Here is a 72,089-nt window from a genome sequence, read left to right on the forward strand (position 1 = left end):
GAACTATATAGCTAACAAGTTAACCCGTGCATGATACTCATGCATTCTAGTCAAATCAAGCTAGTTAAGGTGTTAAGGTGTTCTTGTCATGCATTTGGGCCTAGCCCAGGCCTCCTCAGGGGAAGAGCGTTACTTCCCGACGCAAGCGCCCTTTTTTAACATGGTTTTGTCCACATGTCACCATCTCATCATTTTTCTCCATCACCTCATCCTTCATCTTCATCGCCACATCCTTCATCAAGCTACTTAAGGTGTTAAAAACTCCCCACTGTCACCCCCGGCAACCACCAACCACTCCCAACTGTCACTTCTCCTTCAAGAAATATATAGGTCAGTGTATAACTCTGCCCAGCAGGTGGCGTTGCAGCTTGGGGTTTTTTTTCCACACACACCACTAGGCATTTATATAGCTAATAATCACATACAAATAATACATTTTATTAAACACAATAAAAATAAATATTACTTAGAGCATTAAAATAAGCTAATATATACATTGATAAAAACATAATCACCACTACAAAGATAAATTCAAATAGTCATGAACAGAAGGTTTCAAAAAAATATGGCATCACTAGGACTAGTATATATCCAAAATTAAAACACAAAATCTATTGTTGCTCTCCTAAAAGAATCTGCGATCGAAATTAGGGAGAAGTATGTCCCATAGAGGTAGGTCTCATTAAAACGAACCCAATGTTCGAATATGGAGAGTAACATTGAATCCAATCCTAATGGATTATATAGTCCACAAGCACCTGGATAACATAAATATCAAACCTCTCCTTCATCTGAATATACCATATAGTATGCGCAGTTCAAAGGAGAATAGGAATAAACTTCTCACTGGTATTAATAAATGTCTCCACCATCCGGAGGGAATAAAATCGAATATGAACTTTCTCCTGCAGTAGTTGAGACTGCTGCCGGCATATAGTTCGGATACCTTCACTTCATCTTCGGCTGCGTATTGCAGGTGTAACACTACTTGCAGTCTGAAGGGAAACGGTGGGAGGAAAATTTTAGACCAGGTACCACTGATGCCCAGTGTGAAAGCCTGACATCAAACAGCTGACACGTTTCATCCTCAGCAGTTTAGGACTTTCTCAAAGATGATTAGATTCAGTAAATAGCTAGCATTGAAAGCTTGGAGGTGGTGGTGTCCTCATTCCTCATTAATCAATTAAATGAATAATCAACATAATATCATAGATACAATAATTCAAAACCTATTACTAAAAAACCAAAAAGTATTACAAATAAATAAATACAAACGTATATATTGTTCTTTTTTCTTTTTTCAATGCAGTAGAAAAAGTTCGTAATGAGTACATACATATAAAGATTCCCTCACTAGTTATTCAATACATGTCTAGAAAAATGGGGGGGAAGGGGAGAGGGGCAGAGAAGGAAGGAAAGAAAGGGGACACAATGAGTGCAAAGATACTGACAAAAAATATTCATATAAATATTGTGTAAAAATATATATCTATTAAGAAATATGTAGTATACACAAACGTTTATTCCCTATAGAAAAATCACCACTTCCTAACTAAATAGGTAACAAGGTATAACTGTATTAAAATAATATATTTGGCAGCACAGTGGCCTAGTGGTTAGCATTTCTGCCTCACTGGGGTCATGAGTTTGATTCCCGACCGTGGCCTTGTCTGTGTGAAGACTAATATAATAAGGTAAGATAGCGCAAGACTCAGATCGATATAAAATTTATTACGAATACATGTGTATCAAAAAATGGTAAGCAATTACTACAATATATTCTTGGCACTTTTTTTAAAATTCAATGTCACGCTGTAATTTATAATTTAGGAATGTTTATTTTTATTGTTGAATTAACATTATGTAGGACTATATTAGCTCAATCAGAGTTACACGTACACTCTGCTTCATACTGGATAGTCCCTGTCACGTGACTGATCATGATGGGTATATGACAGCCCCCTTGCAGGTGGCTGTTTTATCATTGCCTCTGAGGAAACGGCAAGTCAGTGCCGAGAAACGCGTCAGGCGAAGTACACCTATCCATTGGAGACCTGGAGACTTGGAGACGTGGCAGAAAAATACTATTTTCTTTCCCATACCCCGGGGTTGGATTAAGTTCATTCTGCTTGCTAACCACACATTGATCTCTGCGCTTCATTTGAAACGGAATGCCGACACGGCTTAATCTGCAGGCAGAGGACACTGAACTTAATGTGATTACTCACCACTTTCTACGATCCATTTCAATGGACGCTAACACGATTAAAACCGCGGCTAGAGGACACTGAGCCCGACATGCAGGTTTGATGTTTATACCTTCGCTTATATAATCCAGCATTGTTGGCTACAACTCTATTTATAGGAGTATCCAGAGCGGGGACTGTGGGCTGCTTAACCTGCTCATCAATTGATATTTTGTGTTCCCTTTTTCAGCGTGCTATACCTTTACACTTGCTTGGACTTGACTGTCGTCATATGACATTCTGAGGAGATTTATTGTATAGAGGTGCACATTTAAACCAGTCTGGAAATCAATTTAATGAGACTGACTTTTCAACGGAAGCCCTCTGCGATTCCTCTGAATTTACATCCCAATCAATGCTCTAATTGGAGACCATTTAAGCACGTTTTTACCAATTGGAATTACCTGTTTATCGTTACTGCTCACTGCATGTTGTTACTCGTACAGTAGATGCTCTCTGATGAGATCTATAACTATCTGCATAGCGATAATCACTATAACTTTAAACTCCTAGTAGTTAATCTCCATGATATTCATGACACCTATCAGTGTCTGAAAGCTCTCCGAACCAGGTTTTATGTTTATGTGTGACACAATTTACATACCTTAAGTGTTACTGTTCTAGTGATATATACATACTTTCACTATGACACTTATAATGATACTATGCTACTGACTTAGTCTCACGACTGTCAGGTCTCCTCCAATACTTTATTCACTTAACCAGAATATATTGTAGTAATTGCTTACCATTTTTTGATACACATGTATTCGTAATAAATTTTATATCGATCTGAGTCTTGCGCTATCTTACCTTATTATATTAGTCTTTATACTGTTGACGGGTCCAGATCCCGTTTAGACAGCTGCATCTTGATCGATTAATATAGGGTAACTAGCGCCCCATTTATGTGTATTTGTTTTGATATTGTCTGTGTGGAGTTTGTATGTTCTCTCTGTGCTTGCATAGGTTTCCTCTGGGTGCTCTGGTTTCCTCCCATACTCCAAAAACATACTGGTAGGTTAAATGTCTAGACACACTGTGTACTTGTAATTTCTTTAATATATATCTTCTGTGTTTATGGAAGCACTTTTTGAGGGACCCAGTGGTCCTTCCCACATATTGTATCTTACAGCTACGTTCCAATACATGCACCACATACATAGTATCACAATTAATAAAATCTTTAATGTGGAATTCCATACTGCTGGATCTAGATGTGACCTTACTAATCTTATTTAAAAGATGTTTACATGTGTAGCTATGGAGAAATTGTACCTTTATGCTCATTTTAGTAACCACATTTTTAACGTTTTGTGAGCATGTTTTGCACCAGTTTTTCATAATTGTCTGTTTTGTGGTTACCCAAGAATTTCTTGATAAATGAGGCATAACTGTACTAGGCAGAAACTTCAACATCATTCATAATTTTTGTGAGATTAGAGTCCTTGATGAGTTTGCGAATTTAAGGGCCATCAAGATTTCAGCTTTAAGTTTTTCCATAGTTGGTCCAGGGAATGAAGCAGTGGTGGGAGAAATATTTTTTTCTGTGTCAGCCAATGGCTCATTAATGATGTTCCCTGAACCTACAGTCTTTTCTCTTGAAGGCCATGTCACATTTTTTTAATCATCTTGCATTACCTTACTATTCTACAAGCAGATGAAACAAGGGTACTTTATGTATCCACTTTGCTGCCTAAGCAAGAAGGCAACACAAACTGCTCAACTGACTGCTGGTTGGGTGACCAATCACTAATGTACGGAGGGGGGATATTGTAGAATGATCACGGTGTGAACACTTATAATATTCAAAAGACAAAAAAAAAGTTCTATTCAAATAGATGGATAATAATCGGCGCTTCTGTGTGTTTCTAAAATGAATATATATATGTGTATCTTACTATATGTAAATATGGGTAAATGATTAACATAGACAATAAAATTGAACAAATAATTCTATACAAAGCCACAGATTAACCAACTTTGGCAATAGTATTTGCTGCTCTTTTTTGGAATCACCGTGTGTCAATTCCCACAATAGCTAAAAAGAACAAAACAAAATAAAAGAGAGCATATCAGTTAAACCAAGTAAAAATACCACCATAAATGCATCTAAACTCCAAAAAAAACATTTTAATAAAATCATAGAATAGTAAAAAAAAATAAATAATAATAATAATAATAAATATAATAATAGTAATAATAATAAAATGAATATTGCACCAAAGAATCATAGAATCAACCAAAGTCCAGATAGATTGACAATTTAAAAGACATCCATCCATGTATATTTCCTCAATTTATGCTCTAATAAATATCAGAAAAGTATATCAGAAAAAAAAATCCAAACAGTTTGAAGTCAGCATTAGGATCCACTACAAAGCTCAACGCCATTGTGTTAGAACAACTAAAGTACTAATGGAACTTAAAGTCACATGATCCGCTTCATAAGGGAGCAGTTTGGAGATGGGACAGTCTTTGTCGGCGATCTCTTACCTTGCCGGCTGATCAACGATCCCTCTTAACACACTGCAATATCAGTGCCAGCTGTCCAGCAATTTAATTACTCATCACAGACTCGTTACTGGTGGTCAAATAAAATAATTAAAATTATTGTGGATTATTTGAACTAGCGTGGATTCAAATAAATTTAATCCACTCTTTTTTCAGTTATAGAGCTTCACCAAAGCTTTCTTAGAGCCAAATTCTTTAGTTGGTCCTTTTCACCTGTAATTCAAAATAATACTAACGCTTTTCTCCACATGTATTGTGGTTTAATCAGAGACAATTTTGCAGGAATCCAAGCTTCCTTTTAAATGGACTTTTACCAATCTACCAATCAGAAAATGCCAGTGGGATTAACCCTTCATATTTTCATTATAATTAAAGATCAGTGTTGATCTTTTTCACTGAACAGTTTCTTAATAATTCTAATTTATGGTGGTATTAAGTACTAAATACTATTAAACTTTAATAACAAAAACATTAATAATGTTCATATCATGAAAAGATTCCATATACTGTAGATGTAAAATGATTGATTGTCTATTTCAAATTGGAGTATTTAAAAAAGTATTATTACTTAATCTATATTGGAATTCACCCCAACTGGGATTCAAACTTGCAAATTAGACATACTATGCATTGCTCAAACCATCTGAGCCATAGGTTCACTTGTTAGTTGGTGAACACATTTCACAGATAAAAATCTTAGACAATTCAAACTCTGTTTTTCTATTAAATATTATTAATATAAACTCTTGCAATTTCTATTTGGTATTCATCTTCATTATACCAATATATTATTCTTGATGTTCCTAGTCAATTAATTCCTTCTTGACATTATATAAATAAAATTACTCTTTGATTATTTTACAAGTAGTTGTAGAAATGTGTTTAGCTAGAAACAAAATCCACCTTTATATATGTGGCCCTATTTAAATATATGTAGGTCTAAACCTCAGATTCTAAATCAAGGCTTATATGAACAGGTAATAAACCCATAATCAGTCTACATTGTACACATAAAATACACGTGACTGCATATAGATACAGCTATGAGTTAATATCATGTGTACATATTATCATGTGTCCTTTTCTCAAAACATGTTCAATTCAACACAGTCATTAAGTCCTTTCAGGTACATAGTATCTAATGTAAAAATCCAGAATGCTTTCCTCTTGCGAAGGGACGTAAATCGGTGACCCCCCTCATAGTTGATTTAATTTGTTCTATAGAAATGACCTTCATCCCATCCAGAGATCTTTGGTGTGTATGTAAAAATGTCTCACTAGGGGGCGTGGCTAGGACACCATCTCGATTGGCAGCATCTGCCTGAGCTCCCCTGATCCCGAGACCCTTATCCCTCTATATTTTGGGACATCCCTGCCACAGAACCTTCATAAACACGGTCCTCTATTTGTGGAGTCCTCCAGCAGCCATCCAATAATTGATTTACCGCTGGACCCTCTGAGATACCTGCTCTGAGTCCTCCTGTGGCTAGCTGGGCATCCTGTGTCAGTGGACACCTTGAGAGACAGATCCGTTGCTTCCCCTCTGGCTATCATTGTGATTTAGTACCAGAGGACACTGGTTACAAATGAAAATACATTTTACATCTGTTTATGAAGTTGCTGAAGCAATCTCTGTCACCATTGAAACAGTCTGTAAAGTGAATTTAGGCTCAAGTGGTGCAGACTGTACAGTGGCAGTGCTCTTAACACATTCCTCCTGAGCTGACCTTATAATCAAGCTCATCTCACAAGAGCTCAATAGGATTAATATCTGGCAATTGTGGTGGCCTGTCCATCAAAGACTGTATTTCAGCTCACTCTTTCTTCAATAAATCATTTTTGCATAGGTTAAAGTATGCTGAGGGTCGTTCTCCTGCTGTATCCTGAAATTTGCACCAATCAAGCGCTGACCACAGGGGATGGCGTGACGTTGTAAAATACAGTGGTAACCTTCCTGTTTCATTATTCTTTGCACTCTGTGTAAATCTCCCACCTTACCAGCACCGAAACAGTCTCATAGGATTACATGTCCTCTGCCATGCTTGCCAGTAGGCATCAAGAACTCCTCCAGCATCCTTTCATTTGCTCTACATCTCACATATGCTCTCCTCAAACTTAGACTCATCCATCTATAATACTCTTTTCCAGTCATCCACCATCCAATGTGTGTGTTGTTTTGCACAATTTAAACTTTTCTTTTTCTATTTGCCAGTTTCAATCATGGCTTTATCTTTGCAACTCTGCCTATAAGGCCATAATCCCAGAGTCGTCTTTTTACTGTTGCAGATGACACTGGCATTTGGCATCTCCTATTTAAGGAAGCCAACAGCTCAGAACCTGTAAGGCATCTGTTTCTCATACTGCAGACTCTGATGTACTTTTCCTCTTGAGCAGTTGTGTATCTGGACCTTCTGCTTCTTTTTCTGCCCCGGTCAGATCCAATTTAGCTTTGTCTCTCAAGATAATAGTGGACACCTTTGTATGAAACCTTTCTTGGCAATCTGACGCATGGAATAGCCATCATTTCTCAAAACAAAAATAGACTGATGTGTTTCTTGAGAAACCCAGTGTTCTCCCCAGGACCTATTTCCCAGGGGCTCCACCCAGCTGTTTTTACTTGCCATCCGGCTCTTGGTGTCTGAAGGAGTCCTATTATAACAGGACAAACCACTGCTTATCCTATTATAATAAGCACTGTGTGAGCACTGCAGCTAGCAGAGTGTGTTAGAGCACTGACCGGGTTGGGTAAATATTTTCAATGGTGAAAATATAGACAAAAATAATACTGACACAAAATCCTGACAGTGTAAGTACTGACTTGTATAAAATACCTACACGGATAGATTACTGACAGTGTGATTGCCAACAGTGATAATGCTGACATTAAAACGGCAATGTGAGTGGGTCCGGCGGCTGTAAACGCTGAAAAAAGGAAATGATTATCCCCCTCATAAGTCGTATTAACCCTAGGGATGGCTAGGGTTAAAACATTACTTTACATTGCTAAACTACAGGTTCCAGCAAGCACGGGTTGCCATGAATACACCCCTTGTTAAAAGCACAATATTTTATTTAAAAAAAAACTATCTTACCAACTATTTCTTCTTTACATTCTTGTCTTGTAAGCTATTAATCCAAAGTGAGTGAAGCAAAAAAAAAGGAACCCAAAAAATATTCCAAATGAAGTTTTAAAAAAAGATGCTCAAAAAATCTTCCAATAGATGGCAGCTTGACCCCCAAAATAATCCAGCTGTAACATGCTTGGAAAACAAATAATAGGTTACTGAGATGTCTCAACAGCTTCTGACTACAGAAGCAACCCGCCGCAGAATGAACTCTAACAGCCGGCGGGTTTATTTATAGATCTGCCGGCTGCATCTTTGAAAGCGTGGGAAAAAGCGTCCCTAATGACGGAGTTGTCAGCCAATGGCTACTTAAAATCCAGCTGTGCAGTCATATGTGAATAATAAATTCTAAGTCAGTAATTTCAAGCAGTAATAGTTATTTGCAACATTAGTGATGTCTTAACTATATTGTATACATGGGTGCCGAAAGGGGGGGAGGGGGACTTCAAATTACCGGGGCCTTGGCCTTCACTCGAAGCAGCTAGTTTATTTTTTTTCCTTTTTTTTTTTTAAATTATTTTTTTTCTAGCGGGTGGCACGTGCGTGCCTGAGCCCTTGCAGTGGGTGGGTGGGGGCTGGAGAGAGCTGATCACTGATCCCAGTCCCCAGACAGTGTGTGACATCACAGAGAAAGCTTTCTATATATTGCCATGGGGCTAGTGGTATGTCCCACATGTGTACTATGCACACTGAATCATGACTTGAATCAAGAATCATGAATTGAATCATGAATCATGAAATGTATCATGAATCATGAATTGTATCATGAATCATGAACATAAGTCAAATTCTGCCAGTGAAATTGCATAGCCAAATGGGGAATTCATCTTGGATGCTGTTTGTTGTCTTTTCAATAATAACTGTCTGTTCCAGTAGAGTAGCTGTGTCATGGCCCCCAATTTAACACAGAAATAAATTGCATATTCTCTACATATATTTTATAAGGAAAAAACTTATAATTTTAACAATTTAATGACCTTATAATACCAGAGATTAAAATAAGTTACAATTTTACGACAGATAATTGGGCAATAGTTCAATATGAAGCTGTATACAGGACTTCTGAATAACATAGAGAAAATGTCATTCTTAAACCCTAAGGTAGTTAAAAACATTATTTTGGCTGGCAGATCACTTTAAAAAGTACACAGATTTTGTTCAGTTTTCTTTCTAATAAACTATTTCAAGGATCCCTGATCTTCTAAGCTTAGGTAGACAGTAATTGCTTATTAAGATTATTGGGCTCTGATAATGATATAACTTATGTTTGAAGAAGGGGATGACAAACAGATTGGACAATTAATGGTCAAAATTTACAATTTGGTACAATTTTAATAATTCCACTTTTGAGTGAAATGTTTTACAAACTAACCCACAAGCTCATACTGCCTCTTAACTACAATTAAGGTGTGTCTCTGCTGAGATCCACACCATCTGTGCTGTAAAGGTGAAAAAAAATCAAATGAAAGCCTTATACATCATAGGCCACAAATAGAGCCCTATGTCAGTTATAACTATTAGTCCTGTCATTAATGGCCATGCTGGGTTCATTGTGTCATCAATGGCCTGAAGACATACCTGAACATATACAATGATTGGGAGATGGGGCCAACATAAAGCTCTGTTTGGGTAACTTAGTTAAGGTAAGGGGTAGCAAGGAGGTTGGGGATTAGTTTGTAAAATGTTCCTTTAATAGTAATAGTTTAATGCAAGTATTTCAAACTATGGTCCAGACTTGATGTAAGTCTAATATATGAATTAAATAATGAGAGATCTCTGACATACATTTGTAAAAAGTGCATTGTATCAACCTTCCAGGTATATTACATGATGGGTGTACCCAACTTTCTGGGATATGTAGAACCCTAGAGCAACAAATTAATCTTCACCTGATATGCAGCTTACGTCTGTGAGCACTGATTCTCCACCACCACCACCACTACTGGGTTATAAGATTAGGAAGTAGCCTGAGCCTCCTCATCAGGAGCGTAGGGCCTTAGTCACCATTCTCACAGGCAGTAAAAACTTGCAATATCTTGTTCAAGTAAATAGATTGCAAGCTCTTTGGTTTTAGATTCTTGTGAAAGCATTCGCCCTTTGCATTGCATTGTAAGCTATGTTTTCACTGTATACCTGTTTGTACAATCCTGTGTACCTACAGATCACAGCTAAAAGGTTCATTGTCATTTTCAGACTTTGGTTCCTGAAAATATTATTTACTTTTTAAGTTTATTCACTGTTTATGACATTAGGATTGTTATTACTATATATTCCTATTGTAAAAGATCCCGTGTTTGCGCCTTAATTGCATATCTATGTTTGTATTCTATCCTGGTTACAGAACCATTATCCCTCTTATGCCTTCTTGTGTCATTTAAACTAAATTTACTGTATCTCACAGAGTTCTCTATATAATATCTCCTCTACCAAGATAGTATAAAATTCATAATCACACCGCAGATATATATGAAACAGAATCTTTACTTGTACAATAATGTAATAATATAATTTCAATAACTGATCTTTCTCACAGTATGTATAATAAGTTCAACATAGATGACAATCTGTGTGTAGGTACACTAACTTATATTACTAATGTCTTGCTCATGTGTGTATGTATCTCACATGCTGCCCATTTTGACACATGGTAATAGAGCATGTGGCTCTGGTGGCCATTATTCTAATTGGCTGTTTCAAATCACTAAGGATATGTGGCTATAAAACAAGTACCGTATACTTCTTATTAACATATGTAACAAACATATTACACAATACAGTCCGTATAACAATACAACCTTTATAACTATAGTAACAAGCCCAGTTCTTAACTTATTATACTATACAACCACTATTAGCAATATCCTTATTAAATCTCCAAATATTACAATACAATGCATCATCTTTTACTATATAAGCACTTACAAACTTACTATACAATCACTTAATCAATTACAATTTCATTTAAAACGATTTTTCCTATCTAAGTAATAATATCCAATTAAACAGGGGACTAACATCTAAATAGCGAGAGAGTGTGTGCAAGATGATGGATAGACCACATGGTATAACAAGACGGTGGACAAAGACAACAAGGTGGATACTAGACAGCATGGCACATATCTCTAGTACAGCAGGAATCACTATATCTAGCCACACTGTTCAATCATAATGCTGTCTCAAACGTATACAATTCCTATCTATGCAACACAAACTACACACAGTCTCACATTAAGCATACAATCTCCATTATCAAAACTACAACATCACATTGTCTTACACATCCGTACAAGCAGCAACTATCTTCTATTCAACCCATTCAAGTATCAACCGAATTCTAACATTTGCAAACCAAAGACTTCTATTTCACTTCCTTACGCACTATGTATTTACAGCGCTAAACTTACTACAACTCCTGTTGCTAAACACATTAAACACTATGGCAATAAACACTGAACATATTAAAAATATTAAACCAGTATCTATTCCCTCATGTTCAAATATTACCACAGTCCGAAGGTCCTATGATATACTCTTTTCCAGTGAAGTAGAAAAGTGTGTGACTGTCTCTGCCGTGTCCAGAGAGAGAATGACTGAATAGGGCCACCAAACAAAGGGGAGGGACACACAGGATATTGGATCCCGGTATTTGATATGTAAATGTAGGCAGCTTCAAAGGACGGAAAAAATTTCTCTCGTAAGGTAGAGGAGAGAAACCAGCTCCTTTTCTTGTATGAAACTTAGGAAGGAAAATGGAATATATTATCATAGATTATATATAATCTTCAATTATATATTATTTTTATGTAATAAACTGTTCATTTTTATCCATGATCTCGGTAGGTGTCTTACTTGGCCAGCATAGTCCGCACAGGGCAGACCCCGGAAGCGTGCTTTAACCAGTGGTCCTGGGATTTGGTTTTGAGGCTTAAATTGCACAGGAATGACCGGCGTGAGCAGCTCTGTGACGCTGTTCCCGATCTAACCGAGGCAAATATACTGCACCCTGTACTGAAGGCGGTGAAATCCGGGGTCCCTATTGGCTGTTACATTGGCATGGCGGCTGCTTCGGTGGGACACAGGTGAACTAGTGCTGCTTATATATACTTTGTAGAATTGTAGAAAAGGCCTCATGTTTATCCCTGTTTCCAATTATTATCTTAGTTGGTTCTCATCCAAGTTTATCTACATAGACTATGCCCTGTAGCTCTTACTAGGACAGACTATGGGGGTAAATGTATCAAGCTGAGAGTTTTCCGGCGGTTTTGAAAAACCAATCAGATTTTAGCTATCATTTCTTTAGTACATTCTACAAAATGACAGCTAGAATCTGATTGGTTGCTATAGGCAACATCTCCACTTTTCAAACCCGCCGGAAAACTCTCGGCTTGATACATTTACCCCTAGATGAAGCCTAGAGAGCACCATTGAAATGAAGTCAAGGTGCGATTGTGTAAAAGCAAACTCCTAATACAAAACACTTGCACAGCGGTTTTGCCACCTTATTGGGGCAATTTATATTTCGGAGATATCTTCTACATAAATGCCTAGTGGCGTGTGTGAAAAAAAAAACAACCAAGCTGCAGCGCCACCTGCTGGGCAGAGTTATACACTGACCTATATATTTCTTGAAGGAGAAGTGACAGTTGGGAGTGGTTGGTGGTTGCCGGGGGTGACAGTGGGAAGTTTTTAACACCTTAAGTAGCTTGATGAAGGATGTGGCGATGAAGATGAAGGATGAGGTGATGGAGAAAAATGATGAGGTGGTGACATGTGGACAAAACCACGTTAAAAAAGGGCGCTTGCGTCGGGAAGTAACGCTCTTCTCCTGAGGAGGCCTGGGCTAGGCCCAAATGCATGACAAGAACCTTTTTAACACCTTAAGTAGCTTGATTTGACTAGAATGCATGAGTATCATGCACGGGTTAACTTGTATATATATTTATATACACACACACACACACACGCACATTTTGCTGGACTGTTAAATCTGCTCATGCTAGATTTTTGTGTTACGTGACTTTATGCTGTAACTTTATTTGATAATGAATTTCAAAATATGACAATTCACAGAGCCACATTTTGAATAATTATCTCCAACAGTTATGGAGAGATTAGAAATGTCATTAATTTTACTAGAACAAGTTTTGACCACATTCTAATTCTGCTCATACCTGCAACAACAATATCCGTTAACTGTTCCTTTGATGTTCTGTGTACTTTAATGTGTTTTCTAGTGTTAGAGCTTGTGCATGATCTAAGTGATAATCTATAGTGCACTGACATAGGTGCTGGCTTCCGTCTTATGTTTCCGCAGTGTGGACAAGTTCTGCATGGAAGGTGTGACCCTGCTGGGGGAGCTGGTACAGGCAAAACATCTCAGAGCGGTCGTACATATCCTGGATAAAGTCCTGCCCATGTTTTATCCATGTCAGAGTTATCTCCTGAAGAATGAACTGTGAGTCTTCCGTCTCCCTTCTCAGATCACATAGATCAACCGGTGTCTGGGAATAGGCTTCTTGTAATTTTTTTTTACCCTTCTACAGTAGTAGGGCGTAGATGATGGGCTGTGTTCGGCCCTCTAGGAAGCCATGCCCTAATAATAATTTGTTTATTCCTCTCTCTTATAACGCTCTGCTCCCCACCCAACACAGGAATTTGCGCCTATTGTTAAAGTTTAGTTTCTTGTCTTTATAAACCTCAGCTGACTCCTGGTGGCGGGAGAACAGTTGCAATAATTCAGCCCCCGCAGTTGGAGATTGCAGACCGCTGACTGTTTTTGGGAAGTGAAATTTAAATATATAATTAAACGACAGAGCCCGATTGTTTCTGATGTCCGATATCCGGACCCTTAGCATTCGGAAGATTGTAAAACTCTCGACACCTATGTAGTGAGTCACTGTCTCCTATATATGTGCTAATTTGATCTCCAGGTGAGAGCTGTTTTATTTTAAGATTTATCCATGGAAATTGTTATAATTGGTTTTTAGAATTTATTGGTAGCTAAATACAACATCATCTTTGTTTTATTTTTAAGGGGCTACAAAGGGTCCGCAATGCCCTGTTCTCTATGCAAAATGTATCTGCTTTTATGCTGTATATTGTGTGAGTTAACTTGTATTAGATAGTTATTTTAAATCCAATGCAATTGTTATGATGTCCAGTGGTGTTTTTCTTTAACATCATTAGTTTTTATTAGAATGTTTGGAATTCAAAAATGGAAAGGCAACAAAAGAAAAAATAAATAGGGGACAGGGAGGGGATATATAGTGGGGATCAGATGATACAAAATATTCAAAAGACTGAGTCCAACAATCCGGTTAGCACAATATACCCACTGACAATCCACTACGATTACAATGTAAATGGTTAAAGGTGGCAAAGGGATTCAATCAACCTAAGTGGTTGGGTGTCCACAGAATCTGATGGATCAAGACGTATGGAGTGCTCTCCGTCAGTAACAAGCTCATGTCAGTTATGCATCAGAGAGGAGGAGGCTGCCATAGAATAGGGGACTCGTATCGTCTAAGTTTCAAATTGAAACTGGGTTTAGACGACTGTATTTTTGGATAGTGGGAGGGGGAGTTTTCCATAGTTGAGCTATGGTCCAGTGGTGTGTTCATGTTGTAATCTGCTGTGTGTGTGTATATAGAGGAAAATACAATTCTAAAATGATTATGTGCAAGGGTCAGGTCATGTTGGATTGGTGTAGGGTCCTATGTCTGTATGGCAGGTGTGGACAATTTCCAGAAACCCTACTGACTAAAAATGCCATAGCCATTAGAGGAAGCCCCTGATTCTGTGCACTCTCCCCTCGCCGGATGGCAGCCCCACCTGAGCTTGGTGGAACCATTAGAATTCTGTCTATCTTGCTTTATAGCCTCTTTGCAGGTTGTCATGTTAGGAGGGAGCCAGCAGAGTGTGAGTGACAGACTTGTAGACTTGCTCTAGAGAAATGCACCAGATTAACGCATGAGGGATATGGCCTAACTGTCCTGACTGAAATACTGGGATAAATTTGGGCAAGATCATGTTCCTTTTTCCAGCAGGCAGAGACCCTTTTGACCACCAAATATTAGGACTTTCCTGCTAACAGCTGATGGCGGTTTTATATTGGCAATATTTTTGCATCTTCGTACCTGACTGAAGTTTAAACTTTTTGTAGACAGATTCAGTTTGGCGCGAGGGGACGCTGTGTGTCCTTGGAACACACCTCGCTCGTATTCCCTCGCATTCCCATAATGGTGCTGCCAGACATCCAGGTGATAAATGACTGCACCTCGCGGCTAATTGAATCTGCCCCTTCATGTGCTAAATATGTGATATTTGGCTCCTGTGAACATGGTGATGGTTCATTAGTATTTCATACATCACCCACTATTTCATACTTAAGCCCCGTTACAGATTTGATGGGCTATCAGTTATAAATATAGCTGCTCTCGTACTAGTACTTCTGGTAAGCAGTTTGCATTCTTTGTATGGGAGCTCCTGGGATACATATAACATTGATAGACGCAGTGTTCGTTTGTCTGTGGTCTGTATTCAGTAATCATCTGCTGCTTGTCTGGGATGTCCTCAGTTTTGAAGGAAGTGGGGATAATATTGCAGATTCTGCTTCTATTATTATTATTATTATGCTTCTATGTACAAGTTTATCAAATCTGCACGCAAGGAAAGATTCTGGGAAAAACTTACTGAGATTATTACAGTATACTACCTTATTACATTATACTCATAATATGGAGCATAGTAAGAAAGGAGGAAAACCTCAATATAACAGTAAAAATAGACTACACCAGTGGATTTCAAACTTTTTCAGTTCAAGGCACCCTTAGGGTATCCATATTTTTTTCAAGGCACCCCTAAGTCCAAATTTTTACCAAGTTGTTCCCCGCCTTGCTTACCACTGGCCCTGGCTGAGGCTGGAAAACAGGGAGATGGAGAAGTGAGTGAGGCTGAGAGCGAGATGTTCAAGAGCAGGAGGATGAAAACCTGTCATGTTTGTGAGTGGAATAGTGTGAGCGTAGTTGTTTGCGCCAAGAGATACCTGTGAGTTCCGAGGCTGCATTTGCCAGTCTCTAAAGTGTGGCTAAGAATGGAGTTAGGTCAACCACTACCCCAGTGTGAGTGAGTAAAGTGGGACCTATAAGTTGACATTATTACCTCTTTATCGCTAAAATTTAGGAATCTAGCAATTACTGCTCTAGGGTGATTTCCCTTATTATTGATATTTTGATCTGGGCCCAGTCTATGAGCCCTTTCAATAATTACTGATGTAATAGCAGGATTATCCCAAACTGACAAGCCCAGAACTTGAAACTTACTGGCTCGGAGATCAAAATATCAAAATTTTGGGTCCATGGCCAGGAAACTCCCTAGACCTTAATCTCATTGAGAACTTGTAGTCAATGCTCAAAAGGCGGGTGGACAAACAAAGACCCACAAATTCTGACAATCTCCAAGCATTGATTAGACAAGAATGGATGGCCATCAGTCAGTATGTGGCCCAGAAGTTGATAGACAGGGAGAATTGCAGAGGTCTTCAAAAAGAAGGGTCAACACTGCAAATATTGACTCTTTGCATAAACTTAATGTTATTGTCAATAAAAGCCTTTGACACTTATTAAATGCTTGTAATGTTACTTCAGTATACCATAGCAACATCTGCCAAAAAGGTCTAAAAACACTGAAGCAGCAAACTTTGTGAAAACACACACTATTTGCCACACAGACACGCTATTAGCCACACAGACACGCTATTTGCCACACAGACACGCTATTTGCCACACAGACACGCTATTTGCCACACAGACATGCTATTTGCCACACAGACACGCTATTTGCCACACAGACACACTATTTGCCACACAGACACACAGCCACACTATTAGCCCCACACAATTTGCCACATAGTCACACTAATAGCCCCACACACACACACTAATAGCCCCACACACACTATTTTCCACACAGTCACACTAATAGCCCCACACACACTATTTGCTACACATACATACCCACATATATAAATATAAATATATTGTTATAAATATATTGTTCATATATTTATACCATTTAATAAATCATGATTTGGTGACTTTGCGCAACTCTCAATCTCTGTTTGCTATATATTTTTAGAGGCTTAACACTGCCTCTTTTTGAGTTTGCTGCATTCGATCCTGAGGTTTTTTATTAGAAACAGGTACACACGGTTTATATTAGCGCCAGAGATTCCAGTGTATTTTTACTTGCCAGCCTTATGTTGGGACAGAGGCCTGTTTGTGTCATGGACATTGATTCTTTCAACTATTTACCTTGGAATGAGTTCCTTGAATTCCTCCTCATAGGAGGAATATTCTATAACAAGGCCAGGCCCACCATATGTTCAAGCTGCAGCTCTACTCTCTGAAGACCAGGAGTGGGCTGGGAGGTATCAGCCCGGGGGGGCGCACAGTAGGCCGCATCACATGACACACGATGCGGCCGCGTCATTAATGACGCGGCCGCATCGCATGACTTGCGATGCGGCCGCCTGTGATATAAAATATTTTTATATCACAGGCGGCCCGATCCAGCCCTCCCCTGCTTAAGACATTTTCTCTTTCACATTTTTCATGTCTGACACTCTTTTGTGGCAGTTTTCTATGGTCCTTCTAGCCAAAAGTAAGCTATTTTATCCTGATTAAAGCATATTTGTTTCCCAAAAGTCTCTCATATACTGGAATATGGGAAACTAGTACACAGTTAAAAATTAAACCACACATTTCTCCCTGACTGTCTTTCCAGTAGCAGAGGGGACTCTGATTTTTCATTAACCTCCTGGCTTTTTACTCCTACTTCATAACCTAATTCTCTCTCCCTCTCCTCATTGGCCCTTGCTTGCCTGTTTGCTTCTCTATCCTGTCGCGATCACCAACAAATAACACAAACACAGGAAAAAAAGCAATGACTTTCACACCACACACACAGACACAGACACAGACACTGACACTGACACTTACACTTACCTTTGGACATCCAGCAGCAGCACTCTGCGTGCTGCCTGGCAGAGGGAGAATCAGTGACTGCCGCCTATTCGAGCAATCACATGGGATGGCACCACGTGACAGGTGGCGTCCCATGTGATTGCTCGCATAGGTGGCAGTCACTGATTCTCCGTCTGCCGAGCAGTGCGCAGAGTGTTGCTGCTCGGCGGGCATATGGACCGGCCCATCTGGCCATCGGCCCTTCTGGCATTTGCCAGAAGTGCCAGATGGCCAGTCCGGCCCTGGTGGTTGGTCTACATCCTAAAGTGAGTTCAGTAGTGAACAGAGGTTGGCTTCTATACTAAAGTTTGTTCAGTAGTGTACAGTGGTTGGTTTCTATCCTAAAGTGGGTTCAGTAGTGTACAGTGGTTGGTTTCTATCCTAAAGTGGGTTCAGTAGTGTGCAGAGTTGCCATCTTTTCAGCCAATAGTTATGACAGATGAAGAGCACAGATCCGAAGGTAAAACATGTTTAGTGTGTACATGTTTTTTTTTCCCTTCTTTAAATCGTTGGTAAAATCGCATTGGGAGAAATTTTGTAAGTGTGTACTCAGCTTTACATTGTGTAGCTGATACTATAGGGGTCAAATGGCTACAGATCAAGTGATTTAGCGGATGTGTTATTCACACTCAATTGCATAACTAAACATTTCTGGGTTAGCCCGAGCCAAAAAGTGATCTCCTGATTCATTTTTGTAATCAATTGTTTTTAATAAACTGTGCTACACAAGTGATTGTCAGCAATGGGGTAATGCAATAATCTCTTTTAGATGTCCAATGTTACAATGTAATCTACTTGTGCGAGTTTCTGGCACAACTTCCACAGGTTACAGACATAAACATGACGTATTTCTGCACATTTCAATATAAAATGACTATTGTGATGTCTGTTTGCTTGTGGCTGGTAGTAGGGTGTTAGTACAACCTTGTAGGACTCTAGGGTACGTAGTAATACAGATGTTTGCATTGCATTGGCCATTTTCTTGTAGCACACCTGTAAGTTACGTCCAGTGTGCTGGAGATCGTTGGCCATTTTCTCGTAGCACACCTGTAAGTTACGACCAGTGTGCTGGAGAGCGTTGCCCATTTTCTTATAGCACACCTGTAAGTTATGACCAGTGTGCTGGAGAGCATTGGCCATTTTCTTGTAGCACACCTGTAAGTTATGACCAGTGTGCTGGAGAGCATTGGCCATTTTCTTGTAGCACACCTGTAAGTTATGACCAGTGTGCTGGAGAGCATTTGCCATTTTCTTGTAGCACACCTGTAAGTTATGACCAGTGTGCTGGAGAGCATTGGCCATTTTCTTGTAGCACACCTGTAAGTTATGACCCGTGTGCTGGACGGTGTTGGCCATTTTCTTATAGCACACCTGTAAGTCATGACTAGTGTGCTGGAGAGCATTGGCCATTTTCTTGTAGCACACCTGTGAGTTATGACCTGTGTGCTGGAGAGTGTTGGCCATTTTATTATAGCACACCTATAAGTCATGACTAGTGTGCTGGAGAGCATTGGCCATTTTCTTGTAGCACACCTGTAAGTTATGACCAGTGTGCTGGAGAGCATTGGCCATTTTCTTGTAGCACACCTGTAAGTTACGACCAGTGTGCTGGAGATCGTTGGCCATTTTCTTGTAGCACACCTGTAAGTTACGACCAGTGTGCTGGAGAGCGTTGCCCATTTTCTTATAGCACACCTGTAAGTTATGACCAGTGTGCTGGAGAGCGTTGCCCATTTTCTTATAGCACACCTGCAAGTTATGACCAGTGTGTTGGAGAGCGTTGGCCATTTTCTTGTAGCACACCTGTAAGTTACGACCAGTGTGCTGGAGAGCATTGGCCATTTTCTTGTAGCACACCTGTAAGTTATGACCAGTGTGTTGGAGAGCGTTGGCCATTTTCTTGTAGCACACCTGTAAGTTACGACCAGTGTGCTGGAGAGCATTGGCCATTTTCTTGTAGCACACCTGTAAGTTACGACCAGTGTGCTTGAGAGCTTTGGCCATTTTCTTGTAGCACACCTGTAAGTTACGACCAGTGTGCTGGAGAGCATTGGCCATTTTCTTGTAGCACACCTGTAAGTTATGACCAGTGTGCTGGAGAGCGTTGCCCATTTTCTTGTAGCACACCTGTAAGTTATGACCAGTGAGCTGGAGAGCATTGGCCATTTTCTTGTAGCACACCTGTAAGTTATGACCAGTGTGCTGGAGAGCGTTGGCCATTTTCTTGTAGCACACCTGTAAGTTATGACCAGTGTGCTGAAGAGTGTTGGCCATTTTCTTGTAGCACACCTGTAAGTTATGACCAGTGAGCTGGAGAGCGTTGGCCATTTTCTTGTAGCACACCTGTAAGTTATGACCAGTGTGCTGGAGAGCATTGGCCATTTTCTTGTAGCACACCTGTAAGTTATGACCAGTGTGCTGGAGAGCGTTGGCCATTTTCTTGTAGCACACCTGTAAGTTATGACCAGTGTGCTGAAGAGTGTTGGCCATTTTCTTGTAGCACACCTGTAAGTTATGACCAGTGAGCTGGAGAGCGTTGGCCATTTTCTTGTAGCACACCTGTAAGTTATGACCAGTGTGCTGGAGAGTGTTGGCCATTTTCTTGTAGCACACCTGTAAGTTATGACCAGTGAGCTGGAGAGCGTTGGCCATTTTCTTGTAGCACACCTGTAAGTTACGACCAGTGTGCTGGAGAGCATTGGCCATTTTCTTGTAGCACACCTGTAAGTTATGACCAGTGTGCTGGAGAGCGTTGCCCATTTTCTTGTAGCACACCTGTAAGTTATGACCAGTGAGCTGGAGAGCATTGGCCATTTTCTTGTAGCACACCTGTAAGTTATGACCAGTGTGCTGGAGAGCGTTGGCCATTTTCTTGTAGCACACCTGTAAGTTATGACCAGTGTGCTGAAGAGTGTTGGCCATTTTCTTGTAGCACACCTGTAAGTTATGACCAGTGAGCTGGAGAGCGTTGGCCATTTTCTTGTAGCACACCTGTAAGTTATGACCAGTGTGCTGGAGAGCATTGGCCATTTTCTTGTAGCACACCTGTAAGTTATGACCAGTGTGCTGGAGAGCGTTGGCCATTTTCTTGTAGCACACCTGTAAGTTATGACCAGTGTGCTGAAGAGTGTTGGCCATTTTCTTGTAGCACACCTGTAAGTTATGACCAGTGAGCTGGAGAGCGTTGGCCATTTTCTTGTAGCACACCTGTAAGTTATGACCAGTGTGCTGGAGAGTGTTGGCCATTTTCTTGTAGCACACCTGTAAGTTATGACCAGTGAGCTGGAGAGCGTTGGCCATTTTCTTGTAGCACACCTGTAAGTTATGACCAGTGAGCTGGAGAGCGTTGGCCATTTTCTTGTAGCACACCTGTAAGTTATGACCAGTGTGCTGGAGAGCGTTGCCCATTTTCTTGTAGCACACCTGTAAGTTATGACCAGTGTGCTGAAGAGTGTTGGCCATTTTCTTGTAGCACACCTGTAAGTTATGACCAGTGAGCTGGAGAGCGTTGGCCATTTTCTTGTAGCACACCTGTAAGTTATGACCAGTGAGCTGGAGAGCGTTGGCCATTTTCTTGTAGCACACCTGTAAGTTATGACCAGTGTGCTGGAGAGCGTTGCCCATTTTCTTGTAGCACACCTGTAAGTTATGACCAGTGTGCTGAAGAGTGTTGGCCATTTTCTTGTAGCACACCTGTAAGTTATGACCAGTGAGCTGGAGAGCGTTGGCCATTTTCTTGTAGCACACCTGTAAGTTATGACCAGTGTGCTGGAGAGCGTTGCCCATTTTCGTTTCCCTGCTAGATAAATACATCACTGAATATAATTGTTATATTCTACAATCAGTAGGTGTGGAATGTGTTGGGAACATCCTGGGCAGAGGATCGGTGGGCATTTTTATTGGTATGACAAGGACAACAACAATTAGGCAGTAGTGTATGTCAACATGCTCTGCAAGCAAAGCATATTCAATGGAAGTGGGGAGAAAAAGTGTCAGTATGTCATATCGGGGTATAAAGGCAGATAATGGCATTCACAAGAAAAGAAGTGCATTATTGGGTAGAGTCACAGGGGGTACACTTGTTACTATATGCACTATATCATTCCCAGCCAGCTGAACTGATTGAGAGAATAGATGTATTGTTGAAACAACATATCCAACTGGGATGGGACTTCTTCCTGTTCACATAAAGACTCCTTGGAACCACAAGTGTTACAGGTGAAAACAACTCTTAGATGTTCTGCCTGTAATGAGAGATGAGGCTGTTTTCCCCAACATAGGAAAATTCAAATCATATAGATTGTATCTATCTATCTATCTATCTATCTATCTATCTATCTATCTATCTATCTATCTATCTATCTTCAAATTATACTATACAGTGAACAAGGATGCACAATATATACTTCTGCTAAAACTGCCTTACTAACAGCTTAGTAAGGCTCATGGGAGAAATATTCCCTAGTAATTAAAGAGTCAAGGGGTGGTCTATGTGGTATATGGAGATAACATTATCAGCTAGTAATGTCTATTTAAATTACCGTATTTCCCCATGTATAAGACGCACCTTTTTCCCCAAAATTTTGGGTCTAAAAAAAGGGTGCGTCTTATACACTGCAAGCGCTACTTACCTGAATGAAGAAGATGATCCCTGGTGTGAGGGTATGAGAGAGGAGTCCCCGCTGAACAGATCTGCGCTTGCAAGTTTCAGGTTAAAGGACCTTCAGGCACCTCCCACAGTCTCTGATGTCTCAAAGCTGTCAGTCACATGACCGGCAGCTCCGCTGACCGCCGATAATTGAGCCCAGATGACCCCTGGTGTGAGGGTATGAGAGAGGAGTCCCCGCTGAACAGATCAGCGCTTGCCAGTTTCAGGTAAGAAGACCATCAGGTCCTTCAGGCGCCTCCCAGTCTCCGCTGACCGCCGATAATTGAGCCCAGCGTGTAGTATGGTATGTACAGCGCTGTGCAGTAGCGCTGCCTTCCTGTATCTGAATGTGGGACTTTATTGTAAACTCTGCTCCTCTAGACCTGGTGTGAGAACCCTGACTAAAATGACAACCAGACAAGCCTTCTGCTTCAGTAACTTATTGTAATACATCTTTTTTAAAATTTTGGGCCCCAAAATTAAGGTGCGTCTTATACATGGGTGCGTCTTATACATGGGGAAATACGGTACACATCTAAATGCTATATAATGAGAACTGTCCCATAGAGTGTAAGCTTGTGAGCAGATCCCTCTGACCTCTCTGTCTGTATCACCCAGTATTGTTTTATTGCTGTGTGTGTTCCCAATTGTAATATATACATATACGGAATATACTGTCGCTATATAAATAAATGTTGATGATGATGATGAACTGTTTGGCTTTTGGAGGTGAATGTTTATCTGAAGCATAATATATATGGGAACATTAGCGGTCTCTGGGGAGCACATATGTTCATCAGATAGCGCTTACATATATCCTGCAAATTAACAGTATGTTTTATAATAATGAACTGAACTATTGTTTTATGTAACACACAGATCAGAGCTCCGGCACTGTGACAGCTGCTTCATTCTGGAATTGATACTGGAAGTACCAAGACACCTTCTGACTATCAGTTATATTACTAATGTGACCTTAGTCTAAACATTTTACTGTGATTATGTATATATTATAAAGTAAGATAAACTGCACGTTATTTTATGTATTGGTGTATTTATTGTTTCATTGGGACTCTAATCACAATAATAATATTGTCCTGAACATGACAATTGTTCCATCTCCAACAGAACGAGCTACTCCCCTTATTTACACCTAAAAGAGGTAGGTACTCTCTCGCCAACCTAAATCACTCCACCAGGATGGAAGCCCAGCTGATACCAAAGGCGGGGCGCTGTTACTTAATTAATTTTGTTACGGGAGCATTTCTTCTTCTATTTTTGGCTTCTTCCTGTAAAATGAAGAGAAACCTGGTAAATGACAAAGGTCTAGTGAGCCATGTGCACAATACAAACATTTCAGCAGGACATACACATATACACTGTGAGGGGAAGACACTGGGGAAAGGGTTGGAAGTGATTACATTTATCCTCGATTTTTATTCTATGGATTTTAAAATTCCAGAGGATTTAGTTTGGTAATAGAAAGATGTCTTTTCACTTTATTCAGCTTATGTAGCAGTTGGTTTACGAGGCCCCTGGAGTGCATGGACTGGTGACTGGTGACATGGAATTAGGTTGTTGTTGTATTACCAGGGCTGGGTGCTGGGTCCCTTCCATGTCAAAGAGGGAAACTCTAATATAAACACAGCATCTGGAGAGTAAGGAATTTGTGCTGGTGGTTTACCCTGGAGTCCTACAAGGTTGTACTAACACCCTACTACCAGCCACAAGCAAACAGACATCACAATAGTCATTTTATATTGAAATGTGCAGAAATAGGTCATGTTTATGTCTGTAACCTGTGGAAGTTGTGTTAACTTCATGTCACTTAGAGACTCAGAGATTGCGTTTAACCAGCGGTGCTTAAGATTTCTAATACAGTTGTATGTTGTCTCTATCTCCCCTATCATTGTCTTATCCCTGTCCATTTATGATGTGTTATATATAAATGAATATTATTGTAATTATTATAACATAAGAGGTTCATTGAAAACAATGATGTCACTATAATTCATTCACATACTATATAATTAATGGGTAACAAGTTCAGGAGCCGGATCAAAACATCACTTATTAACTTACAGATGTGACATCCAGTACTGTCCATATCTGTCCTTCATTGAAGTCTGGTCTTATTCTGATGTATAAATCTGTATGCTGAGCTTCTTGGTTGGCTTTTAAAATTGTCTGTATGTCAACTAAATTCTAAATGATAGAGTCCATCTTGTGTATTATTATGGGATAGGCTAGGTCCAAATTGGTGTTTTTCTCCATATTAGGTGCTCTGTGTCCAGGAGCGGGAGGAATTAGGCCCTTACATTTTACAGACCTGTACTTGCTTTCTAGGATATTTCCCCTGCTCTGTGGTCTGACTGTGGAAAATTCCCTGGTAAAAATATTACTGCACAGACGCTAATAGCAGCGCTACAGTTGGTGTGATTTTGAGAGGAGGGGGAGGGGTGAGGGGCAGTTTGCCTTTTGTTTTCAAAATAATGTATTTCTTGGGTGTACGGCCACTTAGCGTATAATACAGTCCAGCGTATCCTGCACTCTTAAGGTATGATGGATATGATAAACTTTATGTGTATCTTACTAAAATGTATGCATTGTGTGTATTATGCAGAGTCGCACGTATCTAAAGATACAGGTGGCTATGAATACTTAGTATGTCTTTTAAATATAGTTTATTCATATAAATTATGTCTGACTCTACATAAGGCCCAGAGTGCAGATTTGTGAAGCAAAACTCCAGCAATTGTATATCTGAAAAATATCACCTCTGCAAAATGGCCGGATTAGCCTTAAAACACAATATGTGTGAAATCTGCAATCTCAGTCGTCTTCAGTCTGAGCATAACCGTATATTGTGACTGTGGTGTGTATAGTAATCTGTGTTTTATGGTAATTTGTTTTTCTGGAGCTGTGAAAGTCACCTACTTTGAACGTGGCTCCTTGAGATGTACATAGGGTATTTCTATATACTCCTAGGGTACAGAGAAGAGAATAAAAAACAATTTAATAGGAGAAAACAATCTAACCAACAATATAAGCTCTTTATAGGTTTATGACATTAAATTCAGAAGATAAAATATGTCTATAGAGGTGTGGCTTACCCTACTCTAATTATGAGGGTAATCATGATTTCTTGTACAGAGGGACAAAAATGAATTATCTTATGGGGTCCAAATTATTTTATGAATAAATTAGTGGGCCAAATATGTCTATCTGGGAGCTACAGTAGCAGTGAGCCCCCCAGGGCTGTGGCTGCTTCCTAGATGGGGGGACTTAACAAATTCCTTTTGAGAATCTTTTTTTAATTAATTTTCCCGCTCATGTGTGTCCCTGTTCATTTATATATTTTCTAAATGCTAAAGGTGAAGAAATCAGGGGTTAGTATAATTTTAGAACTTTAAATACTATACTTACCATGCTTCTGGGTCCAGTCAAATTCATCAAAGCAGATGACGTCCAAGTCATCGAAGTCCTAAAAATAGTAAAATTATACAAATGAATACATCTTGTCATTGCAATATGTAAATAGTATGTAAAATGTATGTATGTAATAGTAGGTATGTAATATGTAATAGTAAACAACAAAATGGACCAAGCAACTAAAACAATGACAACTGTCATGATGGATCAACTGCAGGAGATGGACAGCACCATTAGGGAACACGAGAATACACAACTGCAGCGTTTCATGGACAATGAGCGGGAACTGCAGGACTCTTTCCTCATGCAAATCATGAACATGCAGGAACGCGTGTTACGCGAAAATCGTGAGTGTATTATGGGATTCATGGACAGACTCCTCTCACGGGTGCAGGCACCTCCTCCAAGTCCTTACTATTATGACGGACATTATCCTATGTACCAGCGGGTGCAACCCATGTTAGGTAACAATAACCCTCCAAACCCGGTACACAATACACAACATGCTCAACCTATGGGTAACCCCAACATAGAATATCCACCAGGTTATCCACTCCAAACCACTCCACCACCAGAAATGCCACAATATAGGCAATTGTAATAATCATGTTTTATGGTCAAATGTTTCACTGTTAATTGTTATCATGTATGTTACGTGTTATCTGGAATCACACCGTTAGCTTCTTATATATATATGCAAGTAAGCACCTCCCAGCGCTCACTCATCTTGTTGCCTGTCCTCTTCATCCGGACCAGCACTCTCTGGCCCATGTGGAGTGGTCCTGTCGTGGTGGCAGCCTGAACTTGGGGGAAAAGTGACTGCATCTGCTTCTTAACCACATTGTGGGCTACCCCCAATTGCTGTACTGCTCTTCCACCCAGCTGGCCGGGTTCCATCCTTCTTCATATTCCGGGGAAGTGAGTGACAGGTCCTGCATCTCCCTGCCTGGGAGACCGAATAGTAAGAAGAAGGGAGTGAACCTGGTGGTATGGTGCACGCGGTTGTTGTAAATCCACACCATCTCTTGTACAAAGTCTAGCCACCGTTGTCGCTGATCCACTTCCAAGGTCCACAACATCTGCAGCAGGGTCCGGTTAAGCCTCTCGCATGCTCCATTCCCTTGGGGATGATACGGGGTAGTCTGAGACTGTTTGATGCCATAAATCCGGCATAGCTCTTTTATCATCCGGCCTTGGAAGCAGATGCCTTAATCGGAGTAGATCCGCTCTGGGCACACCTACCGCCTGAGGAACTGCTCCGTGATGTCTTGGGCAGCGGACTCCACAGTCTGATAGCAAGTGTACACTATCACCGTGTACCTTGTGAAGTGGTCTGTCTTCACCAGGGCATATTGGTGACTGCTGATGGACTCCACTATTAATACATAATCTATCATCAGAATATTCAGGGGTTGCTCATGGGTGCTCGTTGTTCCGGGTGCTTTTCCGCTGTGCCTGTAGACTTCGTCTAGCACATCCTGCAATCCAGGCATAAATAATTGGCTCTGGAGCCAGTGGTACGTCTTGGTTGCGCCCAGATGTGCTCCTTGCGTGTGGGCCTCCACAACCAGCTGTTTCGCTGCGCTCTCCTGGGACCACAATTTGCCACACCGGGCGGCACTCCTGTTCTAGATATGCACACCAGTATAATACTCCTTCCCGCACTTGGAACTGGTCACAGTTGTACAACAGTCTCCAGCCCATTGTAATCAGGCGACTCCGCTCAGTCGTAGAAATCCAATGTCCATCCAGCTTCCACTGTCTGATGATCTGGATATTGACATCTTTCCCCTGCTCTTGAGCCCACTCCGGGACAGTCTTCCTCGCTGTGATGGCATGTACTGTGTTGGCAGACTCCTCCGGATGGGTATGACACATGGGCTTTACTCAGGTGAGATTTGGGATTTCAACCTCCTCCCGTTCTTCGTTCCCGCTCCCCGCTGGGGCCTCCACTGGGAAACGGGAAAGGGCATCAGCATTTCCATTCTGCTCACCGTGATGGTAGCGAATCTCAAATGTGGCCCCTGTGAAGTATTCTGCAAATTTCTCTGTCACAGCCCAGACCACCGCCAACAGTTCCAACATAAAGGAACTGTAGTTCTCTGGATTCCGCTCGGACTCCCACAAGCTTCTGCTGGCATAGACGATCACCCACTCCCTCCCGTCTTGTACTTGGGTAAGGACAGCCCCTAGTTCGCGGAGGCTTCCATCGGTGTAGAGAACAAACGGTTTCTCAAAGTCATCATAAGCCATCGATAGTAGCCCACTAGTCCAAGGAAGGACCGCAACTCTGTGATGGTAGTGGGTGTTTTCCAGTCTTGGAACCTTGTCTGTGTAGGGTGCACTCCTTCCCCAGACACGAGGTGGCCCAAGTACTCTTAGCTGTGCTTTAGGAGCTGATACTTCCTCGGCTTCAGTTTCAGACCAAACCCCTCTAGAACAAAATTTTATTGCAACTGCTTATGTGCTGGATGAAAAGGCACTTAGAATAAACGTTTTGTTGCTTATCATGAGATGGTCTAGTGCCTAACATTTCTTTTGTGATATTGCAATGCACCACCACTAGTGTCCATAGTGTGCACTTCACTCTACTTTTGTTAAACACTTGAGGACTCAGGGGACCCTAAGGTCCCAGATGCCGCATGCACATCATAGCCGCAGCTGAAGAGGAGGGCAACAGCGAGTGGTTCAACACAGTACATCGTAGCACTCCAAGTAAGTGTTCCTGCAGCACCAGTAGGGTTTCACATCTGCAAAATTGCAGCTTAACAAGTATTTTGAGCTGCATGTATCTCAAAATTTGCGCTGCTCACAATACAGATGCAAAAAAAATTAAAACACTCCCACCAATCCCTGTGTTGAATAGCCATAACTGGTGGGGGATGGGAAATAAGTTAAAGTTAGTAAAGCAATAGTTTAGTGTGTGGGACTCTGGCTGCCATTAAATGCTTGGACATGCTGGTAGAACCACAAGTGCAAGCTTCCAACTGTCCCAATTTAGGTGGGACATCACCGATTTGAGGGCTGTGTCACGCTGTAATGGTGCAGATGGTTGGCACCCCAAAAGTAGTGTAAGGAAGGATTCTACAGGCCCGGTGGTATGGTAGAGAGACAAAGGTCCCCCCAGTAGTGTTGAAATAAAACAGGGAACACAGGGCTAAAACTGCATAAACTTGTGGGTTTATTCTCTTTGCTTGTGGCATAAGGCTTTACCACAGCAGCAGATCAGTAGCGGTAGTATAGAGAAGTAATAGCACAATACCATTAACATGTAATCTTATTCAACATGTTACAAAAAAAAATCACATTTTAGGAATTTTGGTTTACAATATGTATGCATAAATCAACATAATACTTTTAGTGCAATTATACTGATTATACTTATCAGACAAAAATCAGCAGATGCAACAAGGATTATTCCAGCTTGTTCAGGTTAGATACTTTCTAGTTCACTCTATGATATACAGAACCCAATGGGGTACATTATAATCCACAGGTTTAAGCAAAGTTTCAGCTGACACATGAAGCTTATTTACTTGTACAAGTTGAAATCAGTAGTCCACTTAGCAATCCATCTAATGGAATAAGCAACTCTCTCCCAGCAACTGTAGGGCTAAACAACTTGCAATTCTCTCATCAGCATCCATTTTAGGCAGTTTCAGTCAGCTTGTAGATAACTTTAAATACAGCAGATTTGTCTGGAACAAATTCTTCTATTAGCCAGTGCTATAACATCTCTCAATAGCAATATTACAGCCCTGGTCAGAGGTTTTAATAACACAGTTTGATGTTTTACTTAAATAACTTGAACATAGCAAAGCAAAAGAAACTTATCTGTCTTCATATGAGTCCTGCTGACATCTCATGGGCAGTGGCAAGTTAGGTCTTTTCCTATACGGCAAAGGTGCTTTTTTCTGGGCTGACTGCAAACATCCCTCAGGACAACAATTCAGTTATAGATTCAGTGGCTCTTTATGGGAAGATCCTTCATTAGTTCAGCCAGCAGCCACTCGCATCACTTTTCTAGCCAGTTTGTTTTTGGCTCCTCCCCTTGTTCCCATGAATCTCCCTGAAGCCTTTTAGTAAACTCTGGGGCTCTAGAGAGCAGCCCCGGCTGTAGTTTGCCGTCTGTCCACCCAAAAATGGCCGACACAATTTGCATTTAACTTCCCAGAGGCACTCTGGGGAACTATAGTTTTCTGAATGAGTGCATACAGTAATATACCTGTGATTTGCAAATGTATCACAACGCCATCTCAGTCTGTGGGAAAGTTGGAGGAGATTCTGTCCACTGCTCTTGTGCATGGCAGAGATGGAGTGAATGGTTCATGTGCACAGCAATGAAGGGTTTTGGAGGGGAAGAGAGGACAGTATGGGGCATCGAAGAGCTTCAAATGCATTAGGCATGGGTGGAGCCACATCATCATCGTTTTGTGGCACCCCATTCCGTTGCTAAAGAGATCAAGGTTGGGAGGTATGCCAGCTTGTCCCTGGCTACCAGTGGCTGCCAGCTTGCTTGTTGTAGAACTACAACTACCAGCATGCCTTGAAGGCCAGTGCCTGCTGAAAGCTGTAGTTCCACTTAGTAAATGAACAGTAACATTACACCATAGAAACATACTTTATTAAAAAAAAAAAAAATTAAAAACCTCTTGTTCTCACCTTTACTGCACACTTTAATCCTTACGGACAGGGGCTGGTTGGCAAATTTTTCGCCAGGGGGCAAAACTCGATTCAGCAACCTATTAAGAACATTTTAAAGGAAAAAAGTGCAGGTGGCCCAGTGACCTATACTGAGGAAGCACACTTTGGTACTGGCCCGCGGAGCAGATGCCCCCCTGCCCCTGTTTAGGATCATTCCTTTCCTGAAATAATCTAAGGGCGACATGTCAGGAGCACATGAATTGCCGCAAAACTGAGATTAAAATAAAATAACAAGAGGAAATAAAAGAGAGTCATAACAGAGAGTAATAATACAGGATAATAAGAGAACAATAAAACAGGCTAATAACAGAAAGTATTAGCTGAGCAAAAACAAAGCCCAATAATTGAGAGTAAAAATAGAATAACACAGGTTAAAATAAATAGTAATAACATAGGGTTATAACAGAGAGCACTAACATAGGAGAATAGCTCAGAATAATAACTCATTGTAATAACAGAGTAATAATAGAATAATAGCACAAAATAAAACAGAGTAATATAGAATAGGAATACAAGTTAATAACAAATATTTCTAATACAGGCTGATAACAAAATAATAACACTGTATTAATCGAAACTAAAAACAGAATAATAACATTGATAAAAGCAAAAATAACAGATTATTAATAGAATAAAAATCCAAGATAAAAGCATAAAACCCCTGCCCTCAAGAAGAAGTACAGAGGGTATTGGGAGGGTGGATCCTCTTCTTGGGGGCAGGGCATTCTCACCACCCTAGAGTCACCCTAGTATAACTGAGATTAAAAACAAAATAACAGAAGATAATAAAAGAGAGCCATAACACAGGATAATAATGCAGGAAAAAAAAACCAGAATAATAACACTAGGTAATATCAGCGAGTAATAACATAGGAGAATAGCCAAGATTAATAACACAGGGCAATATCCTAGAACAATAACAGTATAATAACTCAAGGTGATAACATAGAGTAATATAGTGTAATTACGCAAGGCAATAACCAATAATAGTAATATAGATTAACAAAATAATATAAATTTAGAGTAAAAGCAAAGAGTATGATAGAATAATACCACCTCACCCTTTCCTCCATGTTGTTTTTTTTAGATGTTTTTTATATTATAAATTGGATTAATTGTTACGTACTTTAAATACCATTGATTTTAGAAATGTAACTTGTAACATCTTATATCTTTTTCTCACTCTGTATCTCATATAATTGTTATGTAAATGATATATATTTCTTTAGTTCTTATTAATAAATGCAGGACTTCTGATGTTATTTGATAATATTTAACTCCGTGTTTTATAATGTTTATAATTTATATTTTATTGTATGACAATGTTGTATTTCATTTGTGTCTTGTTCTCTTACTAAAATCTCTACTGCAAAAAAACCCCCAATACCACAAGGTAATACCAGAGAGTAAAAACTCAATAATAACAGAGAATAGTGACAGAGAGTTTTTAAACAGGGTAATAACAGAGTAACATAAAGGTATAATAACCTAGCTTAATAACAGAATAATAACTTAGAAAATAAACAGAATAATAACACAGGGTCTTAAAAGATTAATAACACAGAGTAATAATAGAAATTTAAACAGAATAATGACAAATAATCAAAACAATAATAGCAGAGTAATAACCTTGAGAGATAACAGAATAAAAATTTAAGATAAAAATAGACCACCCCTGCCCTCAAGAAGAAGTACAGAGGGCATTGGGAGGGTGGATCCTCTTCTTGGGGGTAGGGCCTTCTCTCAACTCTAGGGTCACCATAGCAAAACTGAGATTAAAAATAAAATTAATAAAATAACAAGAGGAAATAAAAGAGAGTCATAACAGAGTAATAATACAGGATAATAAGAGAACAATAAAACAGGCTAATAACAGAAAGTATTAGCTGAGCAAAAACAAAGCCCAATAATTGAGAGTAAAAATAGAATAACACAGGTTAAAATAAATGGTAATAACATAGGGTTATAACAGAGAGCACTAACGTAGAAGAATAGCTAAGAATAATAACTCATTGTAATAACAGAGTAATAACTGAATAATAGCACAAAATAAAACAGAGTAATATAGAATAGCAAAACAAGTTAATAAAAAATATTTGTAATACAGGCTGATAACAAAATAATAACACTGTATTAATAGAAACTAAAAACAGAATAATAACATTGATAAAAGTAAAAATAACAGATTAAGAATAGAAAAAGAATCCAAGATAAAAGCATAAAACCCCTGCCCTCAAGAAGAAGTACAGAGGGTATTGGGAGGGTGGATCCTCTTCTTGGGGGCAGGGGTTTTACCAACCTTGCACTTCCAATATCATATGTATTCCCCGTACTACATGTGGCATAGGGTACCCCTATGTGATTTGGTATACAATCCCCAAGTTTATTAAAAAAAAGAAGTAAATCGACAGCCGTGAGCATTGCCTGAGGACAGCAGGGTAACCCGGTTACAAAAAACCTGTGAGAAGCTGGCCCCATGAATTCTATCATGTAACCCCGTCTCATGATTCCCTGGACCCACCAGTCCGCCGAGGACTTTGTCCACTGCTGGGCGAACCCAAGCAGCCGTCCTCCCACCCCACCCTCTGTAACCAGAGGAGGGTGGTAGTCATGCTGCAGGTCTATCTGGCAGCTTGGCGGAAGAGGCCCTTCCTGCTGCAGAGGCAAAGGATGACCTTCCTCTACGGGACTGTCTCCTGCTTCCCACGGCCCTTGAACTGACAGTCTGGCCTCTGCAAGGGCTGTCTAAAAGAACTAAACCTAGGAGGTCTAGGCGTATTCACAGGCAAGGATGTATTCCTACCCCCTGAAGCCTGTGAAATCCAGGAGTCCAACTCTGGACCAAATAGCATGCCACCCATATATGGGATGGATTCCAACGACCTCTTTGACTCTGAATCCGCATTCCAAGTCCTTAACCATAACGCCCTTCTTGCTGTTACAGCTGCAGCAGAAATGGACGATGATATGGAGGCCGAATTCTGGGCCGCTTCATATACATAACCCGCTGCCTCCTTCAGGTGCATGGCCAGGGGTAGTAGTTCCGAATCCTGCAATGCAGACTCTAACTGCCCTGCCCAGGCTTCCATAGCCCTAGCTACCCAGGTTGAAGACAATGCTGGTCTGAGGGCTTGTACCAGCGGCCAAGAAGACCGATTTCAGCAGGGATTCTAATTTACGGTCGGTCGCGTCCTGTAAGGCCGCCGACCCTGGTACAGGTAGTGTGGTCTGGCGAACCAATCTCGCCACAGGCACATCCATCTACTTTAGCCACCTGTTCCCATCAGGTCATATCCTCCTCTTGAAGAGGATATAAAGAGCCAAACTTTTTTGGCACAGAGAACCTCTTATCTGGATACTTCCAAGAGGCCTCTGCAATACCTCTCAACTCTGCTGAGGGAGGGAACCTGACCACCTGCTTAGAAGCCTTCTTAAAGAGAGAGCGGTCCAAGGACCTCGTCTCTTCTCTTCTACTTCAATAAACCCCAAGGTCTGACGAACTGCTTTTACCAGATCGTCCATACCCTGGTGTCTAGAGCTTTCCTCCGATTCTATTATGGACAAATCCGAATTGTCCAACAATTCCCCTTCCTCTTCCGAGGAACCCTCTGAATCAGACACAGACCACAGCGCATTAGCTGGTCTACGCCTTTTATTACTGCGTATATGTGGGATTCTTGAGTAACTGGTTAAGTCAGTCTAGGCCTCTAGCCACTGCGGACCATCCAACCTCCCCTATCTGGGGTGTCTCCTGGAGAGCCGGGGAGGGATATTGTCCGACCCCTGGGGAAAAAGAATCCTCAGTCATTCCTCCTGTTATACCCCGAGATGCCACTGATGTAGATGGGATCTCTACTGGTTTAGATAAGTTTTACAAGGGTATTAACCCCTTGTGACCAGGTTGACACCCATTCGGGAGGTTCTACCGTCAAAAATGGAGCTGTCTTTAGGCTGCATCATTACAGGTGCCAGCACAGAGCCCCCCCTGATCCAAACGTTCACCAGTTAATTTAACATTATTACACTTTGAACAGACAATATGTTTGGCACGTGTTTTACTTTTATCAGCCATCACAAGATAAGAAAAAAATAAAATCACGTTTCATACGCACAAACACTTCCACAATGTCTATCAGAAAATACTGACTAGGTTATTTAAACATATCATAGTATTTCTGATTAAATAAGACAGGTTGGGGAGCTTAGAGTTTTCTTTAACCTAAAGCTCTCTCAATACATTATTGTCTTACAATACATATGCATACACAGAAGAAATATAGTGATACTTAGCGGGGAAGATATGTGTCAGCAGTGCACTTCTCTCCAAATGACTGCTGCATCTGTCCTCCTTTTGTATTTTGGCACCAAAAGTTATGATACACACACACACTGCCTTGTCCTTGGTACTCCCATTGTGAAAGCCACCTGCAACCAGTTCTGCGGATCCCCTTGGAAGCGGGCATGGTGGAAAGAGTGAAAATGTTAGTTTAATTTCCAACCTATTTTCAGTTTAGCATCAACCCCTTCTTTATTTTAAACTTTGAAATTTTTCTCGTAAAATAATGTTTAATTTAGCTTTAGTTATGTATTAAATTATTCACAACAGTGAGGGGAGTACAGAACTTTTACATGTTTCTCTTTACTTTGTTTGAAGGCTTTGATTACATTTTATTGCAATGCTTGAAGCGCACTAACAAATGCATTAAAAGTAGGTGGTAGAAAAACCTAGTCCTTTTACACATAGAAGACATCTGTATGACGTCCTGCAAGGCAGGAAGCACAGCCCTACAGATGTGGTCAATCTGACCCTGCAAATCCAATCGTGCTTTTGCACATAAGTGCATGACAGCAGAAAAAAAAACACTTGCACTGCATGTTGGTGCATACGTAAATGGACTCTATGTCATTTTGTTATGTGAAAATTTAAAATACAGGGCCCATGAGCATACTGTATACATCCGTGCAGAAACATTTCTGTTATACATATTGCTACTTGACAAATCCCTTGGTAATCGGACCAGAGAAGCCAGGAAGTATGTAATGAGACCCAAAGGAATGATCTTATTTACAGACATTTGCATTGATCTTGTTGCTTGTTTCGTGTACTTGTCTGTTTACTTCTAGAAACTGGCATGGCCTTTAGAAAGCAGACAGGTTACTTGTAAAAGCCGTTTAATTTAGCTTTGCAAGCTGGTATAGGTGGAAAAGGAAGTACACCTCCTTTCAAAATCTGTGTTTTTACATAAGGACATAATTAACATTCATCTTGTCCTCACCAAGTCCTAAAATGTGATCACTCTTAAGGTCACGTGACAAGTTTATTTTATATGGACATTATTTATTAAAACAGAAGGAGCCATATCGGGGAAAAAAGCCAATCAGTAAAGAGCCAACATGTGCTTAACCTATACAAGAAAATAGCTTCAGATTTATTTATATTTTAATTGTATAAACATGGGATCTCTTGCTTTCATTTTATTTGTGCATTCATATTACCTCACACACTGGAAAACTTTTAAATGTGGTTATTTCATACTTGCCAACTTTGGAGATCACCCCTCCAAGACCTGCAAAGTTGGCTGTGTCTTGTGGGCGGGGCCACGCTAATCGCGTCATTAGGCCCCGTCCCCTGCCATACTATAACAATTTTGGCCTATTACAGCTGGTTGTGGGGACAGGGTGATGTGATTAGCCCCACACCCCCACCAGCTTCATCAACGAAGTGGGCAGGATTCGGGAGGTTGTCCCAAAAATTCATAAGTCTCCCGCACATTCTGGGAGAGTGGGCAACTATGGGTTATTTATTGTACAATGTATATATAACTATAACTGGCCACAATCCATTTTAATTAACAGTAAAACAAAGGAGAATAGAGATGGAAGATGGTCGTCTAAACTGAATCCTTCTATATTTGCATTACAGTGAATATTAATGTGGCACGTTAGTTTGTAGGAATTGCCATTCTACATACACAGCAAGAGCATAGGTGAGATCTGAATCATCATAGCCAGGAAAAAATATCACATACCAGGTAGGTAAATGCCAGATGTAATGGTCACTTATGTCTCCATTGCAGGCTCTGTACTATTGTCACAGCATTCAAAATAGGAAGTCTCGTAATAGAGGTGATAACGTATCGCATAGTTGCCTACTGTCCCGGAATGTCCAGGAGACTCCCGAATTTCTGGAAGTCCTGGACCAGGTCAACCTCCCGGATTCTAATAATCTTAATGTGGCATGCTTAGGATGTGAATCGTGCATCATCCTGGTCCCGCCCCCTGCTTCAATTGGTCAGAACAGATGATTGCTGTTTAGGGGGCGGGGTCATATGACATGATGACACACCTAGCCCCACCCCCAACATGCCCACCTCCCCCTGATCTCCTGGAGCCCTCCTTGTGATAGTTGACAAGTATAGCATATCGTACACAAAATCACTCTGCACATGCCCAGAACCAAACAATATGCAGCCGTCTGCTCCGTCTTCATACACAAAGGCCATTTACTACAGCCTACAATTTCAGGGAGGGAACGGGACGGAGAAGGGCCGTTCGTTCATAGCTGATGTACAATAGGGGCGTGCCAATCTCAAGTGTAGGCAGCAGCTTCCGAATCCAGCCCTGGGCAAGTCACTTGTTTTTCTGCCGTATCCCTTGCTCCAGGTACAGGGCTAGTCTAAGTCCTGAGTACTAGTGATGGCGGTCTAAGATGTATGCTAGAACATGTGTTTGGAATCAAGAGCAACAGTAAAAATGTATTTTATGTTCAGTAGACATTAACCACCCGTTCCTTGGATAACTGTGGTAATTCTACAGCTAATATATGGACAGAGTGAAGCACGCGCATCAAAGGTGGGAAAGGGATCCCGGATATCCCCAACATGCTGCGAGCCTTCTTTGTCTGCAACTACATCCGCACAACTCTTATTGAAAAGAACATTTGCTCTGCTACTGGACTACACCTTGGTTTTACCTGGATTTTGGACAATTTCGGAGGGAGCACCATCTGGATTACACCTTGGTTTTACCTGGATGTTGGACAATTTGTGAGGAAGCACCATTTGGAGGGAATTAAACCAGACTTGTGCAAGCTAAATACTGTCCACAAGCTTATCAGAGCTAAAGACATTATGGAGTCTGTTCCAGGACTTTCTGCTGCAACAACAAAACACGTGTGGGAGAATATGGCCTTTAAGAGGCTGACTAATAGACACAAAGACATTGCATGGATGGCTATCCAGGGATGTCTGCCTCTCAGGACATTCATGCACTCCCGGAACCTGTGCCAATATGGCCACTTCTGCATCACCAGAAGGGAAACAGCACAGCGTATTTTTGGGACTGCCCACACTGCACAGGCACTGTTGGATGCCTTGGAACATGAACTTAAGGACAGTGCGCCCAGAACTTGCCTTTCATACCATTAGGTATTTTATGGATTATTTCCTGGGACCACACCATTGGGGCAATACAGGACGCCTGGCGCCTTATGAACTGATTTAAGAACACTAATAGGCTTGCCAGGCATCACCTCATCTTGAAAAGGGAGAAAAGGTGACAGGACTGTCGCAGGCTGATTCCCAGCCTGCTAAGAGATCATTGACAGTCCTGAGGAAGAGGAAGATGATTAATTTTCTGTCTCCGTCTTCTCCTTATCACCCTATGTGTCTGTTTATTCAATAAAACCTTGGGCTTGTGTCTCCCCCTTCCTTACCCCTCCAACCCATTCCTCCATCACTGTTTGAAGTTTTGTTGAATGTCTTGCCTTAATTTATGCACCCTTCCCTATCTTTGTGTCTGTCTCAATAAAGCTTTGGTCTTCTGTGTACTGCTGTGAATCCATTTTGTTGACACAGTACAGTGTGACTGCAGATTTAGACCAAGACTGCCAGCCCTATTATTTCTATTTCAGCAATGACAATTAGCAATGGAGCAATGAAGCTCTCCTCTATATGTATTACCTATATAACAGGGTACAATGTGATGGCAGATTTAGAAGACCAAGCCTGCCAGCCCTATTATTTCTATTTCAGCAATGACAATTAGCAATGGAGCAATGAAGCTCTCCTCTATATGTATTACCTATATAACAGGGTACAATGTGACTGCAGATGTAGAAGACAAAGCCTGGAAGCCCTATTATTTCTATCTCAGCAATGACAATTAGCAATGGAGCAATGGAGCTCTCCTGAATGTCACTGGAGACTTTGAAGAACACTGCTACCCCTCCTCTTTCTTTTTTACCTATGACGCTGCCCAACTGCACTAGAGACTGCCAAGAACTGTGCTACCCCTTCTGTGTTCCTCTGTATAATGGTGCTGGATGCTGTGGAGGGCAGTACTTATAGAATCCAAAACTCACGAGACAATGACTTTTTGCCTCGTTTTCAATTCTGAGGGCGCGCAACGGTACTCGGATCTGCTAAGTTCGGGTATGTTCGGTTCTTAGGGAACTGAGCCTGAGCATCTCTAATTTTAATACAATGAGCTATAGCTGCAGATAACTTCATCTAGGAACTCTGAATATTTATATAATGCACATGTTAATATAAAAGTGTAAATACTGAAAAATGATAAAATTGCTGCCAATTCAAGTGTTAGACATCACACACAGTTAGAGGCCAAATATGACATTGAACTATGAAGCTCGGGAATTAATAATAAGACAAATTAGTCTATTTTTGAACCTCATAATCTCTCAAACAAACTGCTCTGATAAGACATGTCATGAGCTCTGCTGGATGATTAAAATATTTGGTAATCTATGCAATTATTTTCATAGCATGGCTTGCAGCAACAAATGTCACAACAATCAAAAGTTTTCGTCTAGATAGAAAAATCAACATGTCACTGTCAGATATACTTTGACTATTAAAACCTTGCTTGTCCTCATATAAATCTACCACCAACTATTTAGATTTGATTTAGATACATTAAAACAATGCATGTACTGTAGTAGTTTAAAATAAACTGTATCCTGATTCTGTAAAGTTTAACTAGATTTTTTATTATGTTTTTGAACTTTATTTTATCTGGTTGACGCAGAATCATAGATTTGTGTCCTCTTCAACTTGGCGAGCAGGGGCAGGCAAGCATAAGGGCATGTTTACATTAGTGCAACATAATTAAATGCAGATGTGCATCTCCTCCTGAAGGGCTGGTACAAAGGTACTCATTATGATACTGATGATGATGATGAGTATCAAAAGCTGCTTCTGATTGGCTGATTGAGTATTGCCCCCTCCAGCCTATTAAGCAGTACTTAATTAATTATCATGGGCGGCTATATTATATGAAGTGGCATTTGTCTATTTTCATTACTTAATTGACATTTCCATTTGAACTTTACCATTTATTGATAACTGTTAAGACACTTCTCTCTCTTGTGTATTATATACTTTATTGCATTATTATATTGTACATAAATAGGCTTATGCATTTACTACTAACACTGTCAAGCCACATCTTTTGTTAGGCATAAGTATACACACTTGTATGCTCGACGTATGTCTGGCGCAAATACTACTGTTTCTGAGTTGGATGCATCTTGAGATGCAACTCAACATACACACCCAAATGTCACATGTTATCTTTCGAATGCAAGATCGGTAGACACTGGCCAATTTTGCTTCTAATGCTTTAGTTCTGACATCAGACTATGTAGCCTTTTTATCTAGCTCTGATATGGCTATATCAGGGTTATGTTACTCAAAAGCTGCTTGCTTCACCTATTTATCAAACAGTAGTTACCACAATGCTTTATACTCCTATTTATTATCACTAAACCCACCCTGGGTTTTGTTGACCACCATAATACAGTAAGGACCCAGAGGTAAATTATTCTCACCATTTCCAGGTGGCCAGGTAGAACTTATCAAATGGAAACTGTTTAATAAATGACACAAGCTCTGCAGACTATTTTTTATTTAGATTGATTTTCCACAAGCTCCCATCTGTTCCTAGTTTTCCTGGAAAGGTGTTTTTGGAGCTTTAATCCTTGAGTCTCAGATTTTGATCAGTATAGTTCAAGTAAATATCCTAGTTTCAGTCTGTTTTGCTAAGTAGTAAGTACCACTTTTACTGCCTTTTCTGCATCGTCACACAAGGGGCCACATTTTGAACATGCAGCCTGAATTTATGAATCAAGTAAATTTATGGACTACCGTGTACTCTGAGTTTTAAAAGCTTTAAGTTAGCTCAGTCAGTGGTGAAGGCACCAAGAGGTGTCAATACGCAAAAAGCCAATCAGAGCAGTTTTCCCATGCTCCAGAAAATCAGAGGCAAGACACTCTAATTTGGTATTCACATACTGGCATCATTCATTTGCTTGTTAACGGTTTTTTAGAAAAAATTTCCCTAAGAGTTTACTTCAGAATGCAAGAATAGAAGACTCCATGTGGATCTAGGTGATTAATAAAGTGGAAAACTAAGGTTTTCCGTTAGTATTTATTTAAAATAAAAGATTAAAACATATGGGGGTAAATGTATTAAGCAGCGGATCAGTCAAATCGCTGATATTCAGCGATTGTGACGGCCATATTTAAAACGACAATTTTATTAAGGCCAAAACCCAGCGAGTTTTGCCTTTAATAAAATTTCCATTGTAAATATGGCCGTCACAATCGCCAAATATCAGCGATTTGACTGATCCGCTGCTTAATACATTTACCCACTGGTGTCTGTCTTTTTTCTACTTTTTATGGGCACTAGATGACAGGATATGCTTATGCTTTTAGTTCCACAACCTCATTCATGCCCGAGAACATTGTGGCTGCTAGGGCTCTCTGTGACTTGTAGTTTCAGAAAGTTACTTAACTTTTTAAGTGCTATAACACATCACCATGGCACCTACCATCAATGAGTGCCAGGAGGTGTCCCAGTGCAATTCAGCATGGGGCTGGGGTGCATGCTTTTTCAGTGCCCAATTCCCATAGTGAATTCCATCCTGTGCTGACCAGGCTTGGGCTGGAATCACTTTATGACATGGAAACCCCATGCTGCAGGTCTACCTGTTCAGCACAGGATGGAATTCACTATGGAGAAGTTCACTCCCAGAGTCAACCAATGCCAAGATATGGTCATTTAGATGGTTTAAATCTATGTATGTAAAAAAAAAGAGGTGATAGCACCATTATTCCCCAAAAAATTTTGACACAAGAACCTGAGGCTACTGATTTTCATGACATTGTTTATACAAATAATTTGATTATTGTAGGTAAATATTGTGTAATGAAAAGTGCGAATTCACAACTATTCACAATGAATAATGATAATATCACCTCTTTTTTTTTACATACATAGATTACAGTAAATCCACAAATTGAGAACATTTCCAACCTGCTATTTATGCCGTCCTCAAGCTAAGCTCACTGCACTATTTAGATATTGTTTACTGAAAAATTAAATTAAGGTGAAGATGCGGCAGTGGTAATCAAGCACAGACAGAACAGAATACGCCCACCCGGCAAGATATCCTTATTGTTTTACTAGCTAGAGGGTGGACCCTGAAATTATATATCTAAATTGGTAAATTTATAACGGGTTCACATAAATAATGTAATCACACAAAACAATATAAAAATAGTCATAAACTGATAGAGAAAACAGAGGAGGGTGGAAGTTGAGATTTTATAAATTTATAACAGGAAAATATTCAAGGATTTTGCAAAACTTTTCATCCATAGATATGAGAGTTAAACAGCAAGTTTGGCCAGATCCCTTTATCCCTAGATATGACAGTTAAAAAGTAGGGGCCTGATTCATTAAGGACCTTAACTTAAGAAACTTCTTATTTCAGTCTCCTGGACAAAACCATGTTACAATGCAAGGGGTGCAAATTAGTATTCTGTTTTGCACATAAGTTAAATACTGACTGTTTTTTCATGTAGCACACAAATACTTGATAGCTTATTTGTACACTGAAATGTAAAGTTGATATTTGTGCGCTACATGAAAAAACAGTCAGTATTTAACTTATGTGCAAAACAGAATATTAATTTGCACCCCTTGCATTGTAACATGGTTTTGTCCAGGAGACTGAAATAAGAAGTTTCTTAAGTTAAGATCCTTAATGAATCAGGCCCTAGGTCTGGCCATGTCCCTGCTTCTCACCCTGAAGGACTTTAGAGAACCATTCAGTAATTTGCAGGGCATTACACTTGATCGTGTGGTATTTTTTTATTCTCCACTCTCCACAGACTTTAATGTCTATTGATGATCAAAAACTGGGATCTACTTTGTAGTTATGATTGTTTTGGTCCTGATATGAATTTTATTCCAAACCCTGTCTTTCCAGATACACCTAGATTTACTTTCAATTGCCTTATAATTTTGGCAGACTTGTAAATGGCGGATCTGATCTCCTGGCTTCTCAAGCTGTAGATAAGGGGGTTGAATAAAGGAGTCACCAGTGTGCAAAGTAAAGAAAGACCTTTGTTTGTATTTATAGAATTTTCTCTCGGAGGCAATAGATAATAAGATGATAGTGTGCCGTAGAAAATACACACAATGGTTAGGTGAGAGCTGCAGGTGGAGAAAACGTTCTGTCTGCTGTTGGTGGAGGACATCTTGAGGATGGTATGAAGGATAGAGATGTAGGTAACCACGATGAACATGAATGGAACCAAGATGACGGGAAAAGCAACCATAGCCGTGGCCAATTCCACAGAAGATGTATCGGAGCAAGAAAGCCGCACCAGAGGTGCAATATCACAAAAGAAATTATTGATTACATTGAGACCACAGAATTTCAAATTATTTAAGAAAATGTATACAAATAGTGGCATTGCGAAACCCACCAGCCAGCAGAAGGTGACTATCTGAACCTGAAGTGTGGAGGTCATAGTGATGGCATAATGTAATGGTCTACAGATGGCCACAAAACGGTCAAAGGACATGGCTGCCAGCAGCAAACATTGGGATATGGATGGAACGGCTAATAAATAGAACTGGAAAATACAACTGGAGACTGACACTTTTCCTTTCCCCACCAGTATCAGCCACAGCATGTTGGGCACAATGTTATTGGTGAACAGGATTTCCGACAAGGACAACTGGCTGAGAAAAAAGTACATGGGGGAGTGAAGACTGCGGTGGAACACAAATAAGACGATAACGAGGACATTTGCTAATAAGGCAGCAATATGAATGATCAGAAAGAGGATGAAAAGTAAGATTCTGAGGTTGTGGAGGTTTCCAAATCCCAGGAGGAGAAATTCTGTGACCACTGTCTGATTCCTCTCGTCCATACCTTGGAGAACTTTAGACCTCAGGTGATCAATGCATACTGTTTGGCAAAAATAAAAAGCATTGGAAAAAAATGTCATATCAACATTTTGTTCAGTATTAGGAGAGAGAGAGAGAGATATGTTTCACTCCTGACAGTTGTCACTCCAGTCTTTTCTACACCCACATCTACACATGTGACCTTGATAAATTGGGTATTTCATAGTCAAAACAACTATATAATCTCTGTTGAAATTGAATATCAGTACAATATTAGATATGTATTCATGATTTGAAATTTGTGGGGCTTCTAAATACTCTCTTGGTATGAAATAGGCTTTTGGAGTTGAACTAAAGACAAACAAATTGGTGTAAGAACTTATTTTCATATTGCTGCTGTTACCATTGATCTGGTTGGATTGGCTGTTGATCTAGCCCCTCCCACTTCAAACTTGACCACACATGCAGGAGTTTGTTGAGTTAACATATTCTGTGATCCAATACTCTGACTTCATATCCTGCTTCTCATTGTATCCCAGATTTGGAGAAATATTACAATAGGTGCTTTGACTCTCACTATAAAATTGTATCAGTTTCTACAAATGCACATGTAGAAGACACGTATAATACACATGACCATCATAAATATTTTTTTCTATTGAACTAATCAGCTCTACATTGTCAGTATAGGCTGACTGTGATCTCCGCTGATGATCTTTCTAACGCCAACCACATATTATATGGTGCTATCGTCAGTGTTCTCCCCAGCACCTATTTCCCGGGGGCTCCACCCGACTGTTTTTACTTGCCATCCAGCCCTTGGAGTCCTATTATAATAGAACAAACCATTGTTTCTCCTATTAGAACAGGCATTATGTGAGTACTACAGCCAGAAGTGTGTGTTAGACCACTGACCACCAATCTGATCAGTCCTGGCAGGTATCGACAATAACCTCCAACAATTTTCAATATTATTACAACTGCCCCCACCCAGCTACTTTTTAATGGCACCTTGCTGACTAAATTTTCTGAGGAAACCAGTGACCGTTCAACCCTTGCATTGAATCACTACATCAATGAGCAGTTTGGCCGCATAGGAAGGGACTCAATTCATACACTGTATAGATCAAATGACCAGATTGTGATGTAAAACACTGCCTTACCAGTTTTCCATCTTGCCGAATTAAATCCGATTGAAAAAGAACTGACTTTGTTTCAGCAGGGCAGAGAGACAAACTGAGCGATGGTCGGCAGTCCCTTTAAAAAGATAAAAAGGATTTATGGAAAATTTTACTACAAGATCTGTATGTCTGGGGACTACATAGTGAAAGTTTTATTGGTCTGTGTAGACAGAGAACACAGAAAATATCTGATGCATAAGCAGGTAATGGAAGGAAACAGTTTACTCTATGTGAAGACACCTTTCTATGCCAAGGAAGCATACCCAGTACCTTCTAAGGTTCCTATAGTCATTCAAGCAAATGCAGTTAGAAAGGTACAACTGTACATTTATTACAATAAAAAACACTAGGGGGTAAATGTATGAACATGCGGGTTCTTCAACACCCACGTGTTCAGCGTGTTCGGCGATTAAAGCGGTGCTGCATTGTAAAGGGAAAGGGAAACTTCCCTTTACAATGCAGCGCTGCTTGAAATTTAATCGCCGAACACGCTGGACACGCGGGTGTTGAAGAACCTGCATGTTCATACATTTACCCCTAGATTTCAAACAGTAAATAAATGCCAGGAAGGTTTACCACATTATCTGTCCCTTACAGTAATCTGGAAGAAGAGCACGGTGGCTTAGCGGTTAGCACTTCTGCCTAACAGCACTGGGGTCATGAGCTCAATTCCCGACCATGTCCTTATCTGTGTGGAGTTTGTATGTTCTCCCTGTGTTTGCGTGGGTTTCCTCCGGGTGCTCTGGTTTCCTCCCACACTCCAAAAAAAAAAAAATACTAGTAGGTTAATCGGCTGCTATCAAAACTGACCCTAGTCTGTGTGTGTGTCTGTCTGTCTGTGTGTGTGATAGGGAATTTAGACTGTAAGTTCCAATGGGGCAGGGACTGATGTGAGTTCTCTGTACAGCGCTGCAGAATTAGTGGCACTATATAAATAAATGGTGATGATGATGATGATTATCTGTCCCTTAAAGAGTTACAGTAACCTGATGTCCTGACTTGCTGTATCCTGGCCACACAGCCTGACGATCTGTCCTTTCCTCAGTCCAGCAGAAGCCTAGACTTCAACACTGGAATTCTACCCAGGATAAAAACAAAGATACCAGCAAGCATCCCTGGCTCTCACTATTCCCTCTATACCCTGAAGATTTCCCATACTCGGGCTGTGTCAGGGGTGGCCTTAAATAGTGGGATCCTTTGAGAATGGATGTCTGTCAAAAAAGGGCTGTTACAGGTCTGTCCCTTCTAAACCTAATGCATCCCTTAGTCCCTACCAGCTGACACCAGAAGTCTGGTACAACCTGAGACAATGGGGACATACTCAGGTTAATTAAGGGGCAAGGGCAAGGTGATTAAATAACACTCCCAGTATTAAGCCCTTACAAGCTTTTTCAGCCAGAACTAGCTTCCTGCTGATCAGGACTTCCTGTAGAGTAAGGAAGGGGAGAATGAATGCAGCTACAGCACCCTCACCTATATCCTGGAACTGTACCCCACCTGATCCTTACCCATAACCCACCTGGCTTCAATTTACAAAAAATACATAACAGCATCACTGCAATAGGAACAAAACACATTTTTACAATGGGTAACATAGAATGAAAAGCAGCATGGCTACAATATCCCCTTAGCCAGATGTATTTAGACACTACACTTGCACTCTTGTGAGCTGGTGAACACGAACGGCTATAAAATGTACATGTTGTTATGCTCCACATTTTGTGATAAACGAAGGACAGGCTGGTTAAAGTGATATTAAACTCGTTTCGTCACACTGTAACATACATTATTCCTAACAGGGTCATTTATTGATCCAAGTTACTAATTTTCTGATATGTAACAGAATGTAAAATAATAACATTTCTCTTGTCTATCTTATTTCTAAATGAGTAAGTTTTTTCCTGGACAAAACCATGTTACAGTGCAAGGGGTGCAAATTGGTTTATTATTTTGCACATAAGTTAAGTACTGGCTGTTTTTTCATGTAGCACACAAATACTTGATAGTTTTATTTTTACAATGTCATTTAAAGTTGATCTAAGACATGCTCTACCACGACCTCAAATCTGTCCCTAAATTTCTAATTTACTTCCCCCACCAATGCATGGTTTTACCAAGGTGCAAAGTTACTCTTTTTTTTTTGCTTTACTTCCTTAATAAATCAGGCCCTTGGATTTTAAAGGCAAGAAAAAAAAAATTGGGGTTTGCTGCTCACAGTCAGATAGCAGCCTGTTTTTTGGCTGCTTACTATTACCAGAGTCAGTGATACTGTCCCTCACACAATTGCCTGCAGATTGAAACACTTGGATGTAGATTTATCTGACCTTCTAAAAAGGGACAGTGGAGGTGTTGCCCATACAAGCTATAATTTTCTGCAATGTCTAAATGAATGATCACTTTCCTTGTAGAAGGTTTGATAAATCTACTCCTTGGATATTAAACTCAAGAAAGAAATTGTTGTTGTTTTAGGTTGTGCTGCTTAGAGTCAAAGAGCAAGACAGAGTTTTTTTTTCTCCACTCCTAATTACTATACTAAAATACTATTAGTGCCAGTAGTCACTGATTGTCTACTCTTCACTCTCTCACACCCACTTTATCAGCACACAATTCCAGCAGAATGATCTGTAAATAATATGAAGTATATGGGATCTTCACTAGTGCTCCAAATACCCAATGCAGCCTAAATACACTCTAAGAACCCATACACTAGTTTCAAAGGATATATGGGAAAGTATTTAAAAGGAGGAGGTAATTGAGGTGCTTATGGTTCCTCTAATATAGAAGGTGCCTGTATTGTATCAAATGTGAACAAAAATAACAGGTAAGAGGATAAAAAGTATACTTACATTTAGAATCCTGGTGTCTCTGTGTCTTTTTTTTTAGTATAACACTCCAAACAAAACATATAACAGGAAGCAAAAAAGGAATAATTATTACATTTGATACAATAAAGGCACCTTCTATGTTAGAGAAACCATAAGCGGCTTGATTACCTCCTTCTTTGATTACTTTCACTGATCTGTAAATAAACTCTTAAGATTTCTGCAGTAAAATCACAAATATTTAAATATGCATTGATTGCCTGTTTCACTCTGTCCAACATTGTTGATGCCGCCTTTCCATTGCACAGTCACCTTCCCACATGTTATACTTTAAAACTGTAAATTGCAAATAAACATTCGGACACATTTGTAAATTTGACAAAATAGGTCACAGATGTAATTATAATAAATTGGTGTGGAGAAAGCACAGCTATCGACTGAGTACCCGAACCAAACGGTCGATGGCCAAATAGCCCTGAATCCACATACCAAGGATAAAATCCCTTACTGAATGGCCGGCACTAAATCTGGCATCAGAGGGACTACAGCCCTGTTAGGCTCACAATGGCGTGTACACAAAGCAGGTCAAGGGGTTCACAAAAGGACCAATAGCTCTTTGTAAACCCCTGCTGAGCCGAATTTAGGCTAGGTTGTCCCCAGAGAAAAAAATCATTGATAGGGATTCTAATATTAGATCTGTATATCTATATAACACATTGAGGACATAAGGTAACACAGTACTAGAGAAAAGATCAGTGACCAATGATAAGAGTAACCTTTGTATACTTACAATAATAGACTATTATGGGAAGGAATGCTGCTCAGTCTTAGGAGTAGATTTATCATACCTTCTAAAAAAAAAGGGAAATTGGAGATGTTGCCCATAGCAGCTAGTGGCCACAAGTAAACAGTTGTGCAGTAAAATAGGTTCTAGTATTTGCTTGTTCTCTGAAATGTATATTTGCCTATCTTTGTCGTTAGCCGTTAAATACCTGTCATTTACCCCACCACCGCTTCCTGTTTCTTAATTTTCACCAAGAACTGCTGAAGGTGGGATGGACTTGGCAGCTGTGATTTCAAAGGTCATGTGTTGTTTACCCAATCCACCGGGTCCCGAAATCTCTAGTCCCACACCAGTCACATGAACACTACTCCTACTTATGTACTTTAAAGAAGTGATATTGATACCCTTCCCCCTGTGTACTACTGAGTGTATGCAAATGAGATCTAGGGAAGGGCCATAGACAAAACTACCTCTTGAAATCAAGTAAGTGAGGGTAATGTAGAGGTGGCCACGGTGGGACTGTTAAAGGTGGATTAGGCGAGTAATAAATCTCAAAAAAGTAATCCTTCACCCAAAACTAAATTTAAGTTGGATTGAAGCAAGGTTTCTTTAGACAAATGACGCTATTGGCATCTAACGGCAACACTCTACTATTTAAGTATTTCCATTGCATACCAAATCCTATTTTTAGTAATGAGCTTTATTATATTTTTTGTATATTTGGCAGATAAGCAAGGACATCACAAGCAACATCTGCTGGATAAAAGTCAGGATCTAGTAGAAAACAGGTCTCCAGGATCTATGCAGGAAAATCAAAGTTCCTACATTTCTGAACATGGCATGGATCTGATTGTTGGCTATCTTCGCCCCCTTCATAAGCGATCTCAGCACTGGCTTATAGAGACTGGACAGAAACATGAGGATTACTTAAAAAATGAGATGTCGTGTATTTCTCTCAACAGGCTGTTTCGATGGTCTCAGCGATTAAAATGTGTGCCACGTACAGTACTGGTGAGCGGAGTTCCAGGAATCGGGAAGACCACAATGATGCAGAAGTTTGTCTATGACTGGGCGAATGGAAAACACTACCAGAGATTTGCTTTTGTCTTCTTCTTCACATTCAAGGAAATCAACAGGCTGGATGAGGTCAGTTTAGAGACGATGATCCTTGGACAATATCCATATCTTCAGGGTCAGCTTGATAACATCTTACAGGATCCTGAAAAACTGCTATTTATATTTGATGGCTTAGATGAAAGTAGTCACCGAATGGATTTCAGATTAAGACAATTGTGTCATAATATAAAGCAGATAGAAAATCCTGGTGTGATTGTGGTTAGTTTGGTGAGACAGTCACTTCTCAAGGGCTGTTCTGTACTAACCACCAGTCGAACAAAACTAGCATCAGTTGATACCACAGCTTTCAAGCGACAAACTCAGATTATGGGTTTCTTGCCCAGGGACATACAGATGTACTGTGAACATTTTTTCAGGAACAAGGAATTGTCAGACAAAGCATTTAATTATATACGGGATAATGGGACACTCTACAGTTTCTGTTATCTCCCATCCTACTGCTGGATCATCTGTACAGTATTATCAAAGTGCTTCAAAGACCAGCCAACAAATAATGATCAGATGATGTCATCATTGCCCAAAACATTGACACAACTCTTCGCGACTTTTATTGCCAACATTGTGTCCAATCACAGCCAGGATAAGGAGGGGGTTCGGGAACTGTTGACATCTATTGGGTGGATGGCAGAACATGGAGTAATGAATCACATTGTTGCATTTAATGAACAAGATCTGGCATCATTTAATGTGGACACTTCATCAGAGCTCTTTTCAAGCTTAATGATTAAATCAGACCAATCACCTAATGTGACCTTTTCCTTCTTACATGTCACTTTACAGGAGTTTTTTGCTGCCTTGGTCCATTACATTAATGAATGTCCTGAGAAGTTACATAAATCACTTGAAGAAACCAAATCATATAAAGACAACCATGGTGAAATATTTTTTTGTTTTCTCTGCGGTCTCTCGGACAACTACACCAGGTCCATTTTAGAGCCTTATTTGGGAGAATTGTCCTCTCAAACAACCAAAGATGTCATCACCTTTCTCCAACAAACCGTTATTGATGTCCAAGAGTGCAAAGAGGACAAGAGAAAGGTTCTCAATGTGTTTTTTGATCTCTTTGAGACTCAGAATAAGGATTTAGTTTCAGAATGTCTTGGATCATACAGAAGTTTTAACGTATCCGATGTCCATCTGACACCTCTAGATTATACTGTGTTGTCTTTTATCCTTGAATCCTGCAGGAATACAGAGGAACTTTGGCTAGGTCTTTGTAAAATTCACAGTGAGGACATGGAGAGACTGGCACCAGCTCTACATACAGGAAATAACTTAGGGTATAAATAAGTATACTTCTTTATGTCTTCTTTTTGGAAATGAAACTGTCAACATAAGTTCTTGAACATGGGTGGGGTGTGTAATTTTCTGTTATTAGTCTGTTATTTGGGATAAGAGTTTTGGTGAAATGGAGAAAATTACCTCCAAATCTAACGTTATCCAATTGACCCTAGTCTGTGTGTGTGTGTTTGGGGATTACAGACTAAATTCCCTAAGGGGCAGAGACTTATGTGAGTGAGTTCTCTGTACAGCACTGTGGAATTAGTGGTGCTTCATAAATAAATGATGATGATGATGATGATTGTAGGCAAGTCGTCAACATGTGAATTTTACAGAATTTGACATCCATAACATGGGTTTTAATGCTAAAAATGAAGAAACTGTAATCTATAAGCTACTCTTAAACAATTTATTTAGATCATGTCTTGATTTATAGTTCCACAAAACTATTCATACATGTATGCTCTGTTATTTGTGTAGTATAATCCCCATTGATTTCCATCTCATGTACTCTCTGCAGACTTAACGACAATAATCTAAGAGATGATGGAGTTCGGTTCTTATGTAATGCTCTAAAACATCCGGTGTGCAAGATCCAGAATCTATCGTAAGTTGTCTTGTTATTTCTGGTTGTATTACCTCAGTCATGCAATATCCCTTTAATTAACATATTTACTTCAGTGATTTTCACTATAATATTGATTTTGAATATTGTAATATAACAAAGGTTTGTATATATGCTCTTCTAATTCTCCTGGATCTCTCTGCTGCATTTGACACTGTTGACCACTCTCTCCTCATACAAACACTACAAACCTTAGGTCCTATCCTGGTTCTCATCCTACCTATCTAATCGCTCTTTCAGTGTTCATTTCTCTGGATCCACCTCTGCTCCGCTTCCTTTATCAGTTGGAGACCACAAGGCTCATTCCTAGGTCCTCTGCTATTCTCTATCTACACCACTTCTCTTGGGAAAACGAATAAGCTCCTTTGGATTTCAGTATCATCTCTATGCGGATGATACACAAATCTATCTATCCTCTCCTGATCTCTCGCCATCTGTGTTGTCTCGCATTACTGACTGTCTTTCTACCATTTCATCTTGGATCTCTTCTCACCAACTCAAACTCAATCTTTCAAAAACTGAATTAATAATATTCCCACCCAAAAACAGAAGCTTCCTGCCTGACATTTCTATTTCTGTTGATAACATGACCATAAATCCCACCCCGCAAGGTCGCTGCCTAGGTATAATCCTTGACTCACAACTATTCTTTGTTCCCCACATCGACTCTATATCTAAATCATGTTACATACATCTAAAAAACATTTCCGGAATACGCACATATCTTACACAAGACACTGCAAAAACCTTAATTCATGCAGAAATAAGACCTATTACAAAGTTCACTGATTCAGCAGTATAAGTCCAGTGGTACTGCTATTACAAAGTTCACTGATTCAGCAGTATAAGTCCAGTGGTACTGCTATTACAAAGTTCCCTGATTCAGCAGTATAAGTCCAGTGCTACTCTCCTGTGCCGCATATAATTTTTAAAGGCTTTGCCGAGTGTGTGTGGCTTAGGGGTACGCTCTCTTGTGCTACATATAATGGAAAACCAAAATTTGGAGGATAAAGTAGGGAAAGATGAAGACCTACTTCCTCCTAATGCTGAAGCTGCTGCCACTAGTCATGACATAGACGATGAAATGCCATCAACGTCGTCTTCCAAGCCCGATGCCCAATCTCCTAGTACAGGGCATGTAAAATCCAAAAAGCCCAAGTTCTCAAAAAATAACAAAAAGAGAAACTTAAAATCATCTGAGGAGAAACGTAAAGTTGGCAATATGCCATTTACGACACGTAGTGGCAAGGAACGGCTTAGGCCCTGGCCCGTGTTCATGACTAGTGGTCCAGCTTCACCCAAGGATCTAAGCCATTTCTGTCAGCAGTATCTACTAAATAATTTTTAGCACTCCTCAGTGCTTTTGGGGTGTCCTCCCTAATTGTGCATTAATATTTCTGGCTGTCAAAAGTCATTTCTGTCAGCAGTATCTACTAAATAATTTTTAGCACTCCTCAGTGCTTTTGGGGTGTCCCCCATAATTGTGCATTAATATTTCTGGCTGTCAAAAGGGTTATGCTGCAGCTATCTCTGAGGCAAACTTTCTCCAGCCTGTACAGTAGTAGAGCTGTGAGGCATAGAGTGAGCAAGCCTAATGATGGCTGCCAGTTGGGCTGTTAGATTAAAGTGCTTGATCCAGGGCTTTACCGCTGTGTGGGCTGGAGGAAGACTGCCTGGGATTGAGCATAGCACATAATGACTATTCCAATAAGATTCTCACTCCAGGTGAACAGTGGTACAAGCGAACCTATGTTTTTTCATAAACTACAGCATGTGGTAACAAAAAAAATAAGTAAAGCTAGAGAACCTGTTGACAGGTACACTTTAAATATTACAACTATTTTTGAATGTAGAGCTAAAGAACTAGGCTTATGCATATTTGCAAGCACTTTTATTTGGCATATTTACAAGCACTATTTAATTGTAATGTCACTAGAATACAATAACATGGTTACTTTGTTTGCCTTTAAGTGGAGGAGAGGGTTTACATTAAATAATCTACATTGATCAGGAAGAGAAGTATATTTTTCTGTAATATATCTCCAAAATGTATGATTTTGTTGGCAGTGAGAGGACAGGTTATTTTAATTTATACCATTATTTTTTAAGTAAGTGCTACTGACACCATGTCAAACTTGCCACTGCTCCTGACAGAAGTCTTGTGGTCCAAAACAGACAACTTTAATGTGACTTACATCCATGAGTTGTCAGAGAGCTTAGCTCAGTTTTTCTAGGGATGATTACTGACAGGTATTAATGGATTGGCAAAAAACAAATGTGGTACACATATTCAAAAAGGTAATAATTGTAAACCCAAAATGTTAACATCTATAGTAGGAAAGATCCTTGAGGAGTTAAGACACTGTATTCAAGAATATGTTCTAGAAAATAATATCAGCAACACCCAGCATGGGTTTCTGAAAGAATGATCTTATTAAACATATCTCCTTGTATTGTATGAGGAAGTGAGTCGAGATTGTATTGTGAAATGATAGGGGGTGTAGTATATTTTGAGTTTTCAAAAGTGTTTGAAACTGAGCCTCACAGGTGTTTATTGTACAATGAAGGTTATCTAAAACACCATATCCAAAGAAAATATAACAGTGATTTATATTCTAACTGGACTAATGTTCTTACTATTTTACCTGCGGGATCTGTCTTGGGACCAATTCTGTTTAATTAATTTATAAATGATATAGAAGCTGGAATTACATGTTTGCATTTGCAAATGATCTCTTTAGTAATAAATTTCCCCTCACCCTGCAACACATACAAGGGCAAAACTACCCAGGGCCCTGGGGATGCCCTAGTCCTCTCCAGTTCTAAAGTGGATTCCCCCTCCACCCCCCGATGAAGCGGCACACTCATTGCTTCTGGGGCCCACAGCTTGTTGGTCATAGTCCCATGTATATGTGAGCTTTTCTTTCTTGGGCAGTACATGGTGGCCTTATCAAATTTTTGTTATGGGGCCCACAAATGTCTAGGTGGGCCCCTGCAAACACCCCAACCCACAGTAACGCAATCCCCACCCCTAGAATAACACATGATTCCCCCTCCTCTGTAGCAGCATACCCCCTCCCCCTCCCCACGTCCCCCGCCCCCCCGGTAGCAACATTTTCTATTTCCCTTCCCCCATAGCAATGTGAGTTTGTTTTAAAATGCACGTAAATAGCCTCTGTGCACTCCGAAATTCATCAATGCACAGATCTCAAGATACTGTTGAATTCGGGTCCAGGTTTGCTGTTCTCTACTACACTGCATGATATGTCCAAAGCCTATGTGGTTTATAAATTTGCAAAAGAACGCACAGAAAAAAAATAATTTAATTAATAACACCAGTTAATAAAGACAATAATGATAAAACAGTTAAAAAAACAAACAATTTCCCCGACTATAAAATACATTTATTAAGATGTTGTTAATGTCTACTAAACATAAAATACATTTTTACATTTGCTTCTGTCTGCAAACACATGTTATAGCATGCATACAAGACTGTCATCACTAGTACTCTGGTCTTAGACTATCCCTGTAGTTGGAGCAAGAGATACAGCAGAAAAACAAGTAACTTTGCCATTCCTAGAGCTTGATTCGGAGAGGTGGCTGCGTGCGCTTGTGTTTGGCACACCGTTACTGTAAATCAGTCATGGCCCTTACCCACCCTGTTCACTCCTTGAAATCTTAGCTGTACTAAGTGTCCTTTACATTCGAAGACAGACCGGACCGGGCTGTGTTCACTGGCGTATGTCCTGGTTCTTGGCATGCATGCTTACATTGGGCACGACACTCACCAAAAATTCCCATTGTCCCTACTAGAATCACAACATTTCACACACTCTGCTGCTCTCTCCTACCTGTTCTTCTCACTTTCACCACCTGTAGCTGCTGGTTTCTTTAGTTGCGGCTTTGTCTGGATCCTGGAATGTTGAAGGACCTATTTGGGGAAAAAAATGGCTACATTTAGAAAATTACAGCCAGACGCAGCGTTAAATCAATAGCACCCACGATTAATAATTAGGCCTTCCTCCAGCCCCAACATTAAAATAATAGTATTCACATTTAATAAATAAACCTATTTCCCTTCCTGCAAACAGCCTAGCAATACCTATTTCCCGCAACCATCACTGCCATTAATAAATTCATAGTCACATTTAATAAATAGACCTCATTCTCCCTAAACTCACCCCCATATTCAATAGCCCCCAAACCACCCCATCTTAAATTAATAGTCCCCACTATTAAATGTGCCTCTCCCCTTTTTTTTTAATTCTGTGCTTCTCTCGCCTTTTTTATTTATTCTGTTTCTCTCCCCTTTTAATTTTAACTCTGTGCTTCTCTCCCTTTTTATTCTGTGTTTCTCTCCCCTTTTTTATTTATTGTTTCTCTCTACTTTTTTATTTATTGTTTCTCTCTACTTTTTTATTTATTCTCAATCTCTCTCCCCCGTTGTTTTACTCCCCCTTCTTTATAGCACTGTCCCTTTCCTCCCCTTGCCTCTCCGTTTCTTTACTTACCTCCTGTCAGCTTCTTTCTTGGAAACGACTTTCCCCTGAACTGAAGTTGGTGTATATATAGGGTCACAGAGAGTTCAGGGGTTTGTGCCCTATCATCTGGACCTATTTCACCTTTGAAATTCTACCTTGGATTCTGATGCAGTCTTCTGCTTGACCTTAGCATCTAGATTAACAGAGTTAGAGGTATGAGAGACTGGATTCCTTAGTGGACTCAACCACCTTTTCAACAGACTTGTTTATATCTACTTTCTTAGTCTGGTTCTGCTCATTAAAGTCTAACAGCTCCCTTCCTAGTTTCAGAGCTTTGGATTCCTTGTCTATTATTGTATGTGGTAGGGTTCTCTGCCAGTCATTTCCAAATATAATTAGGGCTGGGAGGCAGGGGGTTATCCCAAAGGTCAGTGTAGCTTTTTTGACCCTCTGATACTACAGTTTGGTGGTTTGAAAGAAGTGTGTCTCACTATGTTTACATTATAATCATAAGCACATCTTATAGTTAACTTGCAACGAGTTTACTAAGTCTTAGTGGACAATGACTTGTCTGCATAAGATATTCTTCCTGTGAATTCGCTAACCGGATGGTAAATGTCCTCACTCCGAATGCTGTGCTTTTAAAAGCATTACAAACATCTTGGAGTGCAGTGAATTGCTGACTCACAATCAGCAGATGGCTGTTGTGAGCTGTTCAGGGGTTAAAAGTTCATCCTGCCAATTTCTGAACAGCAGGGTGACTTTCCAAAAACTGTTTTAAAGCAAGCATGATAGTGTTCTTTTAGTAAGGGTTATTTGTATCAAAAACCAGTTGAAAATCTCTTTTTTGACACGCATGTAATATGAAAGCTCAGAGTCTGAAGAATTGTTGAAATATATGCAAAGCTATGTCCTTGTTGTCAGCAACATAACTTTAACACAGCTTTGCCTGAACTAGATAGGAATGAATACAAAAGGGTATATTATTATTTTGCCATTCCACCAGGTCTACAGCTCACCGCTGGGGAATAAGGGATCTCAAATCTGTCTCTCTACTAGAGATGGTCACTGACCCCCGTGTTTTGGTTTTGGATTCGGTTTTGGATCTGGATTACCGTCGTGTTTTGGTTTTGGTTTTGGTTTTGCAAAACCGCCATTGCGTGTTTTGGTTTTGGTTTTGGTTTTGTTTGGTTTTGTTTTGCTATTTTGTTGGAAAATACATGTTTTTGTGCCTAAAATAACCCAATTTAGTGCTCCAACTGTTTTAGAGATAAGTAATCTAATTGTTGAGGTAATAAATCATCCAAAAAACAGTTTAATTCTTCGTTGGTAGGCCTTCATTTATTCTACACACAAAACAGATTGTCTTCCTCTCCATCTATGCATATTGGCAATGCAGCCATCGTCTTTGGATGTATATTACACCCTACACTCATAGTTAAATATGTAAAGAAATGGAAAAAGACAGTTTGCTTTCTGTCTCTATAGGTCCCCCTCCACTTTTTTAAAAAAACAAAAAATTCAGCCATTATAGACTGTACAATATTAATTGACATGGAGAAAGCCAGTTTGGTTTCTGTCTCTCTAGGCCCCCCTCCACTTGTATAAAATACCAAAAAATCCAGCCGTTATAGACTGTACAATATTAATTGACATGGACAAAGGCAGTTTGGTATCTGTCTGCATCAGATCCTCTCTCCACTAGGAGTAAAATAGAAAACTATTCAGCCGTTATATAATCTAGAATATAAATAGAAATTGAGAAAGGCAATTTGGTATCTGTCTGCATCATAATCATCAACATCATCATTAGCGCCCTCGTCGCCTACATAAATCTCCCCCTCATCCTCTTCTAATTCCAAAGTGGCATCCTCAATTTGGGTATCACCGGCTACACTCGGGCTATTAAGGCACACATCAGCAGAATGCTCACGATTAGACATCCCACTGTTGGATGGACTCTCCACAGGGATTGTTGTCATTTGTGAATCAGAGCAAATATTCTCCTGTAATGCCTCACTGTTATCTTGCAGCTCGGCTTTGACGCGTAACAGTAGTTGTGCACCAATTGTAGGCTGGGTAACTTTTTGGGATCTGCCACTAATACCCAAAGGTGAAGGCCTCATTCTCTCTTTGCCACTGCGTGTGTAGAATGGCATGCTTGCAATTTTTTTTTTATCGTCACTTAACTTTTGCTCAGTTACACTTCTTTTTCGCTTCAATACAGTAAATTTTTTTTTGGTTTTTGTTTTTTGCACTAATTTGAAAACACTCTGTTGTTTGACATCGCCTTGGCCAGATGACGTACTGGGAACACTAACATCAGGACTGGTGACAGAACCTGGTTGCTCATTTAGATCATATGTGGACTGCTTTGAATCCATTCTGAGCGCAAACCACTGGGGAGTGCTAAAAATTATTTAGTAGATTCTGCTGACAGTTATGACTTTTGACAGCCAGAAATATTAATGCACAATTAGGGAGGACACCCCAAAAACACTGAGGAGTGCTAAAAATTATTGAGTAGATACTGCTGACAGATATGACTTTTGACAGCCAGAAATATTAATGCACAATTAGGGAGGACACCCCAAAAACACTGAGGAGTGCTAAAAATTATTGAGTAGATACTGCTGACAGATATGACTTTTGACAGCCAGAAATATTAATGCACAATTAGGGAGGACACCCCAAAAACACTGAGGAGTGCTAAAAATTATTGAGTAGATACTGCTGACAGATATGACTTTTGACAGCCAGAAATATTAATGCACAATTAGGGAGGACACCCCAAAAACACTGAGGTGTGCTACAAATTATTTAGTAGATACTGCTGACAGATATGACTTTTGACAGCCAGAAATATTAATGCACAATTAGGGAGGACACCCCAAAAACACTGAGGAGTGCTAAAAATTATTGAGTAGATACTGCTGACAGATATGACTTTTGACAGCCAGAAATATTAATGCACAATTAGGGAGGACACCCCAAAAACACTGAGGAGTGCTAAAAATTATTGAGTAGATACTGCTGACAGATATGACTTTTGACAGCCAGAAATATTAATGCACAATTAGGGAGGACACCCCAAAAACACTGAGGTGTGCTACAAATTATTTAGTAGATACTGCTGACAGATATGACTTTTGACAGCCAGAAATATTAATGCACAATTATGGGGGACACCCCAAAAGCGCTGGGGAGTGCCAAATATGAAGAAAAAATAATAAACCTCTATCCTCCTCTCTGCACTAGCGATTTTGGTTAGAGCAATTGCAAGAACAATATGGTATTCTCTGTCCCTGCTCTAATTAGCCTATGACTACACCCTGCTCTCTCCCTCTGTCAAATGGCGATGGATTGCTGTGGAGGCGTGTATTTATAAAGTTGAAGTATCGCGAGAACCGAGTCCCGAGATCCGACGACGTCACAATGACGTTCGGCCTCGATTTGGATTCGGAATGGGCGGGAGAGTACCGAGCTGCTCAGCTCGGTACTCGGATACCCAAAGTTCGGGTGGGTTCGGTTCTCGGAGAACCGGACCCGCCCATCTCTACTCTCTACCCTCTTATCCCTCACTCTTTCTGTCAGTCTATTAGTTTTGCTATATACATATATCCATTTACATGTGAGGAAAATACTCATCCAAGGTACCCAACACACTGTTTCCCCCAGTGTAAGGATAAGTCAGCACTATGTGAACAATAAACGATGTGTGTACAGCTGTTTATTGGCTGAAATAATGTTTGTTTTCATTAGACCTGTGAATGAATTGGATGAAAACGTGGCGGCTTCTGCTCCATAGACTTTCCACACTAGTAGGATATTCTTGTCCCTGGTAGCGGGGGGGACCCCAAACCACCACTGAAAGAGGAGGGGGAAAAGTTGGAGGCTGGGTGGGGCGTATAGCTGTGCTGTCCATGAGGCTTTAATTCTGAGTCTAACGTGGTGAGCATGGAACTTTGGGAGCCACGAGGCCAGTATTCTGTGTACATAACTGGGTGTGGTGGACATTGGACTGAGTTTGTTATTCTGGATTAAGGTTTGTATTTTGTAGACATGGTGGAGCTGTGGTGGGCATGGGGAAATCATGCTGGATACAGGGCTGTTTGTGATAGGCATGGCTCTGCTCATACAGTATGCATATTTTCCACCATATTGTTACCATGCACAAGTATATATCCATTTTTTCCGTACTTCACACTGTTTAAACTTTTTGCCTTGCCGCACCACCATGCTATCTGGCGCTCTTCCATGTAGTCTAAAATAATAATGAGGAGATTCAGTTAACCTCCGGTTAAGACGGTACTTAAATCTTCGCTTATTTTTTGCTCACACTTTCTTGAGAAGAGGCCGGAGATCATCGAGGAGCTTCCTCACTCAAGACTCTGGTGGCCCTTCACATTGAATCTCTAGGGAATGTAAATGAGGAATTTTGCATAGTCAAAATTTAATTTAATGATTAAAATTTAGATTAATATTTTTTTTTTTTTCACCAGAATCTATTTTTCATACATCCTATAACCTTGTTTTAACAATTGTTTTATTAGTTGTTGCATCTCTGTGAAGTCTTCCAGCGCCAAAGTGGTTAAAAGTCAATGTTTTAAGACGCCAACAGAATTTTCCTCTACATTGTGGGCTGCGGAATTGAACTTGTTGGACATGTTTTTATTGGACTGCTGACCTGAGGGAAAAACAGTTTCAGTAATTTTCTAAGTATTTGTTCAGAGTTCAAAAGGTACATTACAAGCACGGGAAAGCGACTAGTGAGGGGAGGTCACTGGCTTGAGGATGAGATTATAGCAGCTCCCAGTCAAAACCCCTAGTGAAAGACAATCATGATCACACAACTGTAGACCACAAACTGCAATCGTGAGCATAAACAAACACTAAACCACACGTCACCAGCAGTAGAGGACCTGTGGTCAACATTCATTCATTTTGCTGAAAAGGCAAAGATGTATTCACACCACATACATTTTAATACATTCGTTATTCATGTGTTTTTAATGTAGCCATGTGCATGCATTTTGCATACTATACGGCGACTTGAAATCGAAGAAATCCTAAACACAGATCGTGAGCAATGTGTTTTTGACAAGTGTGTATTAGGTTAATTGGTAGCAAAGGAAAAACAACCGTCCAGAGTGTTGCACATCATTGTTATTTGTCAGTGATTAATGAGTAGAGAGCTATGTCGTAAAAATAAGCCCCAGGCATTTATGTTGTGTTGTGTGTAAACAAACTGTTGGGTCCCTCCCACAGTGGGCGTGAGGTTTGCATTGCTTGGCTTGTCGTCAATCAGTTGAGAGCCGTCGCTTATGCGTGTAGCATGTTTAAAGATCCGCAGGTGGGTGTGTTTTCTAACGTTTGCGCTGCTTATTTCCGTCACTTAGACCACATGGGGGTGTGTTTTTGCTGTTTGAGGTGCTTATTTCGGTTTACGTCACTCAAAGTATGCAAGGCAGATGCGTATGCGTTTGCGAACTTTGATGAATCGGGCCCCTTGTCCCCAGACTTCAGGATTGAATGACTGCACTGGATCCAGAGCACCTGCGATAAGTAACGGCTGTATTTATTATTACTTCGCTTGAGCATATTATTCTACTATTTGCGAATAAATCTTTGTGCGTTGGAAACACAACTCGAGGTTATTGGTTAGCGACAATACGCACATAACAATATATATAATGTGTATTCTTATAAACAGTCAAAAGTTACGTGTGGCAAGGTTGAGTCCAGAGCCAAAGGGAGATTGTTGAAATCTGGGTCCGTAAATCGAGAATCCAATAGAGAATAGTCAGGAACCGAATCAGGTCTTGTACACAGGAAATCCACACAGGAGAAGAGTCAAATCAGAGCCAAGTCGGTACACAGGGGTATCCAATAAGCCGGCAGGAAACAACAGGAACAGGAAACAAGGAAAACACAAGGGAGCAGAACACTATGGTAAACATATTACCGGCAATCCTGCAGAGGATTATCCAGCTATTTAAGGAGAGCAGAACCTATGGGCTGTAGGTGATAATGAGGAGCCAGGTGAGTGAGCTCAGAGAAACAGGCTGGCCAGGTGAGGCATTACATAGAAATGACAGTCTGAATGAGGGCAGATTCTGACAGAGAACAGACCTAACTGATCCTATCTAAGACCTATCTAATTTATCTAGCTAATCTATCTGCCTATCTGATCTACCTAAATTAATCTACCTAATCTATCTAAGAACTAAACTAACTACCTATCTAAACACCCAAGTGGCTATCTAATACCTACCAAACTACCTCCTACCTATCCCTAACTATCTGTCTACCTATCTCTAACTAAATATCTACCTATCTATCTATCTAATTACTCTGACAGAGAGCCCAGCGAGTCATAACAAAGGCAACATCTCCAAATTGGTTTAGGCCAAAGTCTCTTAGGGGAAACAAGTTAGACATTCCTGACCAGTCTGAGTCCTAATTGGGATTTGTGGCCACTTCACCCAAAGTCTTGCCAACAAACAATGCCACGAACCGGTTCTGCATTAGCACTTGTGCTGCTCTCCTTTGTCTCCAACCTCTTAGGCGGTGTATTTTCCCAAACTGTCTGGTTCAGGTTTCGTAGTAGATCATGGCACTCTCCATTTTCTGTTCCCTCAAGCACCTCCATCAAGGCTGGACTTTTGTCCGGTGCTTCAATTGCCGACGGGTCCAACTGGATTCGCTCCTCGAGGATCTGCTTGAACAGCGGAAAGTCTTTGCCCAGGATTAAAGGGTATGGCAGTTTTGGGGCAACTGTCGCTACCAAGGTTACTGTCTGTCCATTCACAGTAACTGGCAAAAGAGTCCTGTTATATTCATCGGCCATCCCATGGACACATAGCACCTTCACTTTGTGTAGTTTATGAGTCAGTTTCTCTGGTAATATGGAGCTTAAAACCAAGGACAGTTCACTACCTGAATCTACCAGAGCAAACACAGTCACACAAAACAAGCAGGACTTCCCGGTAACCGGACTCGTTGTACAGCAGCTCGGATAGGTTGGTTGTGTGTGCGCTAGTAAACAATCCATAGGTTCTACTAACATTGGACACTGAGCTCTCAAATGTCCAGGCTCTTTGCACTTAAAGCAGATTGGACTTAATGTAGGTTTGGCTGCCTTTTTATCAGGCAATCTCTCCTCACCAACATCAGGTCCACTGTTCCATATGCCAGATTTTGACAGAGGCACAAACTTTGAAGAGGGCAACGGATGTTTGGGCATACACTGCAAGGCGCTGCATCTCTCCACTACAGCAGCCAATTCCACATATGACTGAGGGTCTGCCTGCAGTGCCCAACTTTGGAGCCCCCGGTCAATACCACGGATACAATGGTCAATGGCCAGAAGTTCGATCATTCTGCCCGCAGTGTTCTTTTCTGGCTGCAACCACTTCTTTAGTGTTCTACCAATTTTAGCAAGTGGAGCCCAAACCAGTAAATCTTTGAAGAGTCTCCAGTCATGTTATCGTTGGGCCTTCCCCGCTCGGGTGACTAACACTCACCAAGATGGCGGTTTTCAGCCTCTGATAATTGCCAGCCTGGCCCTCATCTAGGTCTATATAGGTGCGCTGTGCTTCTCCTGAAAGATAGGGAGCCAGGTGTTCGGACCAAGTGCCAGGTGGCCACTTGGCTCGGGTGGTGGTACACTCAAAGACTATTAGATATGCCTCCACGTCATCATCAGAAGTTAATTTCTGTATCATGAGGGTAGCTGGAGCCTCCCTGTCCCGTCTTCCCTGAGCGATCTCCTCACGGAGAAGACAGGTATTTTCCTCCTGCGCTGCTGCCACATTCACTACGGTTCTTAAAATGTCTTCCATTCCCACAGGAGTTTGTGCTGGGAAATGAAACCTAGCTTCTCTCAACATTCACAAGCAAATAACAAAACTGTGAGGACTACACCCAATTCACAACCTGGTGACCCAAAAGCTGTGGCACTACAATTACCAGAAAATAAATTAGTTTTTTGTTTTGTTTTTTATTTAAGCCTTTTTTTTAACCCCAAAGCTGACATGTGCTTTAGAAACCTTCACTGGTAAAGAGCAAACAAACAAAAAAAATGTTTTGTTTTTTTTGGAACCGCACCCAACTCACAGTTCGAAACTTTACCAAGTGTGGCACTTCAATGACCAGCAGTGTTTTAACTTTTGCTTTCTTTTGCAACCAAAACAGCTGCTAATCAATTCTCAGTACACAGGTTTGTCTCTCCACAACAACAATATTTGAAACAAAGCATTACAACAGTTTATTTGATTATAGTGGTGTTTAACAGACTCCACTCACCACCTTTGCTTCTGGAGGCTGGGTGGATGCTTGAGTTTTAGCTGTCCCACATATCCCACGATGACACCACATGTGATAAAGCACAACATTCACGGGAGTCTCACACAGCTTGGCTAAACCATTTCACTGTTTATTACCAGTTGTCAGGATGGCTTAAACAGATTCAGCATTAGTTACTGCAGACAAATCCAGTAAATCGTCACATTACTCCCACAACCTTACGTCTGGTTACACTGTAGTTCCCTCACTACTAGCCGTCCACTACTTGGCATCGGTGGTCCCGCCCACAAACATCAACAGTGTTTTTATTCTCCACACAAGCACTACAAACCAATTACACCCATGTGGAACACCTGTGAGAGGATCCCAGAGAAAATTTAACCCCGCCTGCAGCCTGCTGCTGCAGTCTAGCTGGGTTTTTACCTATTGTCTTATAGGGGAAGTGTGACAAATATGCCTCTTTGTCACATAATATATATATATATATATATATATATATATATATATATATATATAATGTGTGATATCTTGCAATACAATAATTTTACATGGGAGCGTAGTCTTTTAACATACAGCAATATGGCTAATGTATAAACTTATATGAAGTTCTTCAATGACTACATTGACACTTGGGGATACATGGTGATGTATAGTACAATGTTTGGTGCTACATGAACATGTGTAATTTTTAAATGTATATGTAATTCAGCAGTAAAAAAAATAGAGTAATCGGCATTAGCAATACAATATGCTGTTTACTGGCATTTACCCTTTTCAATTCCGTATAGAGCAAATTCCCATAACAGAAAAGGTCAAATACATGAGAAAGTACAGCTAAGAAGCATTAGTTCCTTCAAATATTCATTAAAAATGGATGTCTCTTGCAGTTCAAAAACATTCCCAATGAATTAATTTGCATTCAATCAGAAAACACCTTACTCTTTTTTTAACACATTTTTCTCTACCTATATAAAAAGGTTACATGTCCATGTTTTAGAAAATGTTTTAATCAAATCGATTCAACATGTGGAATGAGAGTAAGAAACAACAACAAATACTGCAAATTATCTTCTAGGATAGTAATGCTGAAAACATTTTGTTCGAAATTTCTGGATATAGACTTAACACCTTTCATACCAATATGGTTTGTAAAATGAGATTCAAAGCTATACAAACTCTTATACCACTTCTCAAAACACACTGTTCAATAAGAAAATCATTACATGGAATAAATATCTTTATAGACCATTTAAAAATCCTGCACATCACTTCTTACTATGAACTTTGCACAATAATGCTGGTGGGCAGGGTCAACTAGAAACTATTGGTACTCGTAATAGAATTTTAATCCATTCAGTTCTAAGGACAAGTGGGACTCGTCCCCCACTTAAAGTGCCAAGGACAAGTCCCACTCGTCCTCAGTACTTATGGAGATCAAAGAACTGGGGGCATATTTACTAAACTGCGGGTTTGAAAAAGTGGAGATGTTGCCTATAGCAACCAATCAGATTCTAGCTGACATTTATTTAGTAAATTCTATAAAATTATTGCTAATATTTGATTGGTTGCTATAGGCAACATCTAAACTTTTTCAAATCCGCAATTTAGTAAATAGACTCCCTGGTATTGAGGTTGGTGGGGGCCAGGAGAAGAGTCCACTAATTAACTACCAATTCTCTCATATTCTAATTATCTCATGTATTCTGCTTACCATTGTTAAGCATAAGACAAATAAACTACATGATCTATTCTACCTGCAGCATCTAGTTTTTGAATAAAAAGTACTTTGCAAGAGGAGTAATACTAGCCAGATGGCAAGATTGTGCTCATTCTAATAGGAAGGACATGTCTTATAAGGATGTTCATTAGTTGTGTTTAGGCTACCTGCAGCAATGTGCCGCATTCTTTACCCAAATGTAAAAAAGGCATTTGGTGTTGCAGGATAAAATAAATCTTCAAGGGGTAGAGCACTGGTGGTCCAAGTTTATTGTGTATCCCCCAAAGCATTTTTAGATGTACAAAATAACTTTGTATAATAGTGTTTGAGAACTTGATAGAAATATATACCTTTTTTCTTTGATAATAGTACTTTCTAAAATAATACATAATAACTACAAGACAAATTCCATGTTTCCAAAGCATTGGATACAAAATATAAAATTGAACATAAAACAAATCTAACAAATATATCAGTTTAAATGTTCTTTGTAATAGACGTTACTTGCTGACAGTTACTGGTACTACTGAATGCTTCGAATCAATGTCAATGTAACATGCTCTTTCTCAAGATCTGCAAGATGAGACAAATTGTTTTCTTTTAAGATGGAAATGACAGGTCATTAGTCTATAATGCTGTCAGAGAGAGATCATACTGTACATCGTTTATGTGCTAACTGGCCTCTGAAATGTATACTGAGAAAATAATGTGTATTGAGCAGACTCTACCTGGTCTTAATGTGTAATTAGGAGGTAAGAAGTCAGTAGAAAGTAAAATAGATATTTTTATTACCTATTAAACCCATATATTATGTCTATAAATAGTAAGTAAATATAAAAAAACAAACAAAGCAAAAGAACTAGATGAAGTATACAGGCATCTTCTTTATAATGTTGTTAAATAAAGAAAAAAGTGGAATCCTCTGTAGAATGTAGAATCAATTGTTTGGAGACAAAATAGACAATTTTTGAACATGAGGCAAAAAAAGTTTCATAAATGTATTCAAACAGACAGAAAGTAATCAAATGCATAAATTAATCATATAACCTCATATTGTGATAATTTTTCTCTCTCGTGTAAACTTTAAATTACACTGTTGTAGCACCTAAAAATGTTAATGCTGTTTTAGAAAAAGTAGGGTGCAGCAACATGATAGCATGCAGGCAACCACCACAGAGACCTCGTCCTCTCTTTACTTGGAAGCAGATGTCAGTCTTTAATGAAATCCTAAATGCTTGTACATCGGGCATATGGAGTGAATCTGAAGAAATGTCTTTGTTGAACAAGTATTTAAATACGCAATACGTTCCTTGATGAATATGGTACTAAGTCACTAAGTTCCTTTAATTTGGAGAGGTCGCTCCTCCAATGCTGAAGCTGCACTATGCTGTGTCTGCAGCCAAACTGTCGCTATAGACACAGCTTTGCAGGCCTATAGGGAGCATTATTTACCTCATTACTCAAGCAACGGTCCCTTGTTCAGATCAGTACCCGCAGCTGGGCACGAGAGAAGCTTGGTGTCCTTATGTTTGCAAGTGAATGAGAATTTTAAACAATCTCCTCACTGATTGGCTCTTAGGCCACATGTGGGCGTAGGCACATCAGTCACAGTTCCCTTCTATACCATATCTAAATTAACTGACTTTCAACTGTTAATCAACATCTCTAATCAGCCGTGCCCAGGCAGTCAGGGGTGCAACAATGCCTAGCCATTCACACACAGGCAATCGCAGGAGAAAACACCTGCAAACCCTTTATAACAGCTGGAGAGGTAAATATTCAACCCAGCCATTTTGTGGCTTTCTGGCTCAGTAAAGTTCAGAGGTGCTACATGAAGAGAAATTCATCTTTCTGTGATTTGTGATACAATCAATCAGCTCCTTCAGTTTGCCCTCCACTCTAATCTATTGATTAGTACAAATGTTGGGCAGTGTATAGGCCATGAAATGGCTTTTAGTAAAATACAGCCTTTTTTCCTGGTTTAGAATCATGGCAGCAACTGGGCCCAAGTCAAGGCTCTGGTGCCTCCATGTCAGGCTCTAAGCGGAGGCAGCCAAATTTCTACTCTAAAGAGATTGAAATGCTGGTACAGCTGGTGGTGTAGAGGCTACAGACTAGCATCTGGCAGCTCTCTGCTCCAGCAAAAATATGTATCTGGGAAGAGATCACTGTACAGATCCATGCTGTGGCTCCAATTTGAAGATCGGTGACTGAACATAAGCCTTTTTAATAGATTTTGGATATATGTATTCTTATAGAATAATATGAGGCAATAAACAGTGGCGCTCAAAGCAGTATTGTATAGATAATAACAAGTCCAATCCCACTAATACACCTCTTCCACGGAAGGAGGCAGCCTTCCTTCAAAAATCCGGTTGGTAAGTCTGAGATACAATAGGATAGGTACAACAGAAGAAGTCATCCGCTACTCTCCGTGTTCAACAGCTCCTGGTCTACTCTGCTCTCCCGTGTTCCATCGCTATTGGTACTTATTGGTTGCTACTGGTTACCTCCGTGTGCCCGCAGAGTCCTGCTGCTGCTGTCAGCGCTATCGTCCATCTGCTGCTGATCCGCTCTCCACGTCTTCCCGTGTCCCGCTGGTCTCTACCCTCCTGTCAGCATTGGATTCGTATCTCATCTGCTACTCCTCTGCTAGATCATCTCCATTCTCCTGGGACCTCCATGAGTCCAGTTCCACGTTCTACTGGTTCCTGGTGATTCGTGTCCCTGTTGGTCTACCTACCTGTGCGCTGCACCTACTAGACCCTTGCCTCATCCATCCAGGGACTTCTCATCCTGCCGGCCTCCTGCCGCTCAGGTATCGCTGCACTCCTATCTGACTGCCTGCTTCTGAACCACGGTATGCATACTTCTCATTGACTGTGCTGGTGTATTGCATATCTTGCTGGACTGTGTTGGTTCTCCTCTGGAGTCTGCTATCCGCTGAGTCTGTTGCCATCATTGACTGTGTTATCTTGTGCTGGATTACTTCAAGAGACTTTCTATATTTGTAGACCTGTTCAGTCATTTATATATATTGTGCATATTACTATGGATCGTGTTTAAGGTGCCCGTGTATATCCTGTGTTGCAGTCTCTCCCCGTGCACCTCCTCACATATATATTCAGTGGTACAACTTGCTGGTCGCAGACCACTGATCCCTGTTTCCTGTATCACCTGTTCCAGTATCCTCTCACATAGCAGTGGTACAACTTGCTATCGCAGACCACTGACTCCCCGGATACCTCCTCTTGGATTCCATTCCTTCACATAGACAGCGGTACAACTTGCTATCCGCAGACCGCTGACTCTCATCACCTCCTCGTTTCTGTTGGACATTCCTCCTCACTATAGCAGTGGTACAACTTGCTATCGCAGACCACTGACTACCTTCACGTGCCCTTGTCCATACAGTTCCTCGTGTATTATCACCTCCATATTACCAGTGCTGCTAGTCACAGACTTTCCTGAGCATCTCATCATCTGCCATTTCCTGTTCCGTGATCACCCTGCTACCAGAGTACCCTATTACCATCTACATTGCTCTGGTAAGCCTACCATCTGGTGATCCCTGGGTAAAGACTCCTAGTGCCCGTGACAGGTCTTAGTTTTTGCAACTTTCATACTAGTAACGAGTTAGAGATCATCCAGTAAACTCAAGCTTATGTTAAGAAAATGTTGTTTATATTGTTCTATTATAAGCTTTCCGCTATCTTGTGATAATGTATCTAATATTTATCTAATGGAGATAGATCTGGATGATTGGGATTTAAATACATTTAATATTTTGGCATTTTACTTGATTGTCTTCATCTTACTATTAATAATAATTAAAATAATAACAATAATAACAACAACAATAATAATAATAATATATTGGTACACACAAAAAAATAGTTCCATGAAAAACATCACAATGTTTAATGGAATTAATTAAGCTGAATGCTGTTTCTCTTGAGGATAAAGTCATTAACCTATATCTTCATAAACTTCTTAAATGCATAAGCGAAGCTCATTTCAATATCATTTTCAAATAATTCTAAAGGTTAAGTCACTGTACTGGATAGCATTTTTTCAGATATAAAAGAAACTTACCTTTCATTATACAATGTCAAATATTGTACGAAGAAGTAGCTGATAGCTGACTTTTCTATGCCAAGCACTTACTCTTGTACCCAAGCTTTGTGACATCACAACACCTATTTATAGAGTAATGCAGTGACATGTTGATCCTAGTGAAAGTCTGGTACATCTGAAATTGCCTGCATTTTGTAAAGGAATAGGTGGAATTTACATATTTGTTCAATTCCTCTTATTGTATGATCCCAATGTGTGTTCCCACCCAGTAAAGGTTATGGAAATAAATATATATATATATATATATATATATATATATATATATATATAGTTTAGAAACTGTCTGCAAGTGGATGAAAAATTATTTAGTTTAATACAAATACAAATATATATATATATAGTTTGGAAAATGTCTGCAAATGGATGAAAAATGATTTAATTTAATACAAATTAGAACATTTGCAATGATTTAATGTGCTGGTAATTTTATTACTTGATCGAAAGTTCATTTTTTTATCATTGTCACAGAACATTGCATGCCTCTGAGATAATTAGAATGTCAAGGAACTAATATAATAATTCTTCATTTGGTACTTTTTCATAATATGTTTGAAGACCTAAAACACAGAGCTGGATTCCCATAAGGCACTATTACATACACACCCTGCCGATAACACCAGGTGGTGGATTATGATTGACATGAATGCATTTATGCTATATCAAATCTTCCCAGCAAGTTACTACCTATACTTCATTTACAGATTGAAATGACATTCACAAACAATCGTGTTATCACAGGAGAAGAATCTACTGAATACCATCTCAGTTCAGCTAACGGACCCAGTGAGTTCAATTGTTATTGCTGTTGTCATCTCTGTTCCTCCTTTGGTGATCTTCCCTACCTCCTAGGTGGCAGCAGCTGCCACCGCACATGGGGAACAACTGTTATATAGCTCTATTTCCAGCAGTGAGCATCATACTAAAGAAAAACACAGATATACAAACAGCTATTCCTAGCTGGCAGATAACTTCAACAGTGCCCTTGCAGCACAAAAGCCTTCTCTACACCCAGAAAAGGAAGTTCAGTTAAGATAATTGGTGAAGGACAGTTAAGACTGCCAGCAGTTGACTGTTATAATATTTTTGTAGTGACTGTTCATGTCTCCAGCTCGCAATGTCTCTCCTCTTCATGCACCACTGGTAGCTGCACAGACACACCAGTCGCCAATGACTGCTTTATTTTTTGCAACTGATAATGCTGCCTGGGGCAAATGCAGGAGTTCTCCAATAGGTTTTCCAAATGCTTGATTTCCGAAAAAAGTAAAGTAAAACTGCAATTAGCCTAAAAGTTTTTAGTAGTTAAATTGTTTTATGTAAATAACAAGTATGGTTGAGTCCCAAAGTGTAGCATATTTACATAGTCTTATCTAATAACAAGATTCAGACAAATAGTGTTAAAATGACTAACGGCTGATAACCTTTCCTTACCTTATACTCTTACCGTTTTAACCATAACCATAAATAAAAACACGGACAACTTAAATGTGGGAAAGTAACAAGGGAATTATTGTAAGGTATGGTGGTGGAGAAAGAGAGCAGTCCAAGTCGACATCCGCCAGGCAACCAGGATGCACCAAGCCTTCCAAGGGGCATCCACAAATGGGGGACAACCACACACCCCAAGGCGACACATATCTACCTCACCGGGGTCACCTCCCCGGGCACTACAGAACCCTCCCCCTTTCTAGGCTAACGGAAG

At 40.1% G+C, this 72,089-nt stretch overlaps 1 protein-coding gene and 1 long non-coding RNA gene across 2 annotated transcripts; one reads left to right on the plus strand and one right to left on the minus strand.

The window, feature by feature from the left end:
- Positions 1-23,736: 23,736 nt before the first annotated feature.
- Positions 23,737-55,964, minus strand: LOC142121727 (uncharacterized). Its single transcript, XR_012683988.1, has 5 exons — positions 55,600-55,964; positions 45,079-45,172; positions 25,982-26,039; positions 25,493-25,539; positions 23,737-23,844 (listed from the first exon to the last, which is right to left on the minus strand). It is a non-coding gene; the product is annotated as an uncharacterized LOC142121727 (long non-coding RNA).
- On the plus strand, positions 48,483-51,731 carry LOC142121725 (NACHT, LRR and PYD domains-containing protein 12-like). The gene is made up of 3 exons (XM_075194201.1): positions 48,483-48,489; positions 49,430-51,119; positions 51,641-51,731. Exons 1-3 carry the CDS (start codon positions 48,483-48,485, stop codon positions 51,729-51,731), a joined length of 1,788 nt encoding a protein of 595 aa, XP_075050302.1.
- Positions 55,965-72,089: the final 16,125 nt, after the last annotated feature.

The sequence above is a fragment of the Mixophyes fleayi genome, unplaced genomic scaffold, assembly GCF_038048845.1.
Source record: "Mixophyes fleayi isolate aMixFle1 unplaced genomic scaffold, aMixFle1.hap1 Scaffold_215, whole genome shotgun sequence".
Lineage (NCBI taxonomy): Eukaryota > Metazoa > Chordata > Amphibia > Anura > Limnodynastidae > Mixophyes > Mixophyes fleayi.

Excerpts from the sequence above, each read along its gene's own strand:
- LOC142121725 (XM_075194201.1), top strand. Across the intron at positions 51,120-51,640 it reads CATACAGGAAATAACTTAGG|ACTTAACGACAATAATCTAA; the intron begins GTATAAATAAGT and ends TACTCTCTGCAG.